General features: G+C 37.9%; 5 protein-coding genes across 5 annotated transcripts in view; 3 read left to right on the top strand and 2 right to left on the bottom strand.

Moving 5' to 3' along the window:
* Positions 1 to 28,950: 28,950 nt before the first annotated feature.
* Positions 28,951 to 33,966, bottom strand: LOC145892886 (GATOR2 complex protein WDR24-like). Its single transcript, XM_082982041.1, has 11 exons — positions 33,793 to 33,966; positions 33,268 to 33,477; positions 32,770 to 32,913; positions 32,330 to 32,467; positions 31,995 to 32,177; positions 31,194 to 31,907; positions 30,738 to 30,901; positions 30,439 to 30,526; positions 30,026 to 30,294; positions 29,524 to 29,692; positions 28,951 to 29,253 (listed from the first exon to the last, which is right to left on the bottom strand). Exons 1-11 carry the CDS (start codon positions 33,964 to 33,966, stop codon positions 28,951 to 28,953), a joined length of 2,556 nt encoding a protein of 851 aa, XP_082838167.1.
* A 989-nt stretch (positions 33,967 to 34,955) lies between these two features.
* Positions 34,956 to 38,407, bottom strand: LOC145913311 (ankyrin and armadillo repeat-containing protein-like). The gene is made up of 10 exons (XM_083000929.1): positions 38,357 to 38,407; positions 37,370 to 37,546; positions 37,035 to 37,188; positions 36,682 to 36,843; positions 36,292 to 36,431; positions 35,953 to 36,186; positions 35,690 to 35,807; positions 35,467 to 35,604; positions 35,134 to 35,313; positions 34,956 to 35,014 (listed from the first exon to the last, which is right to left on the bottom strand). The coding sequence occupies exons 2-10, from the start codon at positions 37,472 to 37,474 to the stop codon at positions 34,956 to 34,958; spliced, it is 1,290 nt and encodes a 429-aa protein (XP_082857055.1). The 5' UTR covers positions 37,475 to 37,546; positions 38,357 to 38,407.
* A 3,507-nt stretch (positions 38,408 to 41,914) lies between these two features.
* LOC145892902 (cathepsin 8-like) lies at positions 41,915 to 44,458 on the top strand. Its single transcript, XM_082982042.1, has 7 exons — positions 41,915 to 42,008; positions 42,115 to 42,257; positions 42,412 to 42,636; positions 42,693 to 42,869; positions 43,238 to 43,406; positions 43,509 to 43,650; positions 43,869 to 44,458. Exons 1-7 carry the CDS (start codon positions 41,948 to 41,950, stop codon positions 43,990 to 43,992), a joined length of 1,041 nt encoding a protein of 346 aa, XP_082838168.1. The 5' UTR covers positions 41,915 to 41,947; the 3' UTR covers positions 43,993 to 44,458.
* A 15,085-nt stretch (positions 44,459 to 59,543) lies between these two features.
* On the top strand, positions 59,544 to 61,705 carry LOC145913329 (uncharacterized). Its single transcript, XM_083000952.1, has 5 exons — positions 59,544 to 59,587; positions 59,942 to 60,107; positions 61,043 to 61,209; positions 61,276 to 61,430; positions 61,485 to 61,705. Exons 1-5 carry the CDS (start codon positions 59,544 to 59,546, stop codon positions 61,496 to 61,498), a joined length of 546 nt encoding a protein of 181 aa, XP_082857078.1. The 3' UTR covers positions 61,499 to 61,705.
* Positions 61,706 to 70,500: 8,795 nt separating this feature from the next.
* The window catches only part of LOC145913349 (uncharacterized), a 7,362-nt gene continuing 5,773 nt past the window's right edge, over positions 70,501 to 72,089 (top strand). Inside the window, exons 1-4 of the mRNA XM_083000973.1 lie at positions 70,501 to 70,583; positions 70,645 to 70,711; positions 71,309 to 71,575; positions 71,968 to 72,089. The exon at positions 71,968 to 72,089 is cut by the window's right edge and continues 44 nt beyond it. Of these exons, the coding sequence (XP_082857099.1) occupies positions 70,501 to 70,583; positions 70,645 to 70,711; positions 71,309 to 71,575; positions 71,968 to 72,089 (539 nt within the window). The remainder of the gene's footprint in view (positions 70,584 to 70,644; positions 70,712 to 71,308; positions 71,576 to 71,967) is intronic.

Raw genomic sequence — 72,089 nt, forward strand, 5'->3', positions numbered from 1 at the left:
CAGTGTGAATAGTGGATTCACATCGTTTCGACGTTCTACTGGCGGGCGGTGAACGGCTACCAGCTTCCGAGACAGGCACCGGTGTTGAAATGTCGCGCAGCCACTGCCTGACGCGAATGTCGAACTCGTTCTTGCCTCGAACACAATCCCTTTTTCGAGACACACTTCCCGGCATCGTGGCCTCATCGGACATATCTTCACACAGGTTCATAGCCTCGGTATAGCTTGCTTCTACGGCAAGCAACGCTTCTTGCAGTTTTTCCTTTTCGCGGTTGAGCATCATCCTCTCAGCATCGAGGTAATCGTCTTGTAACTGTTTTAATGCACAGCCAAGCCGTTTTCTCTTCTTCTTTGTCAGGACAGGCATGTTGTGACGTCACAAACGGTTGTAACAATGACAGTTCGAAACTTGTATGTAACGTGCTTTTTCTAGCCGATCGGTAACGCTACACGTTGCACAGCGGTTCAGCACAAAATGTCTCGAAACGCGCTCCTAGCTTCCCAGGTAGTCACCAAGTACAGGACACAAAACACAGTTGTATTCAATGTGAAATGAATGACGGGCGCAAAGTCACGGCGCCGGAACGGGAGCGGTTTCGAACTGTTTTGCGACCGATCTTATTCAGAGAATTGTCCGTTGTGACAACACATTTTTCAGTAGCATTATTATAATCCAGTAAAGTCTCAATTGTTGCAAGGCACAGTGAACAAACTATTTCGCAGTTTTGCTTATTCAAATAGAATCATTATTATTAAAGATACCACAATAACTGGTAACACAACTAGCAAAGAAAAAACACAACCATGCGGTCTGCACGCGCACGGCTACTGCGCAGCCTTTGTGACGCAATAACGGAAGTTGTGCCAAACATAGAAAACGTAATGGAAAGAACTAACGAAATCGGGTTTGGGAATCTACACCATCTATTGTGTGACTGCAGCGCACCGGATACTTGTTGCTGCAGTGCGATTTTCTTTTATCACCTTTTTCTGTTTCACGCGTCACTTGTCATATGTTCCGCTTTTTTAATTTTGTGTTAATATTTCTATAGTTCCTCATTTTCAAGGTCGGTAGATGCTAAAGAACGGTTATCACACTTACACCTCCTCCGAAGGTCAGACGCATAACTGACGCAAACCTTGTTTGTGCGGTCTCAATGGGTGTAGGCATGCGGGTTATCACACTTACACCTCCTCCGAAAGTCAGACGCTTAACTGACGCAAACCTTGTTTGTGCGGTCACAATGGGTTTTGGCATGCGTCGGTTAGCGTCGTGCGTCGTGCGTCAGTGCTTCCATGTGATAACTATTTCGCGGAAAAGCTGTGCACATGTAGCAGAAGGCATGCTGTGCGACGCCACAGGTTTCCTTTTGGACTTGTTGGTTGTAACTGTTTGTTCAGATTCTTTTGCAGATTTAACTGATTTTTTACTAGAAACATGTTTTTTTTGTGGAAAAAGTTTGAGTAGAAAAGACAATTATTGACGTTCGTAAGACTCGGTGATTTAAACATTGCGTGGCAATATCGAGGTGATTGCTAATTTCTGAAGGTGTTACTGATACACGGTAGGTTGTACAGGTGTGCTGTAACTCTCATTTAAACGGTGTAATGTTTCTTTAGCAGCTATGATCGAGTATCAATTTCCGTGATTGATTTTACAAATTCAAATACTGTGGAAAAGGTTGGTTAATTTGAAATATTACCCATTTTTAAAAAGTAAACATCATTGACGAAGTCCAAAATGATAGCTTGTTTCCTCGGAAGATAATAAATTGCTCACAATTTTGCTTTTCTTTGACAGTGGTATGAGTCCAATTAGGATGCAAAAAATACATCACTCAGTTTTGAAAAATCACTTGATCTCACCTTATAGCCGTCTTTAATTTGATCATACGGTGAGTGAAATTCTACTTTCCACCTCACACTGTTTTTGTCAATGAGTTTCATTTTTAAAGATTCATGTAACAGCTCTGTGCACTGGAATGATGCTGGCATTCCATATATTATTACCCAGTCCTAGTGCTTCGAATCACTTTGGCATTTTAAGAGGCGCAATATTTGTCAGTATGTGATAACTATCTGTGATGTTTTGTTTTTTCCGAGGTTAAAAAGCATGTTAATATATATGTATACCTGTTGTGATTGGTTATTTACAGTTGCCAAAAAGTTGCATACAAAGTATACTCTCAAAAAGGCAAGTAAAGAAATAAGAAAAACTCTTGATGCAAGATGTTTTGTTAACATTGTAAAGAACAAGTTCATACCAGACACTAATTTGAGTAAAATGGTGAGTAGATGGTTTAGCTTAACACAAAACTTTGAGCATATTTACAAATTTTACCCAAATACATCAGAACCAGCACAGAAGAAAAATGATCAAAATTTGCAGGTTGTTGTTGTTGACTAGTTCAATTCATATGTCAAAAGATTTTCATACTAAATTCAGCCAATGTTGTAGTTGGTATGTTTAATGGAACAAGCAAAGGATTTAGTTCAGAAATTTGAAATTTCCACCATAACCAAGTTCATTGCATTGCGAAAGAGATCATTTGGTATAAAGAAAGCAGTCAAGTATTTTTTGATTTAGTTTCCTTTTCAGGGCAGTAGGACAGTTTTCTGGTGCAAATTAATTTAAAACCTATGTTGTTGTATGTTTGCAGACATATCAAAAATTCGTTTGAATAAGGACAAGAGCTCCTGCACCCCTTACATCATTTTACAAACTACGGTCTTGGAATGTCAGCATTCAAAGGATCGTAACAAAATAAAAAACGAAAGACGCCGAGCTGCAATTCCTATACAAGTATATATGTGACTTTATATCGAAAAAGGTTAAACAATGCTCTCCCTTTTCAGTTACAAGATAACCCAAATCCTTGCAGAAAGCGTTTGTGTATTCAAGGGACAAAAAAAATTGCAAGGCGAATATTGTAATTCAGAAAATTATAAAATTCCCACAGTTTGAGGTATTTTTTGATTTGTTGGAAGTAAATTGCTTTATTTTATTGTTATTTTGACGACAAATGTTTAGTTGGTCTCATAATGTACATTTAAACTGAAAAAGACAAGTGTTGTTACCCAATTTAGGTAAAACGATAATCTACCCAACAAACTAGGGTAGTGACTAGTGATGTTCCCAGTTCCAAAATATCCGGCAGTTTGTTAACACCGATTCGTGTATTTTAAAGGCATGACAAAAATGTTTGATTGCCAAACAGAATGCTATGCTTATCATTAATGGAACAAATAAACGTGGGCATTTATTAATATAGTATAGCACGTCACGAAAAACCTAATAACAAACTACAGAAAAATCGGAAGTCGGCAAGTATCACAGACTGGGTCCAAAAAACGAGTAATTTGCGAAATGTTTGTCCGTTTTGGGACAAAAATGCTTTCCCAACTATCCGGTAAAATTAAGTGTATTATCCGGCCGGGTCCGGGTATTGAAAATTGGTCGATATCCGGCCGGATCCGGCGCAACACATCACTAGTAGTGACAACCCAATAAAGTTTTATGGGTTTCTGCACATTACTTCCCACACTTTTGGGTAGCCACTACCCAACCTTTTTCACAGTCTATCATCACTTTAATTTTAACATTTTTAAAAATGAAACGAAACAAATTTTATTTTGGAGACCTGGCAATAAAAAAAATGTTTCATGAAAACACATTCCAAGACTTGCAAAACACATACACCAGTTTTACCACCAAACTTGTTAATCATATGTTAGCTGCAGCAATTTTTTCAAAACTATCCCTTTTGAATTGATTATCTACAACTTTTCAGTAAATGAGAAAAATATATATCATACTACAAAGAAATAATACCCAAATCACCCGCTTAGCGAAGTAAGCACTGACGCACGACGCTTACCGACGCATGCCAAAACCCATTGTGACCGCACAAACAAGGTTTGCGTCAGTTATGCATCTGACTTTAGGAGGAGGTGTAAGTGTGATAACCTCTGTACTTGCCTCTGAAACAGGAACGAAACGTATTAAATTAAAACTGATACACAACGTTTGATTAGTATGAGACAATATTTACTCACATTGTCCTCCTTCTGTACTTGCCTCTGAAACAGGAACAAAACATATCAAATTAAAACTGATACACAACGTTAGATTAGTATGAGACAATATATACTCACATTGTCCTCCTTCTGTACTTGCCTCTGAAACAGGAACAAAACATATTAAATTAAAACTGATACACAGCATTAGATTAGTATAAGGCAATATATACTCACATCGTCCACCTTTTGTATTTGTCTCAGAAACAGAAACATTAAATTAAAACTGATCGGTATTTAATAGGCAAATCCTTCACAATAAGATTGAATACTTTGCCCTTTAACAGCGTGTAAAGTCTACTTATCAATCAAAAATATTACAGACTAACAAAAACCTGATGTTTACAGTACAAAGATTATTATCTTACAATTCCTCCCAAAAAATGTCTTCTAGGACCCATCTGTAAAGAAAAAAAACTGCTTTCCCTGCCAACTTATGATATGGGACACTACTTACTTTGCTTTTTTTGATATTCTGTTTACTCTAAATTAAAAGAAGTTGTGAATAGAATTTTGTAAAAAAAATGTATGAAAAGCATGCTGCTGCTGCGGTTGTTCACCACCACCGAATTAATAGTGTGACAATTTATTTTAGTCTCCATCTTTAAATTAATAAAAAAAATAATAAATAAAAGCTGCCTGGGTGCAAACCGTTAACGTAAAACCACCCAAACGCATTCGCACGCTGCATAAAAGACTCACGTGATTGCTTTCCCGCCATTCTTGGTGTGATGCGGCAACATCCATGACATTAGGTCTTATGCAGAGGTTACCACACTTACACCTAACTTGAAAGTCGGGCGCAGATTCGACGTAAGCCTGGTTTGTGCGGTCACAAAGGCTATTGTCGTGCGTCGGTGCGTCGGTGCTGCTGATGAATTCTACTAGCTGAGTTTGTACTTCGCTGTGTGGGCACATTAGGCATTATTTTCTGCATAACACATTGGAATATTTGTATATAAAATTAATCGTTCAGTGAAGAAGTTAAATAAGTAAAAAAAAAATAAAAAAAAATGTGGTAAATGCTGCAATTAACATTTTTATGCGCAACTGGTAAAACTGTGCACGTGTAGGATTGTAAAGCAGAGGGCAATGGGCAACTGATATCTGCTTATTTTTTGGTAGAGTTTGTCACTTTTACAATGTTGGCTGGTTTACCTATAAGGCAATAATCTTTCAGTAATGTTCTTAACTGTTGATGCAGGTTTTTCTACACATCCAACGGATTTCGTGCTAGAAATAACATGTATTTTTGAGGAAAAAGTTATAGTCTGTTGAAAAATATTGTTGACGCAAGTAAGTTTCGGTCGTCAATGCCAAAAAGAGGGTCGTTTGGTATGACTTAGAAAGCAATAGAACTATATTGTCATTCAGTGTTCTATTATGGGTCCTGCAAAAAAGTTTATTGGGGTCAAATTTTTTCTTAGTGTATTTATTTGTATTTTTTCAGACATTTCAAAAAGTCGTCTAAATTGAGACAAAAGTACCAACACCCCTTATGTTATTTTACAAACTAAGGTGCTGGAATGTCAACATTCAAAAGACCATAACATGGTAAAAATCAAAGACGTCGTGTCTCAACTCCTGTACAGGTATATGTGACTTGTGGAAAATATAGTGATCCTCTTCTGTAATGCTTCCTTCTGTTTTTAGTTACAAGATCACCCAAATCCTTGCAAAAGGCATTTGTGTATTCAGGGAACAAAACAAAGGAATTGTGAGGCAAATATTGTATTTCAGGAAATTTTAAAGTTCCCACAATTTCAGGTATTTTTAATTAGTTGGAAATTAATTGTTAGATGTACAATTACTTTAACACAACAAATGTTTAGATGATTTCAAAGTGTATACCCAAAATGAAAAAAAATAGTGTTATTACAAAAGATTTGATACGAAACAATGACAAGCAGTTGATAGAGGAACAGACTTGCAGTGTTTGCTTCCCCAAGGAGGATGACCATACAGGTCATGTTTTAGGGGAAGTAAGTTTTAGTGAAAGATTTGTAAAATTGTTAATTTATCTAACTCAGCTGTATAAACATGATCTTGTATTTATTAGGCTGCCGGATTCCTTCAACCTGTTGATCAGTGCAGAATGAAACAACACATTGTAATTTTACAAACTTGTAGAGGTGAATAACATAACCTTCCTCCTGTGTGATCAATAACTCTCCATCTCTGTTTCAAAACACCAAATGCCCTAAACAACAAAGCTTTATTATCATTCATGTTAATGTTATGAGATGCAAGACAAGTGTAACTAACTTCTCTATAGTTGACCGTGTTTGTTTGTAAGCCTTATTATACTTCTGTTGTGAAGGGGTACTTGGATGGCTAAGAGGTGTCATTAACCAAGGTTTTAATGGATAACCACTGTCACCCAGCAAAATGTCATCGTGATATTTTCCACTCTCAAACTCCTGGTACACATTTGATTGTCGAAGAATGAATGAATCATGACATGAGCCCGGCCACTTGCATACCACATCCAGAAATACCATATTGGCGTCACATATAGCCTGCAAAAATAATTTGAAGTCAAAACCAATTTATGACAAGGGAAAAGTATGCAACTTGCCTGCACATTGATAGAATGGTAACCCTTTCTGTTGACAAAGAGATGTTCTTCCTCACTTGGTGCAATTATGGGAATATGTGTTCCATCAATGCCCCCTATGACGCCAGGAAACCGTGCAATTGAATAAAATTGTTGCTTTATCATTGTTGAAGACACCCTGTTTGGCATGTGGATGAATTGATGTCGTTTTGAAATCAAACTATCCATAAATCGACTTAGTACTACACTGACAGTTGGTTGTGAAACATTAATAGTCCTTGGCTGAATTTTGAAAGCTTCCGGATGCCAAAAGTTTTAATGATATCAAAACTTGTTCTTCCACTGTAAGTAATCTTTTACTGGCACTCTTTGGCTTCAAATCTTGGTGCAAGTGGTTGCACAAATCCATTATCACAGCTTTGGGCATTCGATATTCTGAAATTAGTTCTAAATCCGACATTTCCAGGGGATTTTGTCTTGCCTTTTTTTGTTTGTATGAGCGTTTAGCGGCAAAATAGACAGCCATTATTACTTGCTGACGCAGCTGTGCGGCTTTGTCCGGAATAATTCGGCGTTAGCGAGTGGTCTAAGCTCCTCGCTACTTAGCGAGGTCCGGTTAGCGAGACGGGGGTTCGTAATACCAAATCTCGACTTAACGTGCGTCAATACCGAGCCCGCCCCAGAAATGTTAAAAGTAATCGTTGGAAAATGTGATAAAGAAACCTGCAAAGCATGTGAATCTGAAAACAATGACCCAATGAATACTCTTTGGGTTGAGTGCACTCGATGTGGACAGTGGTTTCACATTAAATGTGTTGGTTTATCACAGAAACGTGCATAAAAGGATAAACATTTTGTGTGCAAACTGTAAATCGATGTTTACAACATAATATTTTATATTTGAAACTTTCTTTCTAGTTGAACGCAAGTGTGGTCAGCCAACCAAATAAGTCTAAAAAGGCTCAACGTTCTACACAGGGTTGAGTTTGTGATAAAAATAAAACTCCCCTAATGTGTGAATGTGAATGTAGTTGACCGTTAGGCCATTACTTTGTGATGTGCCTGAACGCTTTGTGTGGTTGCCGACTAGCTAGTATGGGGTAACCCAATGCTAGCTGAACGCTTACATAAGTGTGGCTAACCTTAACTGGCCAAAACCAAAACTCCACCTTTAAGCTTTTTTTATATAGTGAGCATTTTTGTTCACAATTGCCGAGCATATGCAATTTTATACTAATACCCAGTTTCATATGGCTACTGGCGAGGCGTCTGGGTTGAATCAAAAATACCAACGATCACACTACAGGATGCCTGTTGGGCGTGATGGGAAATCCTGTGTTAACTTACAATAGCTGAAATCTAACAAATTGATTTACAATTTTTTTTATAGGTTGAGACTTGGGGGCGTATTTCTCTTCATGAAGCACATGATTCCTTTTCGTATGTACAGCAAATGACCTGTTGTATTAAAATAAGTAACCTTTCACTGGATCTGTGAGTACATTTTTGTTTCAGTTTAAATTACCGAAAATACTATTTTATGTATTGTCATAGTAACGCATCTGCACCTACTAACATATCTGTGCTGCTTTGACTTGTCACTGTGGAAATATGAAAATGTTTTAAAAAAACCAACTAAAGTAATCTAAATTATTTGCGAGTTTGCCATCTACCCTGCATTTAAAAAGATAGCATGGCTTGTATTACCAGTTTTTTTCCTTCCTCAGGAGTGAAGCATGAACTGACAAGTTCATCCGAATTGTTGTTGTCCTGCAATTGAAATAAAACTAACATTCCAATTTGTTTTTACATAAACCACTTGTAAACCTCGAATAACTTGTGCCTATCGAGTGTAGTATTTTGTCCTTGGTATTCAGGCTTTGAAATAGCACGACGTTTGACCGTAATTAAACATTGACAAATCTAAAGGTTTTTTCCACAAGTACATACTTTTACAGAAAGTTAACAAATTGGCAGAAGAAGCTAAAATAAGCTGGAAACGGAATTGCTTTTAAATTAATGGCTTTATATGAGATTAACCGTGTTTTCTTAAAAAAAAACACGCTTAACCGGATTCGTTCGTAAGTTTAATTTTAAGACGTTATTTCTTCTACACATACAGCATTGCGTCCTCGGAGATTTTATGCAACAAAGCCAGTTATTGTTAATACACTGCAAACCAGTTGCGCATAAAAATTTTAATTGTAGCATTTACCACATTTTTTTTATTTCTTTTTGACTTATTTATCTTCTTCACTGAACGATTAATTTTATTTACAAATATTCCAAGGTGTTATGCAGCAAATAATGTCCAAAGTGCCCACACAGCGAAGTACAAACTCAGCTAGTAGAATTCATCAGCAGCACTGACGCACCGACGCACCGACGCACGACAATAGCCTTTGTGACCGCACAAACCAGGCTTACATCGAATCTGCGTCCGACTTTCAATTTAGGTGTAAGTGTGGTAACCTTATGCAGAAGGCAACTGTTTTAAAATTATTATGTGATTTTTACATTGATAATACATGTGTTTAAACAGCAGGTGATTGCTTTGTTCAATTAACGTTCGCGCTGATTTTAATGTTTCCGAGATTTCTATGGAATTCGCATATCTCGACTAATTCTGGTGACGGTTCTTTATTTCGTAAACTTTTTTTTTGAGGATATTGTTACTGTAACGCTGTATGCACTTTTAAGGATAGTCACAAAGGCATTTTGTGTGTTTATTTTCATTTAATTTCGTAACGATGTTTTATTTTTGTTTATCTTCGGTGGCAGGCAGCCTTCCTGTTGTGTTGCGCCGCTACCGCAACATATTGTTTACCGGATATTTGTGTAACCTTTTTGGGGGGTAATGTCCTGAAACCTATTTGCAAACAGCTTGATTGAACATTGTATTTTTGTGTATTGTAGCAATTATATTGGTAAAAATTAGCATGCTAGTTTTAAACCAATGGCATCCCAAATTCTGCACAAATACTCTGCATTTTGTACCCCTGCTGTGAAATATTCCATCATTGTTGTTTATGTCGCACACAATATCATGTTGAAGGTGCACGACGGGTGTACAATACAAATGTGGAAGCTAGTGAAACATAGGATTCCCCATTGGTAAAGCAAGTTGCCACACAATTTGGTTTGCCACAAACTAAAGTTAAGGTAAAGCACACACAAGTTCCAAATATATTGTACACAGTAGATCTTAATGCATGCTAAGGAAGTTTTTTCAAAAATATATTTTACTATAACTCTTCTACAGGTTATTGTTTCAAAAGCTAGAATTATATGTTCACTGAAATTAAATTGAAAAATACAATTTCCAAACAAAAACCTTGTTCAATTTGCATTTCAACATTGGCCCCAACCCTTTTCTATGTAATGACGAAAAAATGTCACAGGAAAGTTACTTTGGTAGCCTTAGGGACTGTCTCTGCTATCTGTAGGACGTAAGATTCGCTTGGAGGCACCTCAGATCCTTGCTGTGTTTTGTCCAATGTAGCTGCAATAAATTTTTCCCCTTCAAATAGTTCTAGTGGACCTTCATGCGCCACAAACCGCAGGAATTATTTTGGACAAAAAAGCAGATCATTCAGTATGTGTAACAATGCTGATGAGATTTATACTTGTTTTGGGGGATTTAATACTGATATGGGGCCTTCACTTTACCACTTTTACATTTGGATTCATAACTACAGAGCAAAACTTAAGCAAAAACCTCAACAAAAAATGATTCATTTTGGCAGCCAACCGGTTATAATTTGTTTGCGCGGAGTTTAAAAAACACAGGTTGTTACTTTTTTAACTGCATGCAGAAAAGACTTTTTTCTCCTTGGGCGCTTCATGATAAATTTTTTGGTATTTTTCGCACACAGTAACAGATTTTGTAACAACTCCAGTAAAAAATCCCAAGTAGTTTGTTTGACATCAAACAAACAATAAGGTTTTGTGAAAGTAATTTTCCGCCATTGTAGTTATGCTTAAACTTTTTTGGTTGCGCCCATGACATTATTTATCTAATAATGTTTATCCCCCACTCCTAAAAAATATCCAATGAAAAACAGCTTTTTATTTAATTTTTCCAGGTTGCTCAAAGTTTATTTACATTTCTATGATTTAGCATGGATACTTTCATGTATTAAAAATGTTAGGCTAATGTAACAATAAAGATTCTTCATTAATGTACTTTTAAGATATTGCTAAATTTGGAAAAAAAATGGGCGAATTTGTCACAAAGTGAAAAAAAAACTACAACATAATGCCGAAGTCCATCTCTCCAGAAAACAGTGAAGATGCTAAATTAAAACGATTTTCTGTCATGAAAAAACTCGACAACATTGTAGGAATATGGACAGATTTGCCAAACTGCATCAAAACAACTACTTGTTTGTTCAAAGTGTAAACAAATGGAAGAAAATGAAATAGTCCAATGTGTTGGAGGAGTCCTAATTGCAGGAGATGAAGTAGGGGAAGTGCGGGACCTATGGCCACCCTTGAATATTTAAAATAATTACCGATCTGTTACCTAAAAACCTCTAAGATTAATTTATGGTATCGAGATTATATACCTTTCTTACCCAAAGGGATTTCGTTGCAGACGGCCATCAGCTAAAAGTCATATCTTTGAAAAGCGGTTTTTCGTTGTTGTTTGTAAACTAGGTAAGTCTCTGTTCGAACCATATATATTCTTTACCATATTAATTTTAAATTTTCCTATTATTTGATTGAAATGTTATATACATATGTAATATTAACCAGTCAATTTGTTTAATATTAACCAGTCAGGCATATTGTAACGTAACAAACAGAAATTAATATTTTTTTATAAATGGACGTCATGGGGACCCATGGTCACATATGACATGGTGACCTTTCGCCACTTGACCATTGGTCACCAAACACTTTTTGGTAAATATTTTCACTTTTTTAGCTGAAATGCCGACATTTAAAAAGAGAAAATCTACAAAAGGTTTGTTTTTGAAGAAAGATCTTAATTCTGCCGTGCAAGCCGTTCTGGAGAACGGAATAAGTGAAAACCTGGCTTCTACTCGATACAGCATCAGTCGGTCGACTTTACGAAGATATGTCAAACAGGCAAAATTGCAAGGCAGCACAACCGTTAAGAAGTTAAGCATGTCCACTATGCAGGTTTGTGTACTCAAATAGAAATTGTTTAGATGTCCTGGTAATTAGATACTTTAAATTTGTAAGATTCAAGTAGCAATTAGAGAACTACAAAAAAGATTCGTACGAGAAAAATCTACAGATGGTCTACAGATGCTACAAAAAAGATTCGTATTTAGCAAAATCTACAGATGGTTAGAAATTGACATATTATTCATGAACATGGCGAAGGTACAGAGAGTGAGCTATTTAAATACGGAGGTGTTTTCTGGTGAAGAGGAAACAGCACAGGCTTGTTATCTGGTGAAGTCAGCAAAGATGTTTTATGGTTTATCAAAGTTTCAATGCAGACAGCTTGCTTACAGATTTGGTGTTACAAAACGAAAATTAATTCCACGAAGCTGGGAAAGAAATGAGGCTGCCGGCGAAGATTGGTTTTAGAAAACGTGTTGGTAATCTAAGTTTACGAAGACCGGAGGCCACAAGTATGGCTCGAGCTATGGGGTTTAATCGTCACAATGTGAGAGAATTTTTCAAAAATCTTCACGAACTTTGTTCCAGAGGTGGTGTCCCGATTGCCCCACAGAATATTTGGAATCTTGACGAAACAGGTTTGTCCACTGTACTGCAACCTCAAAGAGTTAATGCAGAAAAAGGAGCAAAACAAATCGGCAAAATCACATCAGCTGAACGAGGAACAAATATAACTTAAAGGGGCACCTACTGGAAGCCTGGGTCTCGCATATACGTCTGGCTGGATGACACCGGATTTGTTCCCAACGGTATTGCAGCATTTATTAAGTTTATGGGTGTGTCAGTCCATAATCCAGGCATTATGATTATGGATAATCTCAGTAGCCACATTTCCTTAGAGGTCATAGAAATAACACGCAGCGCAGGTTTATCTTTGTTGACCTTTCCACCACATTGCAGCCTGTGTCTGCAACCTCTAGACGTTTTCGTATTTGGTCCCTTTAAGAAGTTTTACTCTACATTTTCCGACGCATGGATGACAACAAATCCGGGAAAAACCATATCTATATACGACGTTGCTGAAATCTCAAATTTGGCCTATCAAAAGTCCTTTACGATAGAGAACATCGTACCTTCGTGGAAGTCAACTGGGATTTTTCCTTACAATCCTGAAATATTTACAGGTGACCAATATTTACCGTCCCAGGTTACTGATATTGCACCACTGGCAAGTATCCCATCGACTTCAAGTGATAAATGATTCCGTTGGTGATCCTGATTTGTCGATACTCACGGCATTAAGTCCGTACCCAAAAGTATCTGTTCAGTCGAAACGTAGGCCTAGTCGAAAAAAGACCAAGTCACCCATTATCACAGATAGTTCTCAAAAACGACTTCTTCTGGAGAAAAGAAAGCCGGTAAAACAGCCAGAAAATTATTCTTCCAGCAGTGAAAGCATTGTTGCAATGTCTTTAAACTCAGATTCGGATGAAAATGCTTGTGAAGAAGACACCATAAGCGAAGAGGAAACAGAATTGCTTCCAGTACGACTAAACCCCACAAGTTATGTTGTTGTTAGAGTGCACACCGAACACAACAACTACCGCAATTATATCGGATTACTCACCAAAGGGCGGGATAAAGAAGGTGGTTTTGAAATTAAATTCATGAAAAAATCAGAAAAGATGTCTGCCTTCATTTTCCCCCAGAACGAAGAACTTGCGTCATGGAATGGTAGAGTGGTTCTTATGAACAAAAAGCTTATCCCAGTAGGTGTGATGATGAATTTAATCAGTTCATATATAACCATGATGAACATCGACACCAATTGTCTGTTTCTCCACTGATTGATTGCAACATTTCCTGTGTAAATGGATTTTGTTTAGACTACATGCATTTGGTTTGTCTTGGTGTGATGCGCCGGATTCTTGTATTTTTTAAAAAAGGTCCACAAAGTGTTGCAGACTTTCATCTCTTCAGTTACAACAAATATCTGACAAGTTGATAATGCTAAATGGCAAACCTCCCAGAGAATTTGCACGGCAGCCTCGATCTTTATTGTGTTTAGACCGATGGAAAGCAACCGAATTTCGGCATTTTTTTGTAATATACTGAGGCAATTGTTCTAAAAGGAATTGTCGAACGCAATACTTATGTTCATTTTATGTCAGTTGCAATATCCATTTTAGTAAATCCCAACAGTGAAAGCCGAAGTAAATTGCTGCCATATGCCAACAGCCTTTGCAACTATTTTGTAGACATGTGCAAAAAGATATATGGTGATACATTTACTGTCTATAATGTTCATTGCTTACGTCATTTGAGTGATGATGTGAAATATTTTAAATCCCCTTTGGATGATTTTTCTGCCTTTCGTTTTGAGAATCATTTGCGTACTCTAAAAAAGTTTGTTCGAAATTGCAAAAATCCGGCTGTAGATTCCCAAACCCAATTTCGTTAATTCTTTCACGTTATGTTTTCTATGTTTGGCACAACTCTCGTTATTATGTGACAAAGGCTGCACAGTAGACGAGCGCGTGCAGACCGCATGGTTATGTTTTTCATTGCCAGTTTTTGTGGTATATAATAATACTGATTCTATTTGAAGAAGGTTTTAGTTGCAAAACGCGAAATAGTTTGTTGACTGCTTTGCAACAATTGAAAAGTTTACTGGATTACTAATGCAACTGAAAGATGTGTTCTCACTACTGATAATTTACGGAATAAGATCGGTCGCAAAACAGTTCGGTAAGTGCGATTGAATTTGCCATAGTGTGAATTTGTCTATATTTTGAATGTACAATTGTGTTTCTTTAACTAGAAACCGTTCCATTCCTGGCGCGTTGTTGTGCCGGTCGTTCCTGTATCGAATACAAGTGTCTGTTGTGTTTCGCGGGCTCGACTACCTAGAAGATTGGATGGGACGCGTTTGGGCTCAAGGCCAAAAAACTGCTGTGTAGCGTGTAGCGCCGCCGATCCGCAGAAAAAGCACGTTACACCGGCTGTACAAATATTTAATCGAATTTCTGAAATTGACAATGGTACTCTAATCCAACATGGTTTTGCTTCATTTTCTTGTGTATTTACATCACTAAAAGATGGGTGTTTTTCTCTTAGAAATGGTAACTTTGCAATTGTTAAAGAAGTTATTCTTTCATCAAGTGAGTGGATTCATATTTTTTGCAGCCATGTGATTCGAGACTTTTGAACACTTATTTTGCAAGGTGCCTTGATTCTAAAAACATTCAAAATTTAAAAAGATACGATTTAAAGTGCAAGATGGTTTGTCTTCCTTGTGCAAATGGCTATGTTGTATGTGATTCCTTCTGTTTGGATCAAGAATCAAACCGTCTTTTGGCCTCCAGTTGGGAGCAATCCTGTGAAACTCATGAAAACTCTTGAGGCTCCGAGTTCTGACTGGCGAAAGTTTCTGCTTGTAAAGATAAAAACGACGTCAGGAAGTACATGCAGCAGTTGTCTGATTATAGTGGCAGAGATTCCCTATGTATGTGTGATGTGGGTGTTGTAAGTGGAAGTTTGATGTGGGAGTTTAATTTATTTCGAAAATTAATCACAAACTGAAAGTTGCTTAGAAAGGCATTTTAAACAAAACAGAAATTTGTTAAATCATGATCGTTTTTGAGAAGTTGTAAGAACACTTCAAAAGAACATGCCTAGTATTATGCAAAAGGGCAAAAGTAACTGTCATGATAAGTTAGACATTGATTATGTGACACGTTACTTCCAAGGGTCAGCTTCTCGACAACCACTTTTGGTTATAAGCTGGCCCATCCCGTTAATATAGGCCTAATGTGTAATTTTTTTTATCTCTCAATTACGATTGTTTTTGAAACGTTGAATTGATATATTTGTTACAGTTATCATTTGCTGTTTAGCTTCAAAAGTTGTTTTATTTCATGCTACTGTACATTTGTCCAAAAAATATGAGCTTGTGGCGACCGAACTGTAGTGTTCGCCTGTGCATTGAAGCGTGCTATTGCCTTTTTCCCGTGTCGCGATTGCCGCCTTATATACATGTGTTTTTTGTGTTGCTCGCCCCTTTCTGACTCTCGCAATAAAGCATCAACCGCTTTACTGGTGACCCCGAGGCTCCAAAGCCGTTATTTGGAGGTCATGGAGACTGAAAACGCTGTCGCGCTTAAGCTGCCCACGTCCTGGCCAACCCAGCCACGTGTTTGGTTGCAACAAGCTGAGGCGCAGTTTGCGCTAAAGAAGATCACAGCAGATGAAACGAGGTACTTTCTTTCTTTGGGACAAGGTTTCCGGCCGCAACTTTTTGGTTGACACTGGTGCTGAAGTCAGCACACTTCCCCCACACCCAAGGGTTCCTGCACATCCCCTCTGGTGTTTACAAATGGAAGTTCGTGTTGGCCGATGTCTCACGTCCACTGCTCGGTGCTGACTTTCTCCGCGCTAATCGCCTGCTTGTCGACGTTGTCAGGAAACGTCTTGTTCACTCAGAGGTGTTCGCGAGCTAGCGTCGGACAAAACTTTCACTTTGGACATTGGAGGTCGTTCACAAACGATTTCGATCGACCTCCTAAAGCCGGCTCACGTCGACATTACGGTACCAGTTCCAGTTGCCGTACCCCCAGCGAGAGGCAGACCACGGCGCAATGTACGACCACCGCAACGCTATTCAGCGTGACACTTGCACGCTTCTGGAGGGGGGTCCTGTGGCGACCGAACTGTAGTGTTCGCCTGTGCATTGAAGCGTGCTATTGCCTTTTTCCCGTGTCGCGATTGCCGCCTTATATACATGTGTTTTTTGTGTTGCTCACCCCTTTCCGACTCTCGCAATAAAGCATCAACCGCTTTAAGCTCTTATTTCTTTGCGCGGTTCTCTTCAATGTTACGCCTGTACATTTTTCTGTGTTTATTCAGCACCAATTGCAACAAATCAGCAGCGGTTTTGGTAAAAATAAAAAACGAACTTTTGGTAAAAATAAAAAACGAACACAATAAACATAAATGAATACCAGTTCGTTATGACTACTGTGGTCCAACTGCAAGCCAAAAATTGGCCCGCGAATAATAGTCAGCTTTGCTTCAATCTAGCAATATCACTTCAATTTTTGTTTCTTTGTTATTGTAATTGAAAAAAAAACTGAATGATCCCTTGTATACCACTTTGTTGTCAAAGCTAAGGGTCAAGGTAATGAGTACGTGTAAAAAAAGGTGGAAGAAAGATCATTTCAAAATAAATGATAAGATTATATTTTTGCAGAAAATTCAGGAAAACCACTCTGTCTAGTATGAGGTTTTTCAGGAGGTAAACCTCAAGAACAAACAGGAGAGACAAGTGGCTGCGATGTTTAGTTTTGTGAGCAGCCGAAAAACAAGCCTTGTAGCTTCATATGAATTTGCACTCCTCAAGTCATTTCGAGAAGGTGAATTAGTTAGGAAATGTTCGATCAAAATGGCATGGCAAGGACAGTGGCCAATTTGAGTCGACACATTACTTGTAAGTTGAACATCTTAATGGACAAATGCAGATACTTTTCAATATCACTTACGGATGTGAGTGATATTAGTCAATTACTGATATTAGATGAGGATTTTGTTGCTCACTTTGAGGAAAGTGTGTATGGAAAACACCGATACCTTTCAAGCGCAGCTTTAAAGCAATGAATTTCTTAGTTGCTTGGCTTTTCTTACCGAGGAAACAAATCACTTGAATATGCTAAATCTGAGTTTGCAGGGGAAAGAACAGAGCATTTCGAATTTAGTGGCTCATTTAGAAGGTTTCCGCTCGAAGTTGGTGTTGTTCAAGGACTGTTTGGAAAGAAACGATCTGACTCATTTAGCCTGTCATCAAAGAAGAAAACCCAAGTGCCAATTTTACTCGATTCGAAATTACTATGAATTTGCTGATCGATGAATTTAGCAGCAGGTTTGAACTTCAGAACGATCCGTGTTTGCTGTCAAAGAAAATGGAAAATCCTGCAAGCTTTTGGAAGTTTGTGTCAAAGGAGGGGTTTCCCCTTTTAAAAGATGCTGCACTTGATGTTTGCAAAATGTTTCGGCAATGAACAATATCAAAACCAAAATTCCAAATCAACCTGGAAACGAGGCTTTAGTGTTCAAAATCGCCATTCCGAGTGCCTGCGATGGCGCAACCAGTAAAAGTACCCACAAGCCCAACCTGTCCCTCTGCCACGGACCTGCATTCTGTTTGAAACAGTAAGCATCACACCGGAGTTACTATATCGTTTAACAAGCCTAGCCATTTTCAAATTAATCAAATTGCGTGAGGAGAGTTGTTGAAGTATTTACATTTGTTTGGAACCACTTGCAGTCTTGAATCGCCCGTTTGTTTGTGTTCTTCTTGAGGTCGCTGTGTTAGTTAGCCCAGCCCTTTTTAGGGCTGCTGCCGTAGGTAGGAGTGGTGATCTGCCAGCGACCAGTGTGTGTCTGTTGTTTCGACACACAAATATGTGCCAGACGATCCGTTTAAGACGAAAACTTAGATGTTTAATCCCGGGCTCAAACACGCCGAAATCTATGCCCTTCTGAAGAAGAGGAAAGTTAGCATTCGCCTATCGTTAACTGGGTTGTTTAACTACCCCTATGGAAGAGTGAAGTTCTTTACTCCAACAATGGAGAAGGCGCGCAGCTTGGAACAGCCAAAAAGCAGTGTTTGCTACCGCTTGTCTGAACAAAGTGCCACTAAGCATTAGAATGCCCGCTTTATTGGAATGCTTTAAAAAGTACGCCCCGGTCTATCGAGGGTGGAAGATGTTCGACGAATTTAATGTGTATGAAGCACAGAAAAGAATCATCAACAACCGAAGAAGAAGGTTTTACCTAGGTGACAAAACGCCATAAAAGCGGCACTTCACCGAAAGTAATGCGCACGCAATGTTGCAGCTCCTCCCTAAACAATAAGTACGACAATATTAAATGCCTCTGTGGTGACTTGCATGTTAAATGCACTTGTGGAAACTGGGCTCCTGCAAAAAATTACCATAACCCATCGCGTTGTGCTAATAAAAAGTGCCGCAGGTTATTTATTGCAGGTATTAAAAATCAAACATGGAGAGGTGGCACAGTGTTCATGCGGAACCGTGCTGCCCACTGATTTTAACGCATCGACCCTGCAAAACCACTCATTTTGATACGTTTAATTTTTCGCTACTTGATTTAACATTATATTGTTGTTTTTTATGTAATCATGGAGGCTACAGTCAGTCAGTTTATTTCCGCGAATTGAAATAAAATAAATTAATGTACATATTTTGTGTACAGCGGATGATGCTGACTTAGGACATCTTCTACAACCATAACAATGTCTACAATACGGAGGCTCTATATTTTCGCCGCTGGTAGCCCATGGCGTCCTCCTTTGAAACAAGTCGCCTTTTTGGGCAATACGTTGCTGTTGGTCGAGTTGCGTGCCAAACAATATACAGCAACATTTTACCTTGTGGTTAATGTAACCATGTCAACCGCAAGGAAACATGTAGCTGCAACAAAATCTGCTCGCGTACCACCTGGAATGCTGTTGTCGTAATGTGTATGATCGGGATGTTGTGCTCACCTGATTATCAACCACATTGTGATAGAACAACAACAATAAGAAATATAAACTTGCGTTTTGCGTTGGACCAGTTTTGTATTTTCAAGAGTTTCATTTAAATGTATCGGAGACTGAGTTTACGTTACGAAAATCGTGGCGCTAATTTACCAATATGCCATTGTAAGGAAAACAATACAATGCGCAGTATATATGTATGTGTGACAATTAACAACAATTATACGGTAGTCCTATATTTAAGAGCGTCATTTTAATGTATCAGAGAGGGAGTTTTCTTTACGAAACTTGGCGTCGAGAGGAGTCGACTGCATAAAAACGAGTTGGATGAACGAAACCTTATGTTCCTCTTCTTGTCCCAATTTCACTGCTCAACACGAACAACGATTAATGAACTTCAAATCCTGCTTGAGTCCCTGTGTCGGTAAGTGCACAGCATAAGCGTAATGTTTATTAAGTAGTCTGGTGACGATGTACAAAAAACCTCCACAGTTTCTCGTTGAACGTGTTCGTTGTCAAGTTACATGCATTATTTTGCGCAGTCGCTCTTCAAACTTTTTTGAACGTGTTTGCTAAATTATAATTTGCGTTAACGTCTACACTTTCCTTGAAATCAAGCTTTTATAAGCTCACGTTAAGCGCAAAATTCGCCCTTGTAATCATTGCAAGACCAAAACTACGTTTGAAACATCGCTTTTCAGAAACGTGGTAATAACAAATGGTGGAAATCGTTGCAACTATAATGGGAAGCGATTATCGGAATAGGCTAACAGGAATTTTATAAAATAGACTATGCTATGGAGAACGGGGTTGCTCAATGCCGTCCGGAGATTCCACACGACTTCGCCGACCCCCCACAGCAGTGCGTAGCTGATGAGGTTACTGAAGAATGCGGAAGCTGCTATCGACACGATATGTGCTTTACTGCTGATGAACTGGATCCGAGCTGCCGTGCACATTTAATCGCTACATGTCCACAAGGTAGTCACATACAGCAACTAGTTAAACCACTTTAGTTTTATATTCCGGACGTTTATTGCACACGGGCCTAGGAAGAACATCACCACTAAATCTTAGGAGAAAAGAATTCGTGACTTGTGGCAATAAATTCGAGAACTTGGGATGATCTTATATTATTTATTTAAACAACTGAAGAATTAATTTTTCTCCAATGGCATCGTCGGTTTCTGATCAGATTTGGCAAACCTCGGGTATTTCGGATTCGCGTAATACGGACAGAAACTGTATATCATAAAGCGAAGTATTGCCGCTATTATAATTAAAGATCATATTGAATGAGTACGCCAGCGCAGTAAAAGACGGTCGACTCCGAATACCTTTTATCAGCAATCAAACCGAATGCAAATGTTTATTGACGTCATTAATTTTAATAATGGCTGTGGAAAACAACTCACACCTCTCTTCATTACGGTTTTTAATTACTCTACAGCGAAATAATTTTGCTAAATTCCCTTTGTAATGCAACTATTTCAACAGTTTCCACAGCTAGCTAGCCTCGTAACGGGGATTTAACGGGGATTTAACAGCGGACATTGTGACATTTTTATTTTAGTCAAATTTCCTCAGAAGGATAATTACGCACACATAAACCTTACACTTTTAATGCTAGTGCTATTTCCCTGTTTAAGTACATACTGAAATGTGAGGAAGCACATGTTTGTAGGATTTGCAGACAATATTCGGATTCAGTCATGCATATTAAAGCTGATCGACTGCCGCTCTTTTTTGAATTCACATAATATTATGATAAAAATCACATTCGAGGAGCTTCAACGATGACTTGTATACATTTTCCAGGTTTCAATTCAACATGTATGATCCAGGCCTGGCAAGATGGCGGTTCAACATGCCCACCTATAAACCCTACCATTATGATCCGTCTGACCGAATGCGGCATCTGTCTTAGCGAATGTGCCGGTACAAAACCTGTCTATGTTCTTATATTTCATAACATTTTACCTGACTGATGCACATCCTATAATGTCACAATATTTGCTGCTCGTTTTCAGGCATGTCAGCTTGTTTAAAAACTTGCAAAGATCAACGACCTCCTTTTCCCAGCGACGTTCAGTGTGCTCTTTGTCGTGCCTTGTGCGCAGGTGAGTTCATGTACACCTGCACCAATCTCACGGCTTTCCATCGCCACTCACGAGCAGTATTATTACACGTAAAGTGGAGTGTGAGCATTTCCGATCCACTGGAGGTGCAAACCCTGTACGACTTGCTGTTATTGAAACATAAATAAATTAGCGGTTATGATATATGTAGTATTTAAACCACATACAACTTAATGGTGTGAATGTGTTGCAGGTACCGCAGATTCGACAGCTTGCGTCACACAAAATTGTGATTGTGCCCGGTGTGATGAATGTGTAGCAAGTTGCAAGTCACAGCACGGTATGTAAACGTACTTGAGATTGTCACTTGTTGCAATTCTGCTGTAGTTTGTTTTGCTCGTAAATATATTCCACTTGAAAAAAAACTTATCGCTTTGTTTAAAGGGACGACGTTTTTTAGTCTTTTGGATCCATGCACTTGCTTAGAACGAGCCACTCCTTTATCGACAACGATTTCACCCAGAATCTTGGGTAACTTATAATGTTTTGACTTTGTAGTTTCCAGTTGTACTAACGAATATATTTTAATTGGGGTACATTAAATTTTGTTTTAACAAATTCCCGTCCAAACCAATATTTTAGTTGTATTAATTTTTGAGTAAGATTCAGACACGGCCACGACAACTATTATATTTCATTAATGCAACTTCGGTCTTGGCACCCAAGTCGCGAAGCAAAGTCAAACTTTGCAGTCATTAGCTGGGTAACTAGAGACAAACCGCCGTTGATAAATCTTGTTGGAACACACTACGGCCAAGCAACTGCAAAAACAAATAGAGCCGAATTATTTTTTTGTTTTGGGAATAATGCAGGTGGCGAAGAAACGTGCAAAGGAGATTATCCGTTTATGGCTTACATGTATCAGTTGTCTAATGTGCAAAATATTTTATTTGGGGGATCTCTGATTTCTGACGAATGGGTGATCACGGGTATCTCCAGGTATTTTTATTGTTTCTGTCGTTTAAACTACACCAAACACCAGACTATTTATTTTCTTGTTTGTATTCACTGACTTCCTTAAAACAAAATATCACGAACTATAGCTTCGCAAGGGAGACGATGGGAGTTGTTTTGGGAGATCGGATTCGATCGAGTGTTTCCGGAACAGAACAGTTCTTCAACATATCCGAATTGATAACTCATCCGAACTATGATGAATCAACTTTCAACTACAAAGTTGCACTTCTCAGAGTGAGTATAATTTTGAAGCGGAAGATACTAAAGTGAAAACAAAATGTAGATACAGGGATTATTCAAGCGCCTATTTATAGAATTTAAAAAAAACCTTTTTGCAACTACTGCTCTACATTTCTGTTTTTTGGCCGGAAAAATTAATTTGTTGCCAAAGAACTTGCACAAATTGAGAGTTCACTGGTTACATTTTCGAACGTGGTGTCCACCGCCACACTATTCTATTGTTCAACTGCATGCAGTTTGCTTGCGAAAGACCATTGATATTGCAATAAATGAGGATCCACTTGCGAAACTGAGTAATAGCAAAGAACTGTTTATTTGACAGCTGTCGAGAAAAGCTACGTTCAACCAATTTGTGATGCCAGTTAACTTGGTGTCAGATGGAACAAGAACAGACGATGACAGCAATTCCTTTGCCGGGACTACTTGCTACATAGCGGGCTGGGGACTGACAAGTTTGTATATACAGCTTTCCGTATAAACTAACACACACCCTTCGCCATGCGGTTCTGCACTGGCTCTTACAGAGAACCATGTTTATGAATCCTATTTCTTCGACCTTGTAAACTACAAAATGATCTTTTTTCTCCTTAGGTGAAGATTATTTCAAATAAATATAATAAATTAATAAAACTATACCCGTAAAAGCATTGGAAAAACATGATTTTGTTGCAGGCCCGAGCGGTCCAGCTTCCGACGTATTGCTCCAACATGCCTCTGACATCGTTCCGATCACAAATTGCTCTTCGTTAACTGCATCGTTTGGAACATTCCGCGTGTCCGCCGGAGATCCAAAGTTTTGTGCTGAAGGCATTGCTGGGGAAGGCCTTTGCACTGTAAGTATTAATAATATACATTAAAATGGTCAAGTGAAAACATGCTGAGGGAAAACCTGGTGATGGACGAAATTGCCAACTCTGGTAACGAAACTGGTGGCAACCAACTTTTAAAGATAATAAGCTTCACTTACATGGCGTCAACAACTTTGCCAGTCACAAGAATTCCCATATTTTTTGGCAGTTTCAAATAATATCGTTTTATTCAAAGCACGATGGTGGAGGCGGTCTTGTCTGCCGCCATCCCAACCAAGGTAATCAGCTCTTCCTTCATGGAGTTTTGTCATGCGGTCAAAGTGTCTGCGATATCTGGAATGTCTACGATAAGGTACTTCCCAGGTTTTGAGTGGAAATCTTAACCTTTGATACTTGACTAAGAAAATTTCTTCCACAGATAGCCGACGTGCGTGTGTGGATTGACGGAGTCATTTCTGCTTAACATCAAAACAGGACGGAACGCCACATTTGTCGGCTTATAATAAGAAACATATACTCAACATATACTCAATAAACAACACACATGTCTTAGGCTTGTCGTTGAAAGGATTTTAGTTTCAGTTAATTTCCGTTGGTAGATCTTGAACAAAGTTGGTAGATCTTGATCAAAGTTGGTAGATCTTGATCAAAGTTGGTAGATCTTGAACAAAGTTGGTAGATCTTGAACAAAGTGAATTAAATTTATATGCAGCTATTTTTCGTCTGTAAAGACTAATTTCTCGGTAAAGATCCAATACCTGAATAAAAACATTCAAGAAATATGCTTTCTTACTTGGGGTACTCAACATTACGCAAAACCCAAGGTTTCCACAAATGACGCGTGGATGTGTTGTTTTAACATTGTAGGAGCGTCGCAAAGTATTTATTATTGTTCTCCAGGGAGAGTTTATGGCGGGGTATTACTTATGGATATGACTTTTTAATTATGCACCACATTCCTAAATTTTATTTTGTTGTAATTAGAACCGGCGTAACATCAAATACCGGTGCAAGGGTAACATCGGGTGTGACGGGGATAGCTCAGACAGTAAGTTTCAACCGACATTTTTGTTCATTTCACAAATATCCAAAATCAAAGACGAAGAGATTTCAGCAATACCTGTTACGTTTGCCATTTTATGACGCATCGGTCAGGGACGAACGAAATGTGGAAAGGTAAATATATCGCATGCAAACAAAAAAAAACTGATACCCAGATCGCTTGGGTGGTAGAGGATAAAATACATCGACTTCCAAACGCTGCATCGAGTGGGCCAATGGTGCCTTTTTTCTTGTGCAGTGATTTTTATAACACTAACATTAGATATATGCCCGGCAAATCGTTATACAGTTTCTTTCGGCATTGCTTAGAGACCTACTCCCATAGGCAATTACCCTCTCTTTATCGTTCACGCTCTGCGACAAAAGACATCCTACAGCGATATAGGAAGGGTCTGTATCGACCACAAACGGCTGTGCGAAATTTGATATTGTAAAATGGGCGCCGAAGTTAAACACTCCTTGGAATCACCAAAAGCATTCGTAAATCTTTGATCAAATCTGAAATCTTTACTTTATCCGTAAGTCGGTGAAGAGGGACAGCGATATGCATAATTCTGTATATATTTGCGGAATTGGACGTCAAGCCGAGAAATTGGTGAGCGTCTTTAAGTTCGTGGCTGTAGCCATTGAGACACGGTCTTTACTTTGTTTGAGTCAAAACTTACGCCGCTTCTCGTTTTCGTGGATTTACAAAAACATATATACATGTAGTTACAGTATAGATACATATAACTTATAGCCTATATATACACATAGTTTATACAAGAAACATTAGTTTTGCTGAACGATGAGGAGATTAATTATTTTTTAACGCTTTCTCTTCCATTATTTCAAGTAATATTTAGACTTGTGACACTTTAAACAAAGTAAATTGGAGTTTTTTTTTGTAAAGAAAAACGGAGGCAGAAAACAAGTCTGAAATCCATGACGGAAGATTTTCAACATTTAAACAAATCGTTTCGATAGAGTAAAAATAGACTGAAATTACACTTAGGACATTTCTCAGAACAAGGTCTGCACAGTTTTACTCCACTCACATTGTCAAAATATCCATAGCAGTATTCCATGATAGTTTGATTCTCTTGAAGGATTATTTTGTGCATCGATACACAACCAAAAAAATCACATGCCAAGCCAAAATCAGTGGTCATGGTACCCCTCCATAAAAAAATTGTATTTTCGGTAAGCATCAAAATTCGTTTCCAACATAGCCAACATATGAGACCAAAAATTAGAAAGAATATTAAAATATATACGAATGTAATTTATTTATAGGTTTGGGCAAAACCATAGTTTAGAACACCTGCTTTTATAAAACAGATACATACAAAATACACCTTACGCCGATGCAGAAAGAAATAGCATGACAGCTGTTGCGATTTGGACAAATGGTGTTTTATTATCATGGCCTTTTTTGCACATATTTTTACGTCATTGGTCAACACAAAATTTCGTCGCCAGGGCTCATCTTTCACTTCAATTTCCTTAAAAATGGTCAAAAACTACGGCTATAACAATGTCTTAAAGCAGTGCCAATTCCCACCTTTAGCCAGATATGTGTAACTTTCAGCACAGCCGGACGAATACACAGAAACAGAGAAGACCACGGACGTGTTTCGTATTTCATGTGAACTAGAGTAGTTAGAGAAATAAGTTGCTATTACAGTACAAATATAAAAAGTCGATTTCAGTTATCGACCCAGAATTGAACAAAGCATTTAGACCCATCGCCGGTACCCTGCGACTAACTCCCAAATCTTTACTGTGTAGCCACCACTACAGCAATTCCCAGATAACGTAACGAATAAAGCAGATCTGTGATCCACGTCATCCGCATTGGTGAGACTCACATTCCGCAAGAGTTTTGTCAGAATTTTGCCACTGGAACAAGCTGACACGACAGCAGCTCGTATATGTAGAGCAGGGCTTCCTAATCTTGAAGTCCTGACGCTGAAGGATCCAGCGACGAATTTTAAGTGTCGCAAAGTGTACAAATATGTCACACGAAGTTTGAACTTCTCGGTGTAGAATGCATGTGTACAACAACCGTCTGGCGACTTTCACAAAATCTGCATCCAGCAATCCCACCCCTTTAAAAAACTCCAACGCATTTCTGAATGTTCGAATGTAAAAAAGAAATTCAAACGATAAAACACATTCCGACCCTCTTACTTTCTAGGCCCTACAATGGACGAAAATGTTAAAAAAAACATTACCAGCAAAGTTCTCTTCTGGCTCCTTGACTGGTGTGAGAAGATATGTGATGACGACCGATTCAAGACCATTTCTATATCGGGGATTCCCCCACAAATGTCTCACGGCCTCGTTTTTGAAAACCGTAATCGGATGTTTTTGGTTGTAATGAAGTTTTACAACGCTAACTTTACTTTGTTGGTTGTTCGTTTGAAACATAATTCTGAATCAAAATGCTTCGAAACATCGAATTATTAACGCACACAAGTCAATATGTACAAACGTGCCCGTTCTTGTTTGGTGCTTTTTTCTACGAGTAATTTTGCAATGATGTAGTTAACATACACGTATTTATACATGTATTCGCATATAGGCCTAACATTGCATCATGTGGTAGCCCATGTATGTGCATGTCACTAAAGATCCAAAGGCAGTTTGAATGATCCAACTATCAGGACAAGAGCTATAGTATTATTGATCAGCATTCCGATTGCGCATTAATACACGTATATAAAAAAGTATCTTAAATCATTTGTCCATCGATAACAAATTCAGCTGCAGACATATTGAATGTACATGTTCTTGAGAAAACTTCAATTATAAATGGTCAAATCTTGTTCATCGTATTGGTAAAGGCATTGGGTATAATTTATTGTACACATCAGCATTCTAAGGTAATTGCAAAACATTTCTTTTCAGCGTCAAATTTATCAGAGGACATACCCACATATATAACTTATAGCCTATATATACATATAGTTTATACAAGAAACATTAGTTTTGCTGAACGATGAGGAGATTTGACGTTTTTTAACACTTTCTCTCCAATTATAGGATCCACGTAATCTCGTTAATCAATCTCCACAATGCATTTTGCTTCCAAGTTTTGAACAGCCTTTACAGTGTACAATTACGAGCAAATAATAGAGTAATATTTGAATCCGTCTTTTCTGGCAATTTCCATTCGTCTGCAAGGGCGCAATAGTAAAAGCGCGATACTTAGCATACGCCGTTACCTTATACAATGCCTTGTAACAGTCACACAAAAATATTTGAAACATTTATTCACAAGTTAATTTTAAACCTACTTCTTGTACAAAGCTCTTGCAATTCCTTGTTTAGAACATTTTTCCTTTACACACATCGCAATTCCACCGATGTACGGAAAGTGTCCGGCATATGTTTTGATGTGCTTTTTAAATTGCGAGTAGTTTTATTTACATTTTCAAAGAAGAGTTTACCCTTTTTAATATAAGGATTTGATATTTTAGTTAATATCTGTTTGTAAATTGAACACATTACGACCAAACCAATAGATGCCGCGAATGTAATAAGATTTCCAACTTCTGTCATTTTGTCAAAATTATTTTTTGAAAACAAAATTAAATATCATTTTCGAATAAACACAACTTGAAAAGATATCACAAAATCAAGACAGCTTATGACAAGCAACATATTGACAATTGGGAAAACGTCATTCAGGCTTTGGGAAAAAACGTCATTATGTAATTTAGTTTACTGGAATCGCAGCTAGGGCAATAAAGGAGTCTGGAACTAGGCTACTTTTTCTAGTAGACACTTCTAACTGTCTGTGTTAGAGTCTAAAACGTCACGAACGGACGATAGGGATTTCCCCAGGTCATGCATAGCTTCTTGAACTTCGTTATTACCGCCATCGCGCTGTAACGTTCGCACGTTCTTTTAATAGTTAATTCGCAGCAATTCAGTCACGTGTTAAACTCTTGTTAAACGCGCTTGAAACAAATTATACTTAAGCCGCCTGGCATTGCAATGGTGTCTTTCAATTAATACACAAGTCTGCCACGGAGTCGAACTTAGTAACCTATACAGCAAGAACACGCAAGCAGACTTTAGCACAGCAAGCAGCGACAGGGAATTCATTAGTACGCTGCAAACTCTAATATTAAGTTTGCAAATGCAAAATAACCCCACCTGCTGGCAAGTTTTATACTAAAGGCTATGGGCCAACCTGACCCAACGCTCTACCAACTGAGCTACGCGATTTCAGAGATTTGAAGGTAGTTTAATATGGTCAAGATACACTGGTGAGTCAGCACACAACTTTACTAACGATATACACATCTCTATCACTAATCACACCACGCAGAAATATATCACGATATCATATGTGAAGGTTAGCTATTGCAGATGAGGTTGCCAAGTACGGGTTTTCACAGTAGAGCGATCCTGTCTAGTTCCTGCGTTAGTAATTCGTACAACCATGTACACGCATTCATTTTTATTTTACAGACAGTGATATCTGCATGTTATTGGAATATCGTTTTTCTGGCATTGTTTTATCCAAGTTGCCACACAGTTGGAATGTCCGCCGAAGCTACAGCCTTGACAATATGTGTAGAGTCCGCGCACTTGAAGTTGACAGTAGAAACACGTGACTGGTTTGTTTTTGTGTTCCGCATCAATGCGTCTGTCACATGACCAGGGGTTACTCTGGGGCATTCGTCGTTGGCAGACTTGGCAGCCCAGGGTGAAAGTTAAAGAGGATGAGAGAGATTGGATTGCAGGAACTCGGCTCAGTTTTACAACCTGAATGAAAATTGTAAAGCTAGCACAGTGCCACTCAACAGCTGCACTGATGAGACCTTACAGGTCGAAACAGTGCATGTACACACTCTGTCTGCAGCTTTCAATGAAAATTATTTTAATTGATAAATGTGAAAGAGTTGAATCTGTTGATGTTCTTGTGCAAGTTTCAAACTAAAAGTAATTATACTTATATTGGCATAACATCTGTATACAACTTACACAATTCATATTATTGGCTCCACTTTGCTTATCATAGAGTAGTTATTTCACCTGAGCATGTTGTATCCATAACCTGTTCTTTGCCAACAAATCAAGATAGGAGTTTTGCCAATGATCAACTGTTTCAACATCAATAGGAAGGTTGTATGTGGATGGATAGGATGACATTGCAAGCAACATACACACTGGACTTTGCACATCATTCATTTCAGCAAAAAATCTGCAAATACATTGAATACAACACATGTAGCAAACTGAAAACTGTTAGAGTTTTGTGAAAAAATAGAAAAAGAAATTCAACTCCACAACTATTTTTGAGTGAATAAACATGATTGAATGTTATGTGTGTTGTGGATGGCAACATTAGAGAGAAGAACATTCTTGTAAAGACTTTTTACCTACGTACAAGCAGTTGGCAGATTATTTTATCTCATTGTCTGGTAAGTGTTAGTTCTGTTGTTTCAAAAATATGCTGTTGATAAATTGTTGTATTTCTTTGTCAATTTAAAAAATACGATGTTTTGCCGGAATGCTTTGAACTGCACAAACTTACTCTAATTGCTGACAGGCAATCTCTTCTTTGATTGAATCGAGTGGAGCCGGCCAGAGAGTGGGACACACACTGATGACTCCATCTGAGATGTTAAGCTCCTCATCAGCAGGAGATGTTGAGGAAGAAGAATTCATCTCCTTGGTAACGACCTTCTCATGCCACCTCCCACCGTGAGCAGTCAGGATTCGTTTTTCAGATTCATTTTCAATGTTCATTCCAGAAGGTGCATCTATTCGACCAAACTTTGATATCGCATCCAGTTCGATGTCCTGAAAAAGACAGGAGATTGTTTCTTACATCTTTCATTACTTAGGGTGTGTACTGTGGTGCAACCTTAAAACTGTGTTCACAGCAACCATATGTTTAGCAACACAAAACACTGTGGCCTATCTATCTATATATATTGATAACACCTCTCTCTGTTGGAACGCTTCAGTTGGAACAAGATATTCGTGCTCAGACAAAAACTCAGCTTCCGATGTTATTCCACCATAACCAAACCTAAATCATTAAACTAGATTACAGATTATAATTTCCACTACATGTTTTAATTTTGGACATCTTGGTGTTTAATTGTAGATAACACCGTGAATTTTGTTGCGGATGCAGCAACAGGAAAGCATGATAATATATTCTTTTACTAGTTTATGCACAATTGTGTTGCAACAAACTTTGCATGATTTTATATTTGAGAATAATATCTCTAAACTACCCAGGGTCATCATCTGTCATGTAGAGATCAGGTTCTGATTGTCGTCCTCGAGCGATATCAGTGAGATAATCTTCTACCTCAAGTCTTCCATCATCAGAACGTTGATCAGCTTCCCCACCATGGTTTGCTGAACCATTCAATGCATGTGAACCATGCAGTTCATCCTACAGCAAACACAAATCAGTTATTGTGTGTAGAAGCAATCTCGGTAAAATTCATGTCCAACAATTAGTGATAATCAATATTTGCCATGTTATGAACAAATACTGGTTTAACTTTAGAAAATCATTTTGTTTTTTAAACATCAAACCATGGTCACAAGAATCCTTCGATTCCATCCCCATAAAAAAACATGGCATAATTATATCTATTCCTACAACTTTCTGCATATCAGGCATTTCGCAACTACTTATAAGGTATTCAGTAGCAGATATTACGTCACTAAAACCACCTCACCTTTTTCACAGTGAGTGAGTGCCTTTTGTTTTTTGCCTCTGCTTTTTCTAACTTTTCTGAAACTTCAGGTTGTGATTTGTTCAAATGAATCTCTTTGCTGAAAAAAACTCCAAGCAATTTCCACGTCCGAGCAACATTACAGAATCCACCTTTCAAAGCAACATCAGAGTTGTGCGAGCAAAGCTCTTCGAAAGTCATTTTTGTCCCACTTCCATCTAAAACATAGTTTTTCGCAACAAACCTAAATTGGTTAAGAGTTAATTGCTCTACAACAGAGTCCGTCATAGTTGGATAATCATCAAAGTCAGAACTTGGTTTTAAATCAGACTTGGTGCTTGAAAATATTCTGAACTTTGATCTGGAATTAAGAAAGTTGTTTTGTCTTTGAAATGCAACTGGCGAAGAAGGACTGGAAATATTCAAACCGTCCAAATCAATCACGTCTTTTGATCCAGTCTTCCATCCAAATATTGTTGGTAGTTTTGAAGCAGAACCAGTGGGACTCTGTGCCCTGGGTGTTGATGCTGTGGCTTGACTTGCGAGGGCGATATGACCACATGAGCTGATGGCAAGTCCACTACTCATGGCCTGCTTAGCTGGACAAGAAGCGTCAAGTAATGAATGCATCATGAGACGGCCATCTTTCGAACAAGACAAAATAAAATTTGGATCAGACTTTTTCCAAACTATTCCAGAGGGGCTGTCTGTGTGATCCTTAAAATATGTTTAGTTCATTGTTTAAACAGAAAAATAATCAAAAAACAAATGGTTGTTTGATACAACTACAATTATAATTCATACCTGGAAATGAGCAAATGGGACATATTTCCTATGCAGATGCCAAATGTTCACGCTGAATTCAAGCATCATAGATATAGTAGCAAGTTGCTCTGGATGGTGGGGTCTCCATTTAACCGAAGCTACGGACGACATGGTTGGAACATTGTTTATTTCTTTCTCCCTGTTGTTTTCAATCGACCAAACCTGGAATGCGACAAGTGGAAACATTGGAAAACAATATTTAACATGGACAATGATTAGATCCGTTACCAGCAATGACATGAAAACCACCTTTCACACGCCCTCCAGTGCAAAAACAGAGTTAAAAAATTATTCGTGTTATTACAATCACTCACCTTAACCATGTTATCACGCCCTCCAGTGGCAAGAGTCATTTTATGATCTGGATCAGGGTGCCAGTCAAGAGTATACACAGATCCCTTGTGTGCGATAAACTGGTGAACGTAACCTGTAGGTCGCCTGTAATCCCATGTCTAGTAACAACAACAACCAAAATTAACATGAAAACTTTTGGTGCAATATTTTAATTTTTTCTCACTAAAATGCTGAGTTTGCATTTATACTGGGAACATTTTTAGTATCACAAGCACTGGTTTACTGTTTCACTGGAAGGACATACCAACTATTTCAAAAAAACCTAGATTTTGAATTGGTTTCATATGTTACAATATGACAGTGAGGGGATTTTCACAACATGACAGCATTAAATATCCAGATTCAGTTTAAAATTGGCTGCAGGTATTTTTAAATAAGTTAGCACACCCCTAAAACTTACTTGTACATAACCATTATCGAAGCTAGCAGCAAAAATAAAATATTCATGAGGATTGAACTGAACACTTCTCACGCCATCAGCTTTGCTTTGAAACGTGTAGGTACTTTCCCTTCTCCTCAAATCAAACAGCTTCATCGTTCCGTCCTTTAAAAAAGAAATGATACAATATGGCTTCCAAGATTGTTATTTCAATAAACACATAAATTTATTGTTTTAATCTTTATACAGTTCGCTTTGACTTGTAGCAGCCAAAAGCAAAATATCACTTGTGATGCATATATTTTCTAACAGAAAAATGTACATGCTCTGCTCCTGTAAGAAGTGTTACAAGTTACATTGAGCACGAAAATAAACTTTAACGAACAAGATTTGCTGATTGCGAAAAAGGCTTGTGTCATATGACAATGCAAATTTAAACAAACTTGTCTAACGGTCTTGACAGGTCCCATCTACATAAGAAACACATTTTTATTTAAAAACCACCCATATATGAAACACCTGTGATCCACTTAGCAAAAGATTTCCTTCCGAGTTGTGAAACGAAACTTTTGTGACCGTGCGACGATGTTCAGACAATATAGCGAGCTTCTTTTCACGACCAGGAGTGTTTAAATCCCAAGCTACAACCGCTCCATTAGTAGCAGCAGTTGCGATCAAATTTTCATCCACGGGACTCCAACCCACGTCAGAACAACTCATGTTCAAACCCTGAAATGAAAAAACAAAACATTTTAATTAATTGTGTATGTGTAAACTAATTATGCTGATGAACAGCAATTGTAATCTTGAAAAATTAGGTTAAGCATGCAGCCACAGGTAAAAGCTGATTTGATTTCAATAACTTATGATGTATTATTTTGTTGGGTGGTAACTGGCTTTGGCCAGTCATGAGCAAAGAAAAATACCAATATCCCTCCCTTAAAAATACAACAGCAATTGCAAAAACATACACTTATAACATGAAACGAAACACAATCAGCACTATCAAACTTAGTGGCACACAATAATTCCATCGTAGCAAACCTGTTTTCTTCCAACATGAAGATTAAGGTGCTCGCTGAAACCATTAACCTCATCAACATGATAAATTTTCAACAGAGACCGTCCAGCGATGACCACTTTACTGTTGTCTTTACTGAGGCAAAGTGCATTCACTGCTGTTCCAACATCTATTGAAACGGCTTTGTTTCTCTTCATAAAGTTTTCCGATGAAATATGCGGTGTTTTATATTTAATATTACTTCCACAACACGTAAGCACTTTGGTTTACAGAAGACAAGGTCATGAAATTTATTGTATATTTAAAGACCAACACACTGGCTCTGTTTGCCTTTGCAAATTTTTGACAAAATTACACAATAACAACAATTATTCCAATCCGACCCAGAAAAACCATTTAAGCGCAGATGCAAAGGTGATTTTTCAGATATAAAGAAACCTGCTTACGGTTTTTTGCACGGAATTCTGTTTTACACAGACTTATACGTGGATCAAGTTTGGAAAAAATTTGTGACCCGGTGTATTAGCATTTTCCAACTGTTCTGATGCTGATTGCTGACTTGCAATAATTACCTAATTTTTTTTTGTACACACAAAATAGACAGATTGAATCAAGTTGATATACATTTTGCATGAAAGAGCAATATTCTATGTTACAAATAATCGGTTGGAAGCCAACAATTTATTGTAGTAAAGCTACTCGATTTCTACAAAAATTTAAGGTAAATATGCATATGTCTAACTTTGTTAAACATTCTTTACTAAGTGCACACGATGCAATTATGAGTAAAAAAATGTTACATCAGTGGAAGAATCTGGGATGTTCACAGTTTTATAAATCTCACAAAACGTGTCACTTCAAAAGGGAATGCAAGAACATAAAAAAACAGCATCTAACAATCTTTCACATAATACAGGAAGCATACAAATTTTCACAGTGAAATATTTACAAACTACACGAACTTGTCGCGCAACTGCATACAATGTTTTGAACCTGACAAGAAAAGAATAACAGGAAACTGTTGTTCTAAAATAAGAAAAACTTGGGAACAGACAAGTTTTATTTGTTTGCAGAAACTTTTCTGTTGGCCGGGGAAATCGAACGTGCTCTCATCATCCGGTGAGCAGCTCTGAAAAATCCACATTTCAGTGTTCCTGTATTTTAACGCACACTACGAGGCATTTTTCTACCCGTTAACATGTAAGGTGTTTCCCCTCGTTTGCGCTGTTTGAGGTCTTGACGGCCCTGAATAAACAAAGGTTGATATTTTTAGGATTGAAATAAACCCCAGAACTTTTGCTGCATGGAAGCTTGTGTCTAAGCTCAGTAGAAATGTACGTTAACACAAATTGTAACGAACTTACTCCTCTTTTCTTTAACAATCGGCAAACCGATGGTCGCCTGTCGTTTAAACTCGGCTACAAACTCATCAGACACTTTTCCATCTTCACCCAAATTATCCGTAAGAGTGACGTAAAGGCCTTCAGTCGCTCTACATGACGTCATCAACTCTCTGCTCGCCGTTCGGTTGAAAGATAAATATCCTAAAAATGTCATCAAGTTTAAACCACGTGGAAATAGATAAATGTCAATGTAATACATACGGTAATAGGGAAACCAAGTGCATGTTTTCCCAAACAATCTCACGTTATTTTGTCACCCGACAACTCCATAGAAATCGTATATAGACAGCTAACCTAATGCATGGGCAGCAGTTTGTCGAACCAACTGATTCTCCGACTTCACTTTACCAAGAAGTTTCTCCACAGCGCCGCAAGTGACGATGGCTTCAGGAACGCCCGCCCTCGTGTGGGCGAGTGACGCAAGATAATCCGCTGTAATACGTCATCATTACGTCATCTTTCTTTCATGTGAAACTACAAATCACCCAAAAAGTCGAATATATATTTCAACACGTACCTGCCATTGCCACTACGTCATCGTTGACGTCATCGAGGAAGTTGACGAGCGTAATGACGCCTCTAGCGGAAGATTCGACAAGGGAAGTGTTTGTTATGATGCGAGCGAGAACAACCAGCTGTTAAATACACAACTGCTATAACTTAAAACCACTTCCTCCACGCTTTCGTCCCACATAAACCACAAGGTTTATATTATTGCATGAGGTTTTAATTCATCTCACAAAGCTGTCTAAGATACAAGATATTTCTTTCCAACTTTACCTGAAAAGCTGCGGTAGTTTTAAAAATCGGATCCTTGCACCGAAATAAATCCTCAAACGTTATGAGGCTCAAACCACCCAAGCGTGAAATCTGTTGTTGTTGTTGGATTCGGTTGAATGCGAACATGGTTAGTGCGGAGACTGCTTGTAATTTCACCGCCTTAGAAAGAACAAAACAATTGTTAGTAAAAATTACTTCCAATTCGTTCACACATAAACTTGCACACGCAATTAACTTTATCGCCAATTATTTGTACTTAAATTTCAATTTCAAAGGTTTTACAACAAACCCACCATACTGGGCGACCTTAAGAACAAACATATTTTGTTTAATCGCGACTCTATGACGTAATTTCTGGCATCGCGTCACCTGCATCTTCTCGTCACGTGACATTTTCCACAGTCTGTTGACCAGCAGCTCAATGGCGCCCTCTTCGGCAATTGTGAGTAGTGAGTTTTTGTTGTTTATGTGGGCTACACCTGGACCGATGTGAAAATAAAGTGAAATAATAACAAACAAATTTATCAAAAACAAACTTCAGGAAATTCACTGATTTTACAAACACAAAATATTGCATTCTGAACGAAACCAATATTTTCTCATAGTTAAAAAAAAAACACCAGACGTTCAAGCTCCCTCTAATGCTTTAGAAAACAAAAAAGCTTCACGCGCAGCCATTGTCGTTGTGATAATACCTGAAATGAACGTTACAGAAAAATTGTCACGCACCAATGCACATCTTGTTAATAGCGTCCAGTGTTCCCATGACGACTTTCCGACTGGTTTTCTCCAACCTGAGCAACCGGATGAGCGGAGGGATAGTGTTGTCACGTGACAAACGCGCCTGACTCGATGAACTTTTCCAGCTCCATGCTGCCACCGCCTGGCAACCTACAAACGAGTCAATACATTCCAACCATTGACATCATAAAATCGTTTTGCTAAAATACTCCGCGAAGAATCTGTTTAGCGACAACTTCCACTGATTGGGGCCTTGTGTTTCCTGAACTCATTTTACTGTTTTATTTTTTATATTATTCGTTTGTTTTATTTCAAATATCAGAAATAAAGCAACTTTTTACCGATCAACTGAAGCGTGTCGGATTTGCTGAGTAACATGTCAATGATTTGACTCGTCCCGATTCTGCGAGCAATTGCTCTCTGCTGCTCAGGGTGGTGACCGGCCAACGACCACAGTGCGCATGCGCCGCGTTCCTTCACCTCATCCGACCAAATCTGTTACGAAAATGACAGTTGATGGAAATCTTTACATTGGGTTGAATAATATTTTTTTGCAAAATGGAAAGTAAAAATCAAAAAAATGCCGTAAAAGAGTTCCACTAAAAGTTACAAATTTTAATGAGAAATTTCTTTAAACTTGACAAACTTGATTTTTGTAACTTCATTTTCTACTTACTTGAAACAGACGACACAGAGCGGTCGGAGCTTCTTCTAACGACGCCTCGTGTTGGGCTTCCTGGTTCCCTCTAGTGATGCATCCAACAGCAATCGCAGCTTTCATCTGAGCGGGAATGCAATGACCTCGCAATATCGCCACCAGCGGCGCTAACACTCCGATTTGAACAAACTCGTTCTGTGTAAAATCTTCGGTTAAATTTTCAACTTTCTGGCATTTAGGAAACAACAAAAAAGACCAATTTTAATATTTCCGTAAATCTTTTGTAAAAACAACACCGGCCAAACAAAATGATTACTGCAAGCAATATAAACAACGACTGTTTCAATCTATAAAGGTATCATCAGTGCAGCTGGTGACTGTGACACTGGCTGGGGCAACTTGGATACTCACAGGGACACAGATTTTAACTTCATGGTGTCTGTGGTGTAAGTGTGCATGGTAGTCTACAAGGTAGCCCAGTGCCACAGTCACACCAAACTGTACTAATGAGACCTTATAGAATGAAATATTGTGTACAAGTGTCCGCATTTCTCATGGATTCTTATGGCTCTTTACTGCTTGTAAGGAAGAAACACATTTTGTGCTTGTTTTGTATTTGGACCGATTCTGTTTGAAGTCAGAACACTGCACTTCATTATAGATTTGAAATTTAAGCAGGTTTAGTGCATTTTTACAACATGTTACAATATAAACTTGTTGATGTTTGTTGTTTAAAATAAACATTTGCCTGAATACTCAGGGTTATAGGGTGAGAAATTCTTACCACAAACAAATCAAAGTTTGGGTCAACTTCTTACATTGTAAATGCAAGTTGAATTATAACCACCATTACTTTAATCATTATCACAGCTTTGTTTTGACCCCAAACTTATTGTACCTCACTTTTGCCTTCATTTTAACACATACTATAGGTTCAAGTATTTTCCCATGGATCATCATCAGATCACAAACAAAAAAAACATAAATTTGTCGTGTTAGACTTACCAGAAGCAGTGTTTCCACAAACTATTTGAGCAGTTGGTTGGGATTTGAGAACTGCAACTAAATCATTGAATGAAGTTGGTCGGATCCATGAAGTTCCACCATTAAATAATTCAAGCCTGGTTGCTTTTTGTTGCACCAACTTTCGTTTGTTGCATTTTAAATGACAAAAATCCTTTTCAAGATCCTGAGAAACAAAAACTGTTGAACATTTCCAGAGATACAATGTTGTTTACTTAAAGTATTTGTTGGTCACAGAAAAGGAATCAGGAAGTTTGTACATTTTATTGCATGTTGTACCTCAATGTCTGAACATTTTTCCAGCAGTTTTGGGTCAGCATCTTTTGCAAAAGATTTCATTGCATCAAGTATGGGACGATATCCTGTACAACGACAAATGTTTCCATCAAAACTATCTTCAACTTTCTGTTCGGTTGGAGTTGGATCTTCTGATAAAAGGCTAAAAAGACAAGAGGGTTACTTTATGGTTTTATTGGCAACTACATATAAACATGCATATACTGTAATGATTTAATAAAATAAGCACAGTTGTGTTTGAAAGGCCAGAAAAGCATTCTCTGACATTTTATTTTGAAAAAAAATTGTCAATAACCCACCACAAATTTTCTGTGTATTCTAATTTATAAGCGAACCTGTACATATTCATGACGAAGCCAGGAGTGCAATTAACCACACTGTGAACCATCAAAGTCAGCTACACGAGTTTGTATTGCATTGTAGCCATCTCTTCGTGACCCAAGTCCTTCCACAGTTGTTACTCTGCACCCGTCCACTGAAGCAAGCAGGCTGAGGCACTTAATACATTTGTCAATACATAAGATTTTTTTTAAATATGCATTTTTATGTCAAACACAGTAAAATTGTGTATAAGCTGCAGACAGATGGCCACTGTTTTGACCTAAAAGGTCTCATCAGTGCAGCTGGTGTGACGATAAGACAACTTTGCTGACCAAACGGCCAAGCAAAGACTTCCACTTTGTGGTGACTATGCAATCACCGTCATCCGTTGGGCACCAAACTAGGTGCAACCTTACGGAGAAAACAAAGTGGAAACACCATGACCAAGCAAAGCTCAACCAATAGTGCCATCAGGCCCCGTGTCTGCAGCTTATACACAATTCATATTATTGGCTCCACATTGCTTATCACAGTAAAATTAGTTAATGAATAGGAAGCATCTGCATATCAGTTATGATTAAACAACAAACCGAGACATAAAGTTTAACTTTCAACAATCACCGAGTTTACAGCTTCTATCTTTCCGGGAGTTTTCTCCATGGCAACCACGCAACATCCACATCCTCCCTCATAACACATAACTTTTGTTCCAGTGAGTCCTGGTTGTGATCGGAGCCATGAGTTCAGGCTCATCATCGGATCCACATCATCAACTGAACAAAGCAAACAGGTTTACAACAACTAATAATTTCTACTTCTATCTTTAACAAGGACGTCCACATTTTTTGTGACAGCTATTGCCAACAACTAAAATTAACTAAATAAAAATGCATTAAAAGCCTAAAAAAAGAAATGCAGAAGTTTTTTTGCAAATAAGCTTCAACAAACCTGTATACAGTTGTCCATTTACATGGAATGATATTGAGGTACTTGTCATTGTACCAAGTATAACCACCTAAAGTGGAAGCATAGATAGTTTTGTCGTATTTAAGAATTAGCTACAAAATTTTGTTGACAAAAAATGCACCATCGGTTTTGTATTAAAATTAATAACCTTTTACAACGGGGTTGAGAGATAAAATATATAAAAAAAATGCACAAATTGCTGACAAACCACAGCAAATCAATACATGGATCCCAGAGTGGAAAGTTTGTTTTTTGCTCAGAGGATTTTGTTTTGGCGATCGTTAATTTCGCAGACGTTTTTTTCATATGTTAATGCATTAGCTCAATAATATTTTGCGGATTATCGGTAAATTTTCACAAAATTATTTGACATTTTTTCCTAAAACATGATAATGATAAATCTTGATAATATAAATTTAAAATTAACGTGAAAACAAAAGTTTTGTAAATCAGAAGAAATACACAAGAGCTCTTACAGCATTGGAATTAAATCTCGCTGGCAAACTCTCTGCGACGCATAGCTGAAAAGTCATCATTCATTTGTTTTCTGAGTTTACATTTTTTCCTAAAAACGTGACTTCGCACGGAAAGGACAGGGGATTTCCCAATGCGTGAAATAATTACGTCAGCTATTTTTAATGATCAGAAATGGTTGGGCTTCAGGGGCCTTTTAACTGACATCATAAAAAATTAAGGATTTTTGTAAGGCCACAGTTTCATCTGTTTCTTTCCATAACAATACATTTTCCAAACAGAAATAGAAACAAAATTTGTGTCCGAAGAGAACCTCCCCTTACGCGAAACCCTGTGTAGGTTTCAAGTTACGCATCAACTTCTATGTAACGGTTACGACCCACTGAAACTAAACACACCCTGTCTCCTCGCAACCAGCATTCAGTTGGTAAGTGCGTAGTAGTTTGCTGATTCACTGAAGGTTTGCAAGGATTAATATTTGTCAGCTTGTTCTAGCTGACTTTGCGAGCAATCAGTTAAGAAACCGTGAAACTCTGGCTTATTTTGAAGTGTACAGGGGTCTTTCATAATGAACTGATAAAACGATATGCGGAAACGGTTTGAGTTATAGTAGAAGTTAAAAAGAAACATTGGATTTTATGATTATGATGATACATGCGATCAATCAACTCACCAAAGTTGGAATTTAAGGATGTAATTTAATGGTTCTCAAACTGTTCGTCGCGTTACCTCGGTGCGTTCTTTCGAATATCCAAGGGCGTCGGGTAACTTTAAACCCGGCCTTTCACAATAATCAGTGCGTCACACGTACTGTGAATATCTCCAAATGCGTCGCACTGCAATATGTTCTTTTACTTATTTGTTGCCACACCGGGATTCGAACCCGCGAGACCTATCGAATCGGTCACAGATATAAAGTCATTTCCTTCAATGACGTAGCAGCGGTCGGTTTCGCTTTGCAATTAATTGATTTGATTGCGCAGCGTTAAATTGAGTTGAAAGCGAAGTTGGTAAATGATGCGTGACGTCAAGTAGCAAATGTGGAGACTCATAGTTTTATGTACGGTTGTGAATGCGTACAAAGCTATTGTATTTGAACAAGAATTTGTATGTCAAATTTTATTTGTTACTCACGGAAAAGAAGATAACATTTATGATTAAATCGCAAGTAAACAAAACAAGATCTTGGTTTATTTACTTGCGATAAAGTGCACGGCAGTAGTTAGCGTTGATTAAATTATTCCGGCAATTACTAAGTTATTTATTCCAACATTTAATTTAGTTGATTAGCTAATTAAAAAGCATTGATTTGTTTATCAAATTTAGTATCACCCCATATTGTGCATTGTTGGAATGTGGCTGCAGCGTATATGCAGAGAAACTTATACGCAGCAAAATGATGTAATATATAATATGCCCTGACGTGGCGTGATAACTTATCATATACCGTTATCATGTTTATACTTACTGGCACGTTTATGTAGGCATAATTTTTTTGCTTCAACGTACTGAACAATGTTTGGCGATCTTGATGATGACGTAGATCAAGTATGGAATGAGTGGATCGCAAAATACAGTAAGTTTATTCCTGGTTTCAACCAAATTGCTTTAATAAGTTTCATTCTTAATTTACATCGATTTAACATTTAGAGTTATGTTGCAGTTATTTCGATGGTTTGCAGATAAACAATATTTAAACGAGGACGAACTTCTTGAAAGAAAAATTATTTGGGAAAGAAGTTTAGCTGAAGTGAAAGAACACAATGAAGATTTCAAGACTGGAAAGTTCACATACAGGATTTCACTGACACAGTTCAGCGATCGGGTAAAAAACAACACATGTCCAAATCAACGCAGTAATGTTTCATACAATGGTGGCTGATCCACCTACACTGCGATACCTGGGCTGCGAAGCCTGTTAGCCTAATGACTTCCTACTAAGTTTGAGTGAACATTTGTTTAAATACATTTCAACACAGAAAAATGATGAAATTCCATGGATGGACGATCGGAATGTGGCAGAATGTTACAGACCGCCCTTGTTATTCGGAGCATCGAAACTGTGCGAAGAACCTCAAGAAACTGACCCAGATGTTGGCATTGAGGAACCCAACCCTGAAAGTTTTGACTGGAGGGACAAGGGTTGTGTAACACCGGTGCAAGACCAAGGAACTGAGTTACCCGTTTGCTGGATATTCAGTGCAGTAAGCGTTCGTAACAAATGCCTAACTAGTATAACTACTGTGATTTAAATATGCAGGTAGCAGCCGTTGAATCTCATCACAAGATAAACAACGAAGATTTGGTCAAACTTTCTGAACACCAATTAGTTGATTGTGACGAAAAGGGTGGAGGTACAGGAGATCTGGAATGGGCGTTTGATTACATTAGAAGGAATGGACTCGTTTTTGAACATGAATATCCGTTCATTGGCAAGGTTTGTTCAACGAAAATCCATTTTCAATATTAAACAATAATTGGATCTTCAGTGTGCTTTTTACCTCATAACATACTTCCCATAGACGTCCATTACTAAAGTACCTTGTAGATTGCCAGAGTTATAACGTAACCACCACTAAACTACTGGTTTCTGCAAATGAGAGTCTTGAAAAGAGATACGTTTAATTGTATCTTCCAGTACTGGTTTGGTTTGAGAAACCAAACATCAAAATCAGCAAAACTTATTAGGTTGAACCATTGTAATCGAAATTTACGAAAAGATCTTCGTAAACAAAAAGTTACATAGCATACATCATGATTTGGTGAAAATATGTGTACGACAATTTGTGCTGTTATATTGGACAGAGAACACGATGCAGAGATGGGCCTTGCAGACGTATCGGAATCAAAGGATTCAAGAAAATAAAAGGATGTGAAAAAGAACTTGAAAATGTGGTGGCGAAAGTTGGGCCGGTTGCTGTCAGTTTGGTTGCTTCAAATAAATCCAAATTCCACGCTCACACCAACTATGAAGGTAACTTTTTGAAAACAACTTCTTATAACTTAACTGTATATAAATAAATTTGCCTCTTTGCGAGCAAATATTAAATATCATAGCAGTGCAATGAACTTTCAGATATATTTTATGATCCTGATTGGGAAAAAGGTTTAAATCCAACGAACGAAAACGCGTTACGTCACACAGTGTTGGTCGTTGGTTATGGAAAAGATCAGAGCAAACCACGTGGCGAAGACAAGTACTGGATTATCAAGAACAGGTATACCATCATATTTTTGTGTAAACGCCATAAGACAACATGTTACAAACCATTATTTACCAATGTGGAACAAAACCAAACTACAACAAATCAGCAAAGTGTTTATCGTTTTTATCGCGTACAATTATACCTTAAATAAGATATATCCTTGTTGGTAAAGTCTTCAAAAACTTCTTACAAATACTGTAAAATTTCTCAAATTGAGAATATTTGCTCAGTTGGGGAGTTGACGATGATTCGCGTTTCAAGAAAATTGCCAAAGATCGAGACAACAATTGTTTTGTTTCCGGACAAGCAATTTATCCTGTTGGCGTGGGTTGCTACTCACCAGAGGAAAGTTAGACCACAGTTAATAAATGTCAACGTGCCAAGAAGAATAAAAACGTAACAAGGACTCGCATATTTTGACTAAAATAGTAAAATAGTTTTCGATCAGTCCGACCACACTTGAAAAGCCCGAGACGTAGCAACCAAGATTACGTTGCCATGTAATTTGCTGGTGATTGTTTGTTGGTCGTCTCCATGGCGCCAGTTTTCCTGTGTAAAGTTTAACCCGGTTTTCCAGTAACTGATTGTCTTCTGTTAAATGCTTGCTGTGAACAATCTTTTTTCAGAACCTCTAAATCGTCACCCCTCTCACTAGTATAGTGTGCTTTTATCAGTCTCAGCCTCTACCACTTAACCTAATAGTCTTCGCTTTGTGTGTTAACTCTGTATGCTTACATACCGATAGTGTAGTTGTTAATGCGTGTGTCTAATTCTTTGACTAACTTTGTATCAATGTAGTTTTGATGAAATAATAAAGATGTATTTAGTGTAATTCTCTGCATCAGGTTTTCAATTAAACTCAGGTAAAGGAACAACATAAGCACCGACTTTATGTCAAATGTACTGAACAAATAGTCAGGGTTCGAACCCCGGTGTGGTAAAAGATCAGCAGCTGTTTTTCATTAAATTCCCATTTTCGTGACGTATTTGTTTCATTGATGACGAAATTAGCAGTGGTTGGATACCGGGTTAGTTTAAATAAGTGCACATACACAGGGATGAGTCAGACCTAACCCGAATATCGTACGTGGAATGCGCTCCACTCAGATTGTAACAACGTCGCTAGGAATCACACACCTGTTTATATAATAATGTCGCTGTTTCTTTTGAGACCAATTAGAATTGATGACGCAACTCTAGCAATATATGATAAATGTGCAGCAAGTTGAAAGTAAAAATAAACTAGGTTGATATATACTGGTTAGTGCAGTAATTATGGATGTGTGTTAGATCTGCGGACACATGCACGCACTGTTTCAATCTATAAAGGTCTCATCAGTGCAGCTGGTGACTGTGACACTGGCTGGGACAACTTGGATACCGACAGGGACACAGATTTTAATTTCAAGGTGTCTGTGGTGTAAGTGTGCATGGTAGTCTACAAGCTAGCCCAGTGCCACAGTCACACCAAACTGCACTGATGAGACCTTATAGGATGAAATATTGTGTGCACGTGTCCGCATTTCTCATGGATTCTTATGGCTCTTTACTGCTTGTAAGGAAGAAACACATTTAGTGCTTGTTTTGTAGTTTGACTGATTCTGTTTAAAGTCAGAATACTGCACTTCATTATAGATATTTTGATAACCCAACCCCCGTTTTGCCATTGTGAATTATTAAACATATATGTTTATGCACGTCTTATGGCCTCGGCAGATCCCAGCATGGAAACTCGTTATCACACGATCATCTAAAATCCACCAACCTGTGATCCACTCAGCAAAAGATTTCCATGAGAGTTGTGACACTTTCGTGACCGTGTGACCAACATTCAGACAATATAGCAAGCCAGAAGTGTTTAAATCCCAAGCTACAACCGCTTCATTAGTAGCAGCAGTTGCGGTCAAGTTTACATCCACAGGACTCCAACCCATGTCAACTCATGTTTAAGCCCTGAAATTAAAAAAAATGCTAATTATGTGTTAGGACAAACATGCTGATGACCAGAAACTGTGATCATGTCAAATGTTAGGTTTAGTGAATTATGTCAACTATATGATTTCATTGGGTGATGACTAGCAACATGTTACAACACAAACTTGTTGATGTTTTTTGTTTAAACAAACATTTGCCTGAACACTCAGGGCTATAGGGTGAGAAATTCTTACCACAAACAGATCAAAGTTTGGGTCAACTTCTTACATTGTAAATGCAAGTTGAATTATAACCACAATTACTTTAATCATTATCACAGCTTTGTTTTCACCCCAAACTTATTGTATATATTTTTTTTATTTTTTTGTTTTTGACTTCATTTTAACACATACGGCAGGTTCAAGTATTTTCCCATGGATCATCATGAGATCACAAACAAAATAACAGAAATTTGTCGTGTCAGACTTACCAGAAGCAGTGTTTTTACAAACTATTTGGGCAGTCGGTTGGGATTTGAGAACTGCAACTAAATCATTAAACGAAGTTGGTCGGATCCATGAAGTTCCACCATTAAATAATTCAAGCCTGGTTGCTTTTTGTTGCACTAACTTTCGTTTGTTGCATTTTAAATGACAGAACTCCTTTTCAAGATCCTAAAAAACAAAAACTGTTAAAAATTTCTAGAGATACAATGTTGTTTAATTAAAGTATTTGTTGGTCACAGAAAAGGAATCAGAAAGTTTGTACACTTTATTGCATGTTGTACCTCAATGTCTGAACATTTTTCCAGCAGTTTTGGGTCAGCATATGTTGCAAAACATTTCATTGCATCAAGTATGGGACGATATCCTGTACAACGACAAATGTTTCCATCAAAACTATCTTTGCTCGGTTGGAGTTGGACCTTCTGATAAAAGGCTAAAAAGATGAGAGGGTTGCTTTATGGTTTTATTGGCAACTACATATAAACATGCATACTGCAATGATTTAATATAATAAGCCCAGTTGAGTTTGAAAGGCCAGAAAAACATACTCTGAATAACCCACCACAAATTTTCTGTGTATTCTAATTTATAAGCGAACCTGTACATATTCATGACGAAGCCAGGAGTGCAATAACCACACTGTGAACCATCGAACTCAGCTACACGAGTTTGTATTGCATTGTAGCCATCTCTTCGTGACCCAAGTCCTTCCACAGTTGTTACTCTGCACCCGTCCACTGAAGCAAGCAGGCTGAGGCACTAAATACGTTTGTCAATACATAAATTTTTTTTAAATATGCATTTTTATGTCAAACACAGTAAAATTAGTTGATGAATAGGAAGCATCTGCATATCAGTTATGATTAAACAACAAACCAAGACATAGAGTTTAACTTTCAACATTCACCGAGTTTACAGCTTCTATCTTTCCAGGAGTTTTCTCCATGGCAACCACGCAACATCCACATCCACTCCCTCATAACATATAACTTTTGTTCCAGTGAGTCCTGGTTGTGATAGGAGCCATGAGTTCAGGCTCATCATCGGATCCACATCATCAACTGAACAAAGCAAACAGGTTTACAACAACTAATAATTTCTACTTCTATCTTTAACAAACACGTCCACATTTTCGTGACAGCTTTTGCCAACAACTAAAATTAACTAAATAAAAATGCATTAAAAAGCTAAAAAAAGAAATGCAGAAGATTTTTGCATATAAGCTTCAACAAACCTGTATACAGTTGTCCATTTACATGGAATGATATTGAGGTGCTTGTCACTGTACCAAGTATAACCACCGAAAGTATGCATAGAAAGTTTTGTCCCACGTATTTAAGAAATTCCTACAAAATCTTGTTGACAAAAAATGCACCATCGGTTTTGTATTAAAATTTATAACCTTTTACAACGGGGTTGAGAGATAAAATATAAAAAAGACAAACCACAGCAATTAATTCATGGATGGATCCCGGATTGGAAAGTTTGTTTTTTTGCGCGGATTTTGTTTTTGGCGATCGTTAATTGTGCAGACGATCGCAATGTTTTTTTTGTATGTTAGTGCATTACAGACAACTATGGAAAGCAAGTAGAAGTTGCAGAGTTGTTCGTAATAATTACAATGTCAAATAAAAATATAAGTAAAGTGATCGAAAAAGTGGTCAAATATGAAATACTGCCAAACGCAAAAACTGCCTGCAAGAATTTGTCAGAAACAACCAATCTGGGGGCTTACCTATCTAACAACTAATTCTAAAACAGACCACACAAAAACATGATGATAAATCTTGATAATATAAATTTAAAATTAACGTGAAAACAAACTTTCGCAGGTCAGGTAATACACAAAAGCTTTCACAGCATTGGAATTAAACTCCGCTGGTGAACTCTCTGCGACGCTTAGCTGAAAAGTCATCATTCATTTGTTTTTCTGACATTTTTTCCTAAAAACGTGACTTGGCACTGGACAGATAGGGGATTTCCCAATTTGTTAAAATAATGACATCAGTGTTTTTCTGATGATCAGAAAAGGTTGTGCTTCAGGGGCCGTTTTCTGACGCCATAAAAATTTAGGGATTTTTGTAAGGCCATAATTTCATCTGTTTTTTTTTCAATATCAATACATTTCCCAAACAGAAATAAAAAAGAATTTTGTGCCCTAAGATTGCGGAACCTTCCCTTAACGCGAAACATAGACCGTACGTTTCAAGTTACGCCTCAACTACTATGCAAAATGTAACGGTTACGACCCAATGAAACTAAACACACCCTCTCCTCGCAACCAGCATTCAGTTGTTAAGTGTGTAGTAGTTTGCTGATTCACTGAAGGTTTGTAAGGGTTAGTATTTGTTACTAGGATTGTTTTTGCTGACTTCGCGAGCAATCGGTAAAGAAAGCCTGAAACTCTGGCTTATTGTGAGTTGGACAGGGGTCTACTTTCATATTGAACTGAGAAAACGTTATGCGGAAACGTTTTGTAGAAAATGTTGATTTTTCGTATTTGTGTTACGCTTCTTAAACCAAACGCTTTCCAAGGTCCTCAGGACGCTGTATTACCGACTCACCACAAGCCTGTTCCAGCACAACGGTTTTCCAATCAGATTAAATCTTGTTCATAAAACTTTAAAATACAAGCAGGCGAATAACGATCTACAAAGCAGCCTGGCAGTCCTCCTTTAGAGTCTCGCGTTAGTCCCGTTTCTATCTTTTATATCACTCGTCATTGGCCCAACCGTGTCACGTGAGAGAGAGGGAGTTAGCGCTGCTATGTAAAATCAACGTGCGGTGACTGGTGCTTTCGAGACAATTACGTGAATTAAAATATAAATTAACATAAAAACATTTAATTAAGTAGGTGGAAGGTTTAAGAATAAGAGGTGAAAAAACGTGGCGTAAATGAATACGTGATATAATAAAGCGTGAAAACTTGGAAAGAAAACGTCAAACAAGTGATCGCAGGTTCTTTTGCGCTACATTTGTGGAGTTAACTTTTAAGATAACCAGTTATCTGCAGACAGTTGTGCACACGGTTTCGACCTATTGGGTCTCATCAGTGTATTTGATGACTGACGACGGTCTGGTCGACTAACAATCCACACAGACACTATTTGAGTTGTATGTGGAGGTTAAATATAAACATCACATGTTATGATTATATTTGCGATCAATCAACTTACCAACGTTGGAATTCCAGGATGTAATTCAATGGTTCTCAAACTGTTCGTCGGGACGCCCTGGTGCATTCATTTCAATTTCCAAAAGCGTCGGGTAACTTGAAACCCAGCCTTTCACAATAATCAGTGCGTCGCACGTACTGTGAATATCTCCAAATGCGTCGCACTGGAATATGTTCTTTTACTTATTTGTTTCCACACCGAGATTCGAACCCACGACATCCTGGGGACGAATCCCGATCGCTTTTTTTGTTTGTATGACTCGGGTGCTTTAACCGAAGTTTTCATTCGATGTGCTCTCCAGCGACACCTATCTAATCAGCCACAGTCATTTCTCATGACGTAACAGCAGTCGGTTTCGCTTTGCAGTCAATCGTTTTGATCGCGCAGCGTTAAAATGAATTAAAAGCGAGAAGTTGGTAAATCATGTGTGACGTCAAGCAAGTTGCAAATGTGGAAACTCGCAGTTTTATGTACGGTTGTGTATGCGTACAAATCTGTTGTTTTTGAACAAGAATTTGTATGTTAAATCTTATATGTTACTCACAGCAGTAGTTGATTAAATTATTCCAGCAAGTACTTAGTTATTTATTACAACAATTAAAGTTAATTAGCTAATCAAAAACATTGATTTGTTTATCAAGTGTAGTCACCACGTATTGTATACTGTTGGAATGTGACTGCAGGGTATATACAAGATTTCAAGATTCAAGATTTGTTTATTTTTCGTCATCATAAATTGCACAATTTTTCAAACATTATATGTGAGACGAAAGGTACAGCTAAGAACCAAATAATGGTTGTCGAGTAGCTGACCGGATGGGTGGCTGAACTAAGTCGGATGTAGCGGTAATGTGTAAAAAGTTAAACACACGAACATGAAAATGAAAGCGCAATATAAGCAGAATTGTAGAGGAAAGCAATGTCGATGGGCAAAAATTGTAATTACCCAATCATTGTGAATGCGTAAGCACGTGATTATACTGACAAAACGAGGCAAGCAAATAGTCTGGAAGGGAGAATTAAATGACGCCCAAAGCATTATTGCAGTAATTGGTTTGGGATTGGACGGTGCCGTACAATGTAAATAGACCTCGGGAATTGTTTACCAGGAAACCACGTGACAATTTCGAAAAGTAGGTACTCTCTTGCAGCACGTTTGAAACCAATTAAACTGAAACATTTAATGTTTTGTGGTAGGTCATTCCACACTGTAACGCAAGAATATTGCAATGTCCGTTGGGCGCGTTTGGTCCGGACACGGGGTAAGAAGAGGTTATTTGCTGTGCAATGTCTTGTGCCGTGGCCATGTACCTCAATTGCAAGAGCAAAGTAATTGTCAAATACTTCCGGTAGGCGTTTATTTTTGAAAAGGTAAACAAATTTTGCAAGAAAAAGTAAACATTTTACAGAAACTTATACGCAGCAAAATGATGTAACCCATAGTATATCCTGGCGTTGAAATGGTGATAACTTATCATATACCCTTATCATGTTAATACATACTGGCACGTTTATGTAGGCATAACTTTTTTGCTTCAACGTACTGAACAATGTTTGGCGATCTTGATGATGACGTAAATCAAGTATGGAATGAGTGGATCGCAAAATACAGAAAGTTTATTCCTGGTTTCCACCAAATTGCTTTAATAAGTTTCATTCTTATTTTACATCCAATTAACATTTATAGTTATGTTGCAGTTATTTCGATGGTTTGCAGATAAACAATATTTAAACGAGGACGAACTTCGTGAAAGAAAAAGTATTTGGGAATGAAGGTTAGCTGAAGTGAAAGAACACAATGAAGATTTCAAGACTGGAAAGTTCACATACAGGATTTCACTAACACAGTTCAGTGATCGGGTAAAAAAACAACACATGTCCAAATCAACGCAGTAATGTTTCATACAATGGTGGCTGACACAGCTAGACTGCAATACCTGGGCTGCGAAGCCTGTTAACCTAATGATTTCCAACTAAGTTTTGAGTAAACGTTTGTTTAAATACATTTCAACACAGAAAAACGATGAACTCCCATGGATGGACGATCGGAATGTGGCAGAATGTTACAGACCGCCCTTGTTATTCGGAGCATCGAATCTGGGTGAAGAATGTCAAGAAACTGACCCAGATGTTGGCATTGAGGAACTTAACCCTAAAAGTATTGACTGGAGGGTCAAGGGTTGTGTAACACCCGTGCAAGACCAAGGAACTGAGTTACCCGCTTGCTGGATATTCAGTGCAGTAAGCGTTCGTTACAAATGCCTAACTGGTATAACTACCGTGATTTAAATATGCAGGTAGCAGCCGATGAATCTCATCACAAGATAAACAACGGAGAATTGGTCAAACTTTCTGAACAACAATTAGTTGATTGTGACGAAAAGGGTGGAGGAACAGGAGATCTGGAATGGGCGTTTGATTACATTCGAAGGAATGGACTCGTTTTTTAACATGAATATCCGTTCATTGGCAAGGTTGATTTAACGAAAATCCATTTTTAATGGTAAACAACAATTGGATCTTCAGTGTGCTTTTTACCTACTAACATACTTCCCATAGACGTCCATTACTAAAGTACCTTGTAGATTGCCAGAGTTATAACGTAACCACCACTAAACTACTGGTTTCTGCAAATGAGAGTTTAATTGGATCCTCCGGGTACTAGCTAGTTTCGAGAAACCAAACATAAAAATCAGCAAACATTTCCGATCGCGCAACGCTTTTTAGATAGAACAATAATAATCTAAATTTACGACAAGGTCTTCAGCATTTATATTCGACAACTTAACATAATACATCATGATTTGGCGAAAATATGTGTACGACAATTAGTGCTGTTACATTGGACATTTTTCCTTGTTGCTATAGTCTTTAAACTTCTTACAAATAATTTAAAATTACTCAAATTCCCAATATTTGCTCAGTTGGGGAGTTGGTGAAAATGATTCAGGTTTCAAGACCGAGACAACAATTGTTTTGTTTCCGGACAAGCAATCTATCCTGTTGGCGTGGGTTGCTACTCACCAGAGGAAAGCCAGACCACAGTTAAATAATGTCAATGAATTAAGAAGACTAAAAACGTAGCGGACTCTTATATAAAATAGTTATTTTGACTAAAATAGTAAAATAGTTGTGTCCGATTAGTCCGACCACACTTTGTGAAATGCTTGTTACGTAACTACGTAACCTAGCAACCAAAATAACAAAAACCTTGGTTACACACAAAAAAAGAAATAATAGATATAGTTTCCCTTGGCATATTGTTTACACGTAATATTGTTGTCATGTAATTTTCTGGTCATTGTTTGTTGGTCGTTTCCATGGCGCCAGTTTTCCTGTGTAAAGTTTAACCCGGTTTTCCAGTATCTGAATGTCTTCTGTGAAATGCTTGCTGTGAACAATACTTTTTTCAGAACCCCTACACCGTCACGCCTCTCTCTAGTATATAAAGTGTGCTTTTATCAGTCTCAGCCTCTACCACTTAACCTAATAGTCTCCGCTTTATGTGTTAACTCTGTATGCTTACATACCGATAGTGTAGTTGTTAATGCGTGTGTCTAATTCTTTGACTAACTTTGTATCAATGTAGTTTTAATGAAGTAATAAAGATGTATTTAGTGTAATTCTCTGTGTTACATCTTGTTTGCCAGTAATTGCCGATTTCTATGAATGCGCATTTTTCTTTGCACTAATGTGTGTTGCAATATCATACGGTCTGTGACGCAATAATAAGAGACCAAGTTTTAAGTGACAACGCAACGTGGTTTTGTCCTTTTTGTGTCCGACAACTGTGCAGCACAGTGCTACGTCATTTTCATTCTTGCAAAAGGTTTTTGTGTTGCGAGCGGACATTTTCTGGTGAGTCTATTTGTACATATGTGTGAAACTACTCAAGAATCAAATAACCGAGATGTGTAAATTGTAATTTTGGCAAATTTAACTGCGATGACTCAGAAGTCAGTTCGCTGAACAGTATAGCTGCCCTTGTTGATGTGATTAAGTTTACGCACGGTGTTGACGCTGTCTTTGTACTCGCAGTGTCTCTCTTGCATTTGTACACACGTGAAGCGTGCGGTATTCAATCTTCTGTACCCAAAGTTATCGGTAAGCATTGTGTGTGTTACGTCATAGTGGCGCATTGTAGTTTATGTTGCCTGTTTCGTTTAGGTGTGATACAGTAACTGCTTGGACCGTCTTTGTGGTCCAGAGTTTCCCGGTTCCCAAATAGTTGGTGAGCCTTATGCTGTAATTATCTACATGAATTGACACATTGCCTTCTGTGTAGAAACCGTGTTCTAAGGGTCCACGTGTCCTATACGTGTCTTTCGTCTCCTCCCGACGTCTGTACCGTCTATACTTCGAATACATTCCATCTTGCGTACGAGTGCGTACTGCACATTCGATAACAAACATAACATCAACTGAGTGAGCGAGGCCCATTAAAGATACGCGTTTTAACTGCGGGAATTCCGCCTCGTGTGACGTTCCGCGCCAAGAACCGGGGCGCGTTCAACGGACGTTACACTCTGCATCAGGTTTTCAACTAAAGTCATGCTAGGGAAGAACATAAGAACTCACGTGCGACTTTATGTCAAATGTACTGAACAAATAGGATTTCCCAATTAAATGTTACTCAAGTTATATTAGATTTATGTATCGCAAAAATGGGAAACAAATTATAAAAAATAGTAACGATTGAAGAGTGCAATTCATCATAACGTAATTAAATAATTGGGTAAACTCAGTTTGATCAAATGTACATAAAACAAATATCAACAGAACAAAAGGTCATGTTTAATATTTACATCGCAGTAATAAATGCTTAACTGATCGGAACCGGGGGCACCCTGGGGTTGTGGATTATTGATTTAAGCGTGTGAGAAGTCACAAGGTTTGTGTTAAAAAACTTCAAATTTCAACATTCTGCCCCAGACTTGCACAACCCCAGGGTGCACATTTTCGTGGCTCGAGTCAGAAAAAATGACGTAAGAATCTGCATTTTGTCTCGCGCCTCGAAATTTTTTTGCTGCATTCGGGCAACTTTGAAACGTAAATTCCAATGCGAACCGTTTGTGGCCTTGTAATTATCATGCTTTTTGTCTTTGGTTAAAATTGAAGAAAGATAATTGTTCATGCCTCAGCGGTTTGGTCTTTCGACAATATCTGCGAAGGAATGTCAACCGTGAAGTTGTCATAAAATACCTTGGTTATTCAGCCACAATTTACACTTCCGTCAGGATTTTTATATTATTTGTGGTACAATCTATCCGCGGTGGAGTTAGCTTGGACGTAAGCCACAAGCAAAACGTTGCGCGTCATCTTCTCCATTGTAGTGAATGCAGATATCATAGAAAATTTAATACATGAGTTACAACTCTGTGATGTTTGATCCCGAAATAAAAGTGAGAACATGCATACGATGAACAAATTCTCCTTAGTTTGTGATCAACGTTGTAATTATCTATATATAGCGTCCTGAAACCCGGTAGAAATAAACATTGCTGGGCTTGCACGCACGTTCAATCTCCTCACCGTGTTTACTACAAACTGCTAGTAATTAACATTACTTGCACGCACGTTCAATCTCCTTACTGTGTTTACTGCAAACTGCTAGTAATTAACATTACTTGCACGCACGTTCAATCTCCTTACCGTGTTTACTGCAAACTTGTGATTGCAGTATTATAATGACGTTATGTAGTACCTGGTACAAGGCTAATCTCAGGTTGTTTGGTGGGAGACGAGATTAGAAGATGAAGTAAGCGCTGGGCGCCGCGTGTCGCGAAGTAGCGTTTGCCGCAAAAACGCGTTCTTGAAAACACCTATTTATAAAATTCGGGATGGTTGAACCCAGAATAATAGTTGAATGTGCCTGATATTCTGAATGTAAACGAAGAACGGGAAACATTGCAAACGAATGTCGTTTTGCGAACACTTTTCAACCACATGTCTGTAAAAAATAAGTAACTTTAATAATGACAAATTGATTGCAAAAATAACCTTGATATAAAGAATTCTGTTTAATCTTACCATCCTGGTATTAAATGCTTAACTCAAGGTATTGACCTGAATGTGGAGTTGTTCTCTCATTAAAAATTACCTGTTTGTGTTACTTTTGTTGGTTGTGCTTCAAGCGACGATTTAGAATAAAATTTAGAATTTCTCTTGCAAGTAAAACGTTTGCGCATCACCTCTGTTGCGATGTCTGCTCATATCATAGAAAGCATGAAACATTAAATATTCTGTGCATGGATGCGCGTTGAAATTACCTCATGTTTATTCACATATTCATGATGTCATGCAGTACCTGGTACAAGATTAGTGCTTGGCGGTGCGTGTCCCGACTGCTGAAAGTAGCAACAACTTCACCTCATGTGGTTGGGAAGTTACCTGCTGCGTGTTTAGTGGTAATGCAGTTTTTCTATAAAGCCGGGGGTCTTGCAGCTGTTTGTCCGCATTCAGTTGCCTGGGACAGGAAGGTGTCGAGGGACAGGTAAAGAAAAGTGTTAAGAAATAATACGAGATAACCAAAATTCGCCTGTTGGCATCCTCAGTTTCTGTCTTATTCAAATTGAAATGTTTCCACTCCTTTTGGAGTTTCAGGAATATAACAGAGATAATGTAAGTTCACAATTGTTAATGCGAATACAAAACAAAGACGTGAGCAGAAGAATGTGATAAAAATAATGTAGTGTTGATATTAGTCACAAGAGTAAGTTTTGTAGCTGTTTCAAAACATGTTTGTGTGTAGTTCGATGGAACGGTTAATGAAACACTTCTTTTCTAAAATAGGTCATGCTTTACCATTGCATCGACATTTTCACATGATTGTTTGTATCGTTGTCATAGCACCGAAAGCGTGGGTGTGGCGCACCTAGTGGCCATTATTGAAAGTTAATTATTACGAAGTTTTACAATTGGTTTCCATTCTTTGTAACTTCATATGTGGAATTTATTGCAACAAGTTGATTTTTAAGATTCTCCCATCAATCATTTGTCGAAGTTGAGTGGTTTTGTGTTCAGAATAAGTTTCTGAGTAAAGTTGAAAATATCAATCAAGCAGACAGCTCAAAGATGTTTAATATCAGATAAATATATTTCGCCTAAAGAGGCATCATCAGTTTCTGTGACTGCAGAGTGTATAAATCAGAAGCAACGTAAACATTTAAGTTAACACAAGGTTTATAACTTCTATTACAATAACTTCTATTCTCTTCAGTTGTCGATGTTAGGAAAACATTTGAAATGGAAATTATTTTCCTCTTATGTTTGTTTCTGCAAGTTGCACGTCATGCTTGTGATGATTGGCAAACTCTAAGAGGGTTCCCCCCCCCCTGCAAACCAGGACCTTATAGTGGACAGAGTACTGATTTCCTCATCTCATACTTTTGTCCAAAATTTTTGAGAGCTTTATCCACTGGAAATAATGGGGGAATTGCTGCAATACATTTGTCCTCCAGATCAATCTTCAACAACATTTGTTGGGTAAAAATACTCGCTCTGTAGTTCTACTAAACCAACCTTAACTTTGAGTTGTGGGAGATCTTGTGCTTACGTGAACCAAACTTATCACAACATGTTTATAAATATTCCTGTTCGCAACTGCAAGATATAAAAATAATTAGCGTGACGATAAATTCTAACGTTATTTTGCGGATCGAATATTCTACTTTAACATTTGTGGCATTTTTTAATTATCTGTATAATTTATTCAGGTGTCAGTGGTTGAATTCTTTTCTGATAATGATAATAAAACAACCTGAAAGCGAACCATAGAAATAACTGATTAATGCGTTTAGAGGGCAAATACCGGTATGTGAAACAGGGAAATTCCTATTTTTCATACTAATTATTTGTATGTTTTGTTATATTGTAGGTTTTCGACGGACGAGAACCCACTGAGAGCATCTTAGTAGGAGAGTTTACTGGTAATGGAAGTGCAACAGGAATTGTGAAATCAGATACAGGTTACATGCTTTTATATTGTTGGAGGTTGAAAGGCCTTTCTTCTCCTCTTTCTCCCAACTTTGCATTCATGGAAGGTAAGAAACGTAAAACCAAACAATGTAAGAAACAAGCAGGAAATGTATTTGAATATCATAAATCGATTAAAGTTAAGATGCCTCGGCATTCTTTAGTTTTCGTTATCAAATGTTGAACATCGGTTTTGTGGACGCATATTAAACAGCGCTAAACGGTCAAGCTTCACTGAACCTTCACCGTTTTGATATAATAAGAAGTTTCCCAGACAAAAAAAATTTGTATTTTTTCTGAATTTTTGAAAGAATTGTTTAATGAATCACTCAACGACTTTAGCAATTTTCGGTGTTTGTCCTGATGAAGTTCGATTGCATAACGACCGAAATGTCGACCAAGCAAATTATTATTTTTCATAAGAGCTCATGAGGTTTTACAACATTATGCCTGGCAGCGTTATTTAAAAACAATTGAACCCTTTGAGATTTAAACGTTTTATATTTTTTTTTTGTGGAAACTAAAGTTCGAATTAGTTTGATGTGAAAATAATTCTAAAGCTGGTGATAAAAAATCGCGTTGAAGAAAGTTCGATTGAAACTTAAACTCTCGGTAAGGCATCGATGGATTCAGATGATGTAAAGATTGCAATAAATCTAACATGCTTGACATACAGTGAACACAAAAACTTTTGAAAAACAATTAGTTATGTAACCGAGCTGGTGGAAAAACATCTGCGAAACAAATATCCACAGAAAATGTGTTAAAATGATAAATATTTGGTTAACTTGGAATCTGAGCTGAACTGCATTGAAACCACTTTCATCTAAAGTCCGGGCTAGACTCGAAAACGTTTGACCTTCAGCATTCCAGGCATCCTCCGTCCTTTTTGCTAAGCTGAAATAACTCTCCAGTCTGAACCTGTATAGTGGATTAAGCTACACTTATGCGTCAGCTCACAACGCGTCAGACTAGCTTCACATATGTGCAGTTGACCACCAACGTACAGCGCAGTTCATATCACAAACATATATTTTTACTACACCGGGATTCGAACCCAGGATATCCAAAGCACCACGATCAGATTTAAGCATACTTTCGTATTTGTGAATACATTTTTAACGAAGGTGACAACAAGTGTTTGATTCAGTTTCCAATACGTCACCAACTTATCTGCCACCTTTAATCTTTTTCCATCGAATATTAAAGATTCGGTCAAATACTGAAACTAAGTCGAAAAAAGTGGACTTGCTCTGATTCGGCCAACTTTCAGTTTAATTTAATTTCTACAAACTCATGCAAGTACGTAAAATATGAAATGTTGTTTAGTTAACGAACAATCTTGTGATTCGGAGTTGAACGTGGACGATCTTCCAACAACTCTTGTTCTTCCAACTTCGAGCTATGGATTCTTGTTACAATACCTAGCTTGTAATTATACTGTGACAAGCCCAGTGAGATGTAATTTCACAATATCTGCTTCCTCTGTTAGCATTACGTTTGGTCGCAATGGATATAAAGACGGACTCTATGTAAGCTGCATTCTGAAAGTTTTCGTGACTGCCATTATAGAGACGTTGTTGTTATATTTGATTTGAAAACAAACTAAGTTCATATGATCTCCTGTACCTTGTTGTTGAATAGATTTTATCCGATGATCCTTCACATCCTGGGGTAATTGTTGGCGGGGATCAAATTATTAAACTTCAAGCCCGAAGAATTAATATTCAAATATTCGTTTATCGACCATTCACTCCTCCTCCTTCAATCAGCATAAGCTCAGGTTTGTATTATATCAAGTTCGAGAATAATGTGAGGCAGAAGTAATGAAGTGGGTTGAACAATTTGAGCAACCGATCATATAAAGAGACTTAAACACAAACCGATTATATAATTTAAAAATGCGGACACTGTGTAGTGCACAATGCTTAGTGTGTGTGGATGACGTAGTTATTATGTGTCTGACTTATGGAATTTTCAAACCAAATATTTTTCATACAAGTTTGTGTTTAATTAAACCCTGTTCTCACGGGGAAAGTTATGTGTCACCATAAGCACTTCCACTACATGGCTTTGCCGATGATATTACGCACTTCTTGTATTTACAAGCTTTTGCTTGACATTTCGATGTAAAGGTAACTATGTGATGGTCAGCTGATTTCATTTATAAAACTTCCAGTAATTAATGTAAACATAATAGTCAGAAAGAATAACTGAGAATATAAATTGAGACGAAATAAGGTTTATTGACCCAGGAATATTTTTGCACTAAAATCAAAGTAGTTTAAAACAGGAAAAGTGAAACTAGAATATTATTTTATATTCAGATTGCAAGATGTATAACGAAAAGGAATGCAACACAAATTCTATCAAGTTAAAGTAAGACTTAAAATTTCTAGAAATTGCTAGAGGAATAAATATTTTTTTCATGAATTTGTTACTTTGAATTCATCCAAACTAAACCAAAACAATGATATAAAATTTCTTTGTTTTAGTTGTAAGTTTTGTTGCTTAAATGAAATTTGTTTTGATAAAACTTCAGTTAATCTAAAATAATAAACAAGTTATGATGAGTAATCACAATCTCATTCAGATGTCGGTCGTCCGACCTTTTTTGAATATAAAGAAAAAACGACATCTTACACATCTATTGTTTTCTTTTATTGTTTTTTTACATATTTTACAACATCAAGTTCACCAATCTTATGGTTATTTAAACAACTTTTATTCCAGTGTCAGTTCCCATGGGTTAAGAGCATTGGATGCAAGTGGAAAAGATATTTTGTATATTTCAAATCGTCCCATGACAAGTCTTGATTGTCTCCCTGGAAGTTGTAAAGCTGCAGCGAAAGATCCTGTTTTCCAATTTGAACTGGACGCGTGTTTTTCAACTCTGGAGGTATTTGTATTTAGTGAAGAAATATTATCCGATGTACATCTGAATTTATTGAATCTGGCAGTAACTGAACTGGTCCGCAATACAGTTAAAAATAACATGGTTATTACATAGAAAAGTTGGGTTGTTCAGTAGCAGAAAACAAACTACTGTCGCCTCCCTTAGAGCGACTGAGGGGTACGACTGCGTCTCGGGCGTCGCACCCAAAGGGGCCGACTGAGTCTCGATGGCAACTCGGCCTCGTAGGCAACTTGCCTTCTCTATCTCAAGGTTACTGTTGGAGTTAAATAACTCCTTTACAAAAGTCTGTGCGTCTCCTAAGTAGTCTAACTCCCGACTAAACACATACATCCACCAAGCTTCAAACCAGTCCAAAGGTGTTCATAAATCCGTTTATTGTCGATAATCCAGTAAAGTAATACAGCACACAGCACAGAAGTTTGTTTGACTTTGTTTATGATTTCAGTTATATATATGGCTTTATGGCCTAAATGTCGTGGTTTATGACACAAGTTTAATGTCGCTGCCTCTGCAGGCTAGCATTTTTTCACATGCTACTGACGCCGCTTTGTTGGACATCACAACATGGGCATTCGTTGAACGCGTGATTACAATGACTTTGGTTTTAACTCCCGGCTTGGTTTTAACATAAATTAGCTGTAAGTTGTAGGGCCTTTTTTCTTTGTAAACATGTGTTGTGCAGCGACACTACTGATGCAACCTGAGTCAATAGATAAGTTTCGTGTAAGAGGTGATTTCCATTAACTTAACTTACTTTGCACGTTAATGACGTCATCGTCGTTAATCTTGAATAAGACAAAGCATGTCATAAACCTTTAAAAAACATATAACAATTTTCATTATCGACCAACTGATCAGAGCATAATCTTCATTATTAATTATTCCAACAAAAATATACTTTACATGTTTTTTCGAAGAAATCCCAAGGCAACGTAAGCATCGTGTACCAAGTTCGCAATTACAAATTTACCACTCAAGTTGTGAGACGGACATCTTACAATCCACACTTGGAAATATCGTGCTTTATTTCGGAAATATTAAACAGAGATATCAAAACTGCTTCTAGAGCAATGTCAACTAAACTGTACGCATTGTAATTTAATTACTTTTTTAATTTGGTGACATTTATGCTTTTGTTGAAACTTAACAGGAAAGAAAGTTATCTGACTTCACATCGTAGTGTCGGGAATATTACGATCAGATTTGAGTTGTTTAGTGACGAGCAAATGAAAAATCCACTCAGATCAAATTCAATCGTCCAAGTTCCAAACTCCAAGTTCCAAGTCCAAGTTCACCAAATAGTTGGTGAGCCTTATGCTGTAATTATCTACATGAATTGACACATTGCCTTCTGTGTAGAAACCGTGTTCTAAGGGTCCACGTGCCTTATACGTGTCTTTCATCTCCTCCCGACGTCTGTACCGTCTATACTTCGACTACATTCCATCTTGCGTACGAGTGCGTACTGCACATTCGATAACAAACATAACATCAACTGAGTGAGCGAGTTTGAGGCCCATTAAAGATACGCGTTTTAACTGCGGGAATTCCGCCTCGTGTGACGTTCCGCGCCAAGAACCGGGGCGCGTTCAACGGACGTTACACTCTGCATCAGGTTTTCAATTAAAGTCATGCTAGGGAAGAACATAAGAACTCACGTGCGACTTTATGTCAAATGTACTGAACAAATAGGATTTCCCAATTAAATGTTACTCAAGTTATATTAGATTTATGTATCGCAAAAATGGGAAACAAATTATAAAAAATAGTAACGATTGAAGAGTGCAATTCATCATAACGTAATTAAATAATTGGGTAAACTCAGTTTGATCAAATGTACATAAAACAAATATCAACAGAACAAAAGGTCATGTTTAATATTTACATCGCAGTGATAAATGCTTAACTGATCGGAACCGGGGGCACCCTGGGGTTGTGGATTATTGATTTAAGCGTGTGAGAAGTCACAAGGTTTGTGTTAAAAAACTTCAAATTTCAACATTCTGCCCCAGACTTGCACAACCCCAGGGTGCACATTTTCGAGGCTCGAGTCAGACAAAATGACGTAAGAATCTGCATTTTGTCTCGCGCCTCGAAATTTTTTTGCTGCATTCGGGCAACTTTGAAACGTAAATTCCAATGCGAACCGTTTGTGGCCTTGTAATTATCATGCTTTTTGTCTTTGGTTAAAATTGAAGAAAGATAATTGTTCATGCCTCAGCGGTTTGGTCGTTCGACAATATCTGCGAAGGAATGTCAACCGTGAAGTTGTCATAAAATACCTTGGTTATTCAGCCACAATTTACACTTCCGTCAGGATTTTTATATTATTTGTGGTACAATCTATCCGCGGTGGAGTTAGCATGGACGTAAGCCACAAGCAAAACGTTGCGCGTCATCTTCTCCATTGTAGTGAATGCAGATATCATAGAAAATTTAATACATGAGTTACAACTCTGTGATGTTTGATCCCGAAATAAAAGTGAGAACATGCATACGATGAACAAATTCTCCTTAGTTTGTGATCAACGTTGTAATTATCTATATATAGCGTCCTGAAACCCGGTAGAAATAAACATTGCTGGGCTTGCACGCACGTTCAATCTCCTCACCGTGTTTACTGCAAACTGCTAGTAATTAACATTACTTGCACGCACGTTCAATCTCCTTACTGTGTTTACTGCAAACTGCTAGTAATTAACATTACTTGCACGCACGTTCAATCTCCTTACCGTGTTTACTGCAAACTTGTGATTGCAGTATTATAATGACGTTATGCAGTACCTGGTACAAGGCTAATCTCAGGTTGTTTGGTGGGAGACGAGATTAGAAGATGAAGTAAGCGCTTGGCGCTGCGTGTCGCGAAGTAGCGTTTGCCGCAAAAACGCGTTCTTAAAAACACCTATTTATAAAATTCGGGATGGTTGAACCCAGAATAATAGTTGAATGTGTCTAATATTCTGAATGTAAACGAAGAACAGGAAACATTGCAAACGAATGTCGTTTTGCGAACACTTTTCAACCACATGTCTGTAAAAAATAAGTAACTTTAATAATGACAAATTTATTGCAAATATAACCTTGATATAAAGAGTTCTGTTTAATCTTACCCTCCTGGTATTAAATGCTTAACTCAAGGTATTGACCTGAATGTGGAGTTGTTCTGTCATTAAAAATTACCTGTTTGTCTTACTTTTGTTGGTTGTGCTGCAAGCGACGATTTAGAATAAAATTTCTCTTGCAAGTAAAACGTTTGCGCATCACCTCTGTTGCGATGTCTGCTCATATCATAGAAAGCATGAAACATTAAATATTCTGTGCATGGATGCGCGTTGAAATCACCTCATGTTTATTCACATATACATGATGTCATGCAGTACCTGGTACAAGATTAGTGCTTGGCGGTGCGTGTCCCGACTGCTGAAAATAGCAACAACTTCACCTCATGTGGTTGGGAAGTTACCTGCTGCGTGTTTAGTGGTAATGCAGTTTTTCTATAAAGCCGGGAGTCTTGCAGCTGTTTGTCCGCATTCAGTTGCCTGGGACAGGAAGGTGTCGAGGGACAGGTAAAGAAAAGTGGTAAGAAATAATACGAGATCTAACTAACTTGGATGCAAATTACTTGGGTCGTATTACAAGAAATTGTCGATTAACATTGGTAGCTCACCTTGGCATCAGTTTCCTAACATTTAACATTTATCTATGAAGTTAGTCGTAACTGCTTGAGGTAACAACGTTGCTTATCCTCGACAACACGAAGTGTGTACGTCTAAAGTACAACAGGTTATCTTACATTAGAGATAATACAAGCCAGAGAATATGTGAAAAATAAATGCAGGAACCAACCTGTGCAGGTCGCGGTGACCATCTGTCTTTACAAATCAATATATTATATTCCTGTGACTCGGAGTAAAGCACGATCACCGCCTGTGTGTAATTTTTATTTTTTCTCATAAATAATAATTTCGCCTGTTGGCATCCTCAGTTTCTGTCTTATTCAAATTGAAATGTTTCCACTTCTTTTGGAGTCTCAGGAATATAACAGAGATAATGCAAGTTCACAATTGTTAATGCGAATACAAAACAAAGACGTGAGCAGAAGAATGTGATAAAAATAATGTAGTGTTGATATTAGTCACAAGAGTAAGTTTTGTAGCTGTTTCAAAACATGTTTGTGTGTAGTTCGATGGAACGGTTAATGAAACACTTCTTTTCTAAAATAGGTCATGCTTTACCATTGCATCGACATTTTCACATGATTGTTTATATCGTTGTCATAGCACCGAAAGCGTGGGTGTGGCGCACCTAGTGGCCATAATTGAAAGTTAATTATCACGAAGTTTTACAATTGGTTTACATTCTTTGTAACTTCATATGTGGAATTTATTGCAACAAGTTGATTTTTAAGATTCTCCCACCAGTCTTAGAAGTCAGTTCGCTGAACAGTATAGCTGCCCTTGTTAATGTGATTAAGTTTACACACGGTGTTGACGCTGTCTTTGTACTCACAGTGTCTCTCTTGCATTTGTACACACGTGAAGCGTGTGGTATTCAATCTTCTGTCGCCCAAAGTTATCGGTAAGCATTGTGTGTGTTACGTCATAGTGGCGCATTGTAGTTTATGTTGCCTGTTTCGTTTAGGTGTGATACAGTAACTGCTTGGACCGTCTTTGTGGTCCAGAGTTTCCCGGTTCCCAAATAGTTGGTGAGCCTTATGCTGTAATTATCTACATGAATTGACACATTGCCTTCTGTGTAGAAACCGTGTTCTAAGGGTCCACGTGCCTTATACGTGTCTTTCGTCTCCTCCCGACGTCTGTACCGTCTATACTTCGAATACATTCCATCTTGCGTACGAGTGCGTACTGCACATTCGATAACAAACATAACATCAACTGAGTGAGCGAGTTTGAGGCCCATTAAAGATACGCGTTTTAACTGCGGGAATTCCGCCTCGTGTGACGTTCCGCGCCAAGAACCGGGGCGCGTTCAACGGACGTTACACTCTGCATCAGGTTTTCAATTAAAGTCATGCTAGGGAAGAACATAAGAACTCACGTGCGACTTTATGTCAAATGTACTGAACAAATAGGATTTCCCAATTAAATGTTACTCAAGTTATATTAGATTTATGTATCGCAAAAATGGGAAACAAATTATAAAAAATAGTAACGATTGAAGAGTGCAATTCATCATAACGTAATTAAATAATTGGGTAAACTCAGTTTGATCAAATGTACATAAAACAAATATCAACAGAACAAAAGGTCATGTTTAATATTTACATCGCAGTAATAAATGCGTAACTGATCGGAACCGGGGGCACCCTGGGGTTGTGGATTATTGATTTAAGCGTGTGAGAAGTCACAAGGTTTGTGTTAAAAAACTTCAAATTTCAACATTCTGCCCCAGACTTGCACAACCCCAGGGTGCACATTTTCGAGGCTCGAGTCAGACAAAATGACGTAAGAATCTGCATTTTGTCTCGCGCCTCGAAATTTTTTTGCTGCATTCGGGCAACTTTGAAACGTAAATTCCAATGCGAACCGTTTGTGGCATTGTAATTATCATGCTTTTTGTCTTTGGTTAAAATTGAAGAAAGATAATTGTTCATGCCTCAGCGGTTTGGTCTTTTGACAATATCTGCGAAGGAATGTCAACCGTGAAGTTGTCATAAAATACCTTGGTTATTCAGCCACAATTTACACTTCCGTCAGGATTTTTATATTATTTGTGGTACAATCTATCCGCGGTGGAGTTAGCATGGACGTAAGCCACAAGCAAAACGTTGCGCGTCATCTTCTCCATTGTAGTGAATGCAGATATCACAGAAAATTTAATACATGAGTTACAACTCTGTGATGTTTGATCCCGAAATAAAAGTGAGAACATGCATACGATGAACAAATTCTCCTTAGTTTGTGATCAACGTTGTAATTATCTATATATAGCGTCCTGAAACCCGGTAGAAATAAACATTGCTGGGCTTGCACGCACGTTCAATCTCCTCACCGTGTTTACTGCAAACTGCTAGTAATTAACATTACTTGCACGCACGTTCAATCTCCTTACTGTGTTTACTGCAAACTGCTAGTAATTAACATTACTTGCACGCACGTTCAATCTCCTTACCGTGTTTACTGCAAACTTGTGATTGCAGTATTATAATGACGTTATGCAGTACCTGGTACAAGGCTAATCTCAGGTTGTTTGGTGGGAGACGAGATTAGAAGATGAAGTAAGCGCTTGGCGCTGCGTGTCGCGAAGTAGCGTTTGCCGCAAAAACGCGTTCTTAAAAACACCTATTTATAAAATTCGGGATGGTTGAACCCAGAATAATAGTTGAATGTGTCTAATATTCTGAATGTAAACGAAGAACAGGAAACATTGCAAACGAATGTCGTTTTGCGAACACTTTTCAACCACATGTCTGTAAAAAATGTGTAACTTTGATAATGACAAATTTATTGCAAAAATAACCTTGATACAAAGAGTTCTGTTTAATCTTACCCTCCTGGTATTAAATGCTTAACTCAAGGTATTGACCTGAATGTGGAGTTGTTCTGTCATTAAAAATTACCTGTTTGTGTTACTTTTGTTGGTTGTGCTGCAAGCGACGATTTAGAATAAAATTTCTCTTGCAAGTAAAACGTTTGCGCATCACCTCTGTTGCGATGTCTGCTCATATCATAGAAAGCATGAAACATTAAATATTCTGTGCATGGATGCGCGTTGAAATCACCTCATGTTTATTCACATATACATGATGTCATGCAGTACCTGGTACAAGATTAGTGCTTGGCGGTGCGTGTCCCGACTGCTGAAAGTAGCAACAACTTCACCTCATGTGGTTGGGAAGTTACCTGCTGCGTGTTTAGTGGTAATGCAGTTTTTCTATAAAGCCGGGAGTCTTGCAGCTGTTTGTCCGCATTCAGTTGCCTGGGACAGGAAGGTGTCGAGGGACAGGTAAAGAAAAGTGGTAAGAAATAATACGAGATCTAACTAACTTGGATGCAAATTACTTGGGTCGTATTACAAGAAATTGTCGATTAACATTGGTAGCTCACCTTGGCATCAGTTTCCTAACATTTAACATTTATCTATGAAGTTAGTCGTAACTGCTTGAGGTAACAACGTTGCTTATCCTCGACAACACGAAGTGTGTACGTCTAAAGTACAACAGGTTATCTTACATTAGAGATAATACAAGCCAGAGAATATGTGAAAAATAAATGCAGGAACCAACCTGTGCAGGTCGCGGTGACCGGTGGATCTGTCTTTACAAATCAATACATTATATTCCTGTGACTCGGAGTAAAGCACGATCACCGCCTGTGTGTAATTTTTATTTTTTCTCATCAATAATAATTTCGCCTGTTGGCATCCTCAGTTTCTGTCTTATTCAAATTGAAATGTTTCCACTCCTTTTGGAGTCTCAGGAATATAACAGAGATAATGCAAGTTCACAATTGTTAATGCGAATACAAAACAAAGACGTGAGCAGAAGAATGTGATAAAAATAATGTAGTGTTGATATTAGTCACAAGAGTAAGTTTTGTAGCTGTTTCAAAACATGTTTGTGTGTAGTTCGATGGAACGGTTAATGAAACACTTCTTTTCTAAAATAGGTCATGCTTTACCATTGCATCGACATTTTCACATGATTGTTTATATCGTTGTCATAGCACCGAAAGCGTGGGTGTGGCGCACCTAGTGGCCATAATTGAAAGTTAATTATTACGAAGTTTTACAATTGGTTTACATTCTTTGTATCTTCATATGTGGAATTTATTGCAACAAGTTGATTTTTAAGATTCTCCCATCTTAGAAGTCAGTTCGCTGAACAGTGTAGCTGCCCTTGTTAATGTGATTAAGTTTACACACGGTGTTGACGCTGTCTTTGTACTCACAGTGTCTCTCTTGCATTTGTACACACGTGAAGCGTGTGGTATTTAATCTTCTTTCGCCCAAAGTTATCGGTAAGCATTGTGTGTGTTACGTCATAGTGGCGCATTGTAGTTTATGTTGCCTGTTTCGTTTAGGTGTGCGACAGTAACTGCTTGGACCGTCTTTGTGGTCCAGAGTTTCCCGGTTCCCAAATAGTTGGTGAGCGTTATGCTGTAATTATCTACGTGAAGTGTATTTGTTTGAAACATTGCCTTCTGTGTAGAAACCGTGTTCTAAGGGTCCACGTGCCCTATACGTGTCTTTCGTCTCCTCCCGACGTCTGTACCGTCTATACTTCGAATACATTCCATCTTGCGTACAAGTGCGTACTGCACATTCGATAACAAACATAACATCAACTGAGTGAGCGAGTTTGAGGCCCATTCAAGATACGCGTTTTGACTGCGGGAATTCCGCCTCGTGTGACGTTCCGCGCCAAGAACCGGGGCGCGTTCAACGGACGTTACACTCTGCATCAGGTTTTCAATTAAAGTCATGCTAGGGAAGAACATAAGAATTCACGTGCGACTTTATGTCAAATGTACTGAACAAATAGGATTTCCCAATTAAATGCTACTCAAGTTATATTAGATTTATGTATCGCAAAAATGGGAAACAAATTATAAAAAATAGTAACGATTGAAGAGTGCAATTCATCATGACGTAATTAAATAATTGGGTAAACTCAGTTTGATCAAATGTACATAAAACAAATATTAACGGAACAAAAGGTCATGTTTAATATTTACATCGAAGTAATAAATGCTTAACTGATCGGAACCGGGGGCACCCTGGGGTTGTGGATTATTGATTTAAACGTGTGAGAAGTCACAAGGTTTGTGTTAAAAAACTTCAAATTTCAACATTCTGCCCCAGGCTTGCACAACCCCAGGGTGCACATTTTCGAGGCTCGAGTCAGACAGAATGACGTAAGAATCTGCATTTTGTCTCGCGCCTCGAAATTTTTTTGCTGCATTCGGGCAACTTTGAAACGTAAATTCCAATGCGAACCGTTTGTGGCATTGTAATTATCATGCTTTTTGTCTTTGGTTAAAATTGAAGAAAGATAATTGTTCATGCCTCAGCGGTTTGGTCTTTCGACAATATCTGCGAAGGAATGTCAACCGTGAAGTTGTCATAAAATACCTTGGTTATTCAGCCACAATTTACACTTCCGTCAGGATTTTTATATTATTTGTGGTACAATCTATCCGCGGTGGAGTTAACATGGACGTGAGCCACAAGCAAAACGTTGCGCGTCATCTTCTCCACTGTGGTGAATGCAGATATCATAGAAAATTTAATACATGAGTTACAACTCTGTGATGTTTGATCCCGAAATAAAAGTGAGAACATGCATACGATGAACAAATTCTCCTTAGTTTGTGATCAACGTTGTAATTATCTATGTATAGCGTCCTGAAACCCGGTAGAAATAAACATTGCTGGGCTTGCACGCACGTTCTATCTCCTTACTGTGTTTACTGCAAACTGCTAGTAATTAACATTACTTGCACGCACGTTCAATCTCCTTACTGTGTTTACTGCAAACTGCTAGTAATTAACATTACTTGCACGCACGTTCAATCTCCTTACCGTGTTTACTGCAAACTGCTAGTAATTAACATTACTTGCACGCACGTTCAATCTCCTTACCGTGTTTACTGCAAACTTGTGATTGCAGTATTATAATGACGTTATGCAGTACCTGGTACAAGGCTAATCTCAGGTTGTTTGGTGGGAGACGAGATTAGAAGATGAAGTAAGCGCTTGGCGCTGCGTGTCGCGAAGTAGCGTTTGCCGCAAAAACTTGAAATTCACAATTGCAAACGCGTTCTTGAAAAAACCTATTGATAAAATTCGGGATTGTTGAACCCAGAATAATAGTTGAATGTGTCTGATATTCTGAATGTAAACGAAGAATAGGAAACATTGCAAACGAATGTCGTTTTGCGAAAACTTTTCAACCACATGTCTGTAAAAAATGTGTAACTTTAATAATGACAAATTTATTGCAAAAATAACCTTGATACAAAGAATTCTGTTTAATCTTACCCTCCTGGTATTAAATGCTTAACTCAAGGTATTGACCTGAATGTGGAGTTGTTCTGTCATTAAAAATTACCTGTTTGTGTTACTTTTGTTGGTTGTGCTGCAAGCGACGATTTAAAATAAAATTTCTCTTGCAAGTAAAACGTTTGCGCATCACCTCTGTTGCGATGTCTGCTCATATCATAGAAAACATGAAACATTCAATATTCTGTGCATGGATGCGCGTTGAAATCACCTCATGTTTATTCACATATTCATGATGTCATTCAGTACCTGGTACAAGATTAGTGCTTGGCGGTGCGTGTCCCGACTGCTGAAAGTAGCAACAACTTCACCTCATGTGGTTGGGAAGTTACCTGCTGCGTGTTTAGTGGTAATGCAGTTTTTCTATAAAGCCGGGAGTCTTGCAGCTGTTTGTCCGTATTCAGTTGCCTGGGACAGGAAGGTGTCGAGGGACAGGTAAAGAAAAGTGTTAAGAAATAATACGAGATAACCAAAATTCGCCTGTTGGCATCCTCAGTTTCTGTCTTATTCAAATTGAAATGTTTCCACTCCTTTTGGAGTTTCAGGAATATAACAGAGATAATGTAAGTTCACAATTGTTAATGCGAATACAAAACAAAGACGTGAGCAGAAGAATGTGATAAAAATAATGTAGTGTTGATATTAGTCGCAAGAGTAAGTTTTGTAGCTGTTTCAAAACATGTTTGTGTGTAGTTCGATGGAACGGTTAATGAAACACTTCTTTTCTAAAATAGGTCATGCTTTACCATTGCATCGACATTTTCACATGATTGTTTGTATCGTTGTCATAGCACCGAAAGCGTGGGTGTGGCGCACCTAGTGGCCATTATTGAATTTAATTATTACGAAGTTTTACAATTGGTTTCCATTCTTTGTAACTTCATATGTGGAATTTATTGCAACAAGTTGATTTTTAAGATTCTCCCATCAATCATTTGTCGAAGTTGAGTGGTTTTGTGTTCAGAATAAGTTTCTGAGTAAAGTTGAAAATATCAATCAAGCAGACAGCTCAAAGATGTTTAATATCAGATAAATATATTTCGCCTAAAGAGGCATCATCAGTTTCTGTGACTGCAGAGTGTATAAATCAGAAGCAACGTAACCATTTAAGTTAACACAAGGTTTATAACTTCTATTACAATAACTTCTATTCTCTTCAGTTGTCGATGTTAGGAAAAACATTTGAAATGGAAATTATTTTCCTCTTATGTTTGTTTCTGCAAGTTGCACGTCATGCTTGTGATGATTGGCAAACTCTAAGAGGGTTCCCCCCCCCCTGCAAACCAGGACCTTATAGTGGACAGAGTACTGATTTCCTCATCTCATACTTTTGTCCAAAATTTTTGAGAGCTTTATCCACTGGAAATAATGGGGGAATTGCTGCAATACATTTGTCCTCCAGATCAATCTTCAACAACATTTGTTGGGTAAAAATACTCGCTCTGTAGTTCTACTAAACCAACCTTAACTTTGAGTTGTGGGAGATCTTGTGCTTACGTGAACCAAACTTATCACAACATGTTTATAAATATTCCTGTTCGCAACTGCAAGATATAAAAATAATTAGCGTGACGATAAATTCTAACGTTATTTTTGCGGATCGAATATTCTACTTTAACATTTGTGGCATTTTTTAATTATCTGTATAATTTATTCAGGCGTCAGTGGTTGAATTCTTTTCTGATAATGATAATAAAACAACCTGAAAGCGAACCATAGAAATAACTGATTAATGCGTTTAGAGGGCAAATACCGGTATGTGGAACAGGGAAATTCCTATTTTTCATACTAATTATTTGTATGTTTTGTTATATTGTAGGTTTTCGACGGACGAGAACCCACTGAGAGCATCTTAGTAGGAGAGTTTACTGGTAATGGAAGTGCAACAGGAATTGTGAAATCAGATACAGGTTTTATGCTTTTATATTGTTGGAGGTTGAA

This window comes from Ascidia mentula, chromosome 1 (genome assembly GCF_947561715.1).
Source record: "Ascidia mentula chromosome 1, kaAscMent1.1, whole genome shotgun sequence".
NCBI lineage: Eukaryota > Metazoa > Chordata > Ascidiacea > Phlebobranchia > Ascidiidae > Ascidia > Ascidia mentula.

Bases quoted from the DNA above. Each gene is read 5' to 3' on its own strand.
- LOC145913329 (XM_083000952.1), top strand. From the start codon at position 59,544: ATGTATAACGAAAAGGAATGCAACACAAATTCTATCAAGTTAAA. The intron at 60,108-61,042 runs GTATTTGTATTT...GTTTTTTCGAAG, and splicing joins CGTGTTTTTCAACTCTGGAG to AAATCCCAAGGCAACGTAAG. The intron at 61,210-61,275 runs GTACGCATTGTA...GAAACTTAACAG, and splicing joins AGAGCAATGTCAACTAAACT to GAAAGAAAGTTATCTGACTT.
- LOC145913311 (XM_083000929.1), bottom strand. From the start codon at position 37,474: ATGAAAGCTGCGATTGCTGTTGGATGCATCACTAGAGGGAACCAGGAA. The intron at 37,189-37,369 runs GTAAGTAGAAAA...TTTTCGTAACAG, and splicing joins CTCTGTGTCGTCTGTTTCAA to ATTTGGTCGGATGAGGTGAA. The intron at 36,187-36,291 runs GTCGCGATTAAA...TTGGCGATAAAG, and splicing joins GCCAGAAATTACGTCATAGA to TTAATTGCGTGTGCAAGTTT.
- LOC145892886 (XM_082982041.1), bottom strand. From the start codon at position 33,966: ATGAAGAGAAACAAAGCCGTTTCAATAGATGTTGGAACAGCAGTGAAT. The intron at 31,908-31,994 runs GTATGAATTATA...ACATATTTTAAG, and splicing joins TCCCATTTGCTCATTTCCAG to GATCACACAGACAGCCCCTC. The intron at 29,693-30,025 runs GTAAGTTTGTGC...ATGTATTTGCAG, and splicing joins ATTGCCTGTCAGCAATTAGA to ATTTTTTGCTGAAATGAATG.
- LOC145892902 (XM_082982042.1), top strand. From the start codon at position 41,948: ATGTTTGGCGATCTTGATGATGACGTAGATCAAGTATGGAATGAGTGG. The intron at 42,637-42,692 runs GTAAGCGTTCGT...TTAAATATGCAG, and splicing joins TTTGCTGGATATTCAGTGCA to GTAGCAGCCGTTGAATCTCA. The intron at 43,651-43,868 runs GTATACCATCAT...ATATTTGCTCAG, and splicing joins TACTGGATTATCAAGAACAG to TTGGGGAGTTGACGATGATT.